This window comes from Larus michahellis, chromosome 4 (genome assembly GCF_964199755.1).
Source record: "Larus michahellis chromosome 4, bLarMic1.1, whole genome shotgun sequence".
Classification (NCBI taxonomy): Eukaryota; Metazoa; Chordata; class Aves; order Charadriiformes; family Laridae; genus Larus; species Larus michahellis.
The window spans coordinates 87585542-87657054 of NC_133899.1; the positions used below are offsets into that span (position 1 = coordinate 87585542).

A 71513-nucleotide genomic window follows, 5' to 3' on the forward strand; every position below is an offset into this window, starting at 1 on the left:
GTATGGTTCAATTTCGATGTATAGATGTGCCCACCGACGGTGTAGCGGTGCAGTATCAGTGGGCGTCCTTGCCGCTGGTCTCGCAGTTCACAACAGGACACAGCAAAGAGCTAAACCTCGGTTGAAATCTTTGGGAATACTTGTTTTATCTAAGGCAGTGGACCTCAGGATACTCTTACTAACAAACTTGTCATAGTGAGTATCACGTATTCACACTGTCCAGCTCCGTGAGCTGCCTGTTGGTGCAGTTGTGTTTGCTGGAGCACATAGCAGAAGGAGGGGGGTGGCATCCAACACGCTGCAACCAGCAGGTAGAGATGGGAAGGATGGGAAACGTGGGGTCTGAATGCCTGAATCTTTTGCCCAGAGAGGTTTTTTTCTGCAAATACTGGGGGGTTTTCTCTATTGTTTTTGCTTGTGTTCTTGTTTTTGAAAAAATGCTGTCATAATGTGTCCAGGCACATTTGTGGGTCAGAGCAATTAAGGTATTTCTTGCTGGTTTATAACGTGAAAACATCTTTTAGAGGGTATCAGATATGCTGCAGCGTATTTCCTTATTTGTCATGGCATAATCCTCTCAGAATAAAGAGGCGACGTGTGATGGCAATGTGCTTGATCACTTTGCTTTCCAAATTTAAAACAGATTTATAAACAAACAAGAAGCTTTTATAACCATAAGCCAAAACCTCAAGAAGGGCTTGAATGCCACTACAGCGCTGACCCCGATGTACCTGTTTGTTGAAGGGGTTTCTTCAGCCTGCAGGCATCTCCCGGTGTCCCAGCACCGGGGAACTGCAGGGCATGTGAAGCAGGGCTAAACAGCCATGCTTATGCCAAAAAGTCCATAATACTTCAGTTTTGTCTTAAGGCAAACGTTCATTGATGGGTTCATTAGGGAAAGCAGACCTTTAAGCTGTTAGCTCTGCTGTTGCTGCATCCCAGGTTCACGTGTGGGAATGCATCAATCTGATCACGCTGTCTGTTGCTGGGGGCTTTTCCTTGTTCCATGTTTTAGCTTGTTTTGACAACCAGGCCTCCAGTGCCCAGCCTACTCCCAGTACAGGCCAGTAGCCTGGAAGTTGAAAACTGGCATCAAGGACAGGGTCCTGCCCAGCATATTTTCACTCTGAGTTGCCCCAGAGTTTAAACATCTGGAAATCACATTACCATGGGCGTCTTTAAAAACAGAATTAAGCAGCACATGGGGTTTTTTTTGGCCCTGTGAAGCACAGCTCTTACAAATATTCTGGAAATGTTCACCTCAGGAAGGGCTGATGCTAATGTGTTTTTTCTCTGTGGTTGCCCTCTGCTGTGCCCGGTCTGGCCCCATGCTTGATTGCTCTGTTTGGGGGAGACAGGTCGTCTTAGAATCATAGAATGTGTTGGGTTGGAAGGGACCTCTAAAGGGCATCTAGTCCAACCCCCCTGCAGTGAGCAGGGACATCTTCAACTAGATCAGGTTGCTCAGAGCCTCATCCAGCCTGGCCTTGAACGTCTCCAGGGATGGGGCCTCCACCACCTCTCTGGGCAACCTGGGCCAGGTTGATCAGGTCCCAACCAGGTCCTGATCCAGGTCTTGATCACGGCCTTTTCAGTTGTCTTTGATAACATTACCTTGTTCTTTGTAGCACGTAAAGTAAGTCTTCCTTCCAAACAAAAAGAGGATACCCTGCGGTCTAAAGTAGTATTTTTGGGTGATACAGCAGCTGCCGGTTTGGAAAAGAGATCAAGCCGTGCTGCACGTGCTATGTGAATATCGGCACAGGTAAAAGAAGTCGTTCGTACTTTAAATGACCCTGGATGTTGTCTCTGGAAATATTGCTTTTCCGGAAGGAATTTTCTGGTTTCATCGTCATTTGGTGACGGCCCAGGAAAGAGTGAGATCAGAAACTGATGGAAGCGTTAGTGTGAGACACACGAGTCTCTTGCAAACTGTGGCTGGTTTGCTGCAGAAGCTTCGTTTAAGTTACTTAGCATTTCCCACATTGCCTTGGGCGCCTCTGTATAACCAAGGACATGGGGGTTTGCTATTTAACCATGCGATGCTCGTGAGGATTGCACTTAAAGTACCTATAGGAAAGAGACCGAGAGCGTTCATATTGTTTGTGTTAGTTCTCGAAAGCTCTAAGAAGCCTGTTTTCCTTCCTGATGTTGGCAGATCATTGATTTTACACTTCTTCATATGTTTTGCTCAGTTCAACAAGCAAATGTAAAAAGACACTTTTTATTTTATTCTAGGAAATGCAATAATCTATTGGATTAAATAAAAGAAATACCAGTGATATTAATTAAAAGCACTGGTTATCCTTCTTTTGATTTAAATAACTTAGCAAAGTTGATAAAGATACTAAGAGTTGTAAAGACCTAATTGGAGCAAAAAAAAAGTTGTTTTTTTAAAAAACAATTTACTATTACTTTTTTTTTCTTTGAGGCTAGTATTATGAACACTTATAACACACACATAAATGTATATGAAGACAAATAATATTATTATCAATTCAAGAGCAGAAAAGATCCTCACTTAGAGAAAAACATATTTTTCTGCTTTCTTCAGATTGGTTTCCAAAGGCAATTTCCACCTTGACCCAAAGGATATTTGTCTGCTGTTGAAGGCTGTCACATTAGAAGTTATAAACAAAAATGTTCTTCACAGGATGCTTTGATGGAGCCAATTTCGTACTTGCGGGTCGCAGCTGAACATTAAGTTTTCAGTTATCAAACAGGAGTTCTAACAGCATGTTCATTCTGCACAACGCAAATAATACGAGTGCCCAAAAAGTAATTCCTGTTGACTCTCCTGTTGAAAACCCATGTTCTCAAACTTCATCAGTCAATATTGCCTTGTGTGCTTGTGTGCGTTTGTGGGTATTGACAGGGTGTCGGGCTAAGAGGAAACCGTGAGCTCGTGTTGACACAGTGTTACTCGGAGGAAAAAGTACATACCTGCCGGGAGAGTCGTGTTTAACAAGTGGCGGTCGACACCATTACTCATTTGAAATCAAGCACCGCAATCAATTTGTTCAAACAGCCTCATGTCAAGTCGCTGCGTCATCAGCCTGATCTGGCCGGGGTGGGTGAAGTAGGAAAAGTAGTAAAACCAGGAATCTTTGCCTTGTTTGGTCCCAATACCCTGTCCAGGCCTTGGGTCTGGTGGAGACGTGGTGCAAAGCTTTCAGGCATCCCTGGAGGTCGCTTTGTTTTCCCAAGGGAGCGTTGGTGCGGCTGCCTCTGCTGCCCGCAGCCCCGAAGGGAGGGTGCCGGCTCTGAGCATCGGCTGGACCAAGAGCTGACCACCCTTTGGCTTGAACCCTGCTGAGGAGCTCAGGCCTCCTCCTCTAGCATTGACCTCCTGGTGAGAGGGGTCTCCTCTCGTGGGTACACCTTTTGCTCAGGCGGAAACACAAACCTGCTGCAGCTCTCCCTGTCCTCAAATATGCCGTACGCTCACGTTCCCTGCAATCGTGATCACTGGGGTTAGTAAAATCTAAGCAAGTTTTAGCGAGCACTTATCTGCACATCTAGGCACCTTCAGGGTTGCGCTGGTACCCTGATGCTAGAGGTTATGTTGACCCAGAAAGGAACTGGAGTGCATCCAAACTCCTCCGCACTCGGCTCACACTGGAGCATTCAACTTGACAGGGCGGCTGCAGCAATGCTGAGTTTTGAACGCAAGGTTTTTCATTCCCAGTTTAATGTCTGTGCTTAACACCGTGATAGCCATCTCTCGCATCGTTTTGTGGTTTATGATGTTTCCCTTGCCCTTTGCTGAGCAGCGTTGTGGCCCTCGCACAAGTCTTTGGGTCAGCGCCTGTGGGCAAGAGCATGCAGGAGATCTCTAGTGGCAAGAGGAGGCCTTGCTGTTTCACTGTGCCAGCTCTTTCTTGTCATTCATTTCTCTTTTTTTTTTTTAATTTTTTTTTTTTTATTCTGGAACATGAAAGAAAGGAATCCATGAACTCATGCCACTTCTATGTTCAACAACCTCTTTTGAGCGTACCCTTTCCCCTCTCCAGAAGGAGGGGTGAGGGATGTGTTTATGAGCGGGGACGGTCGTGCATGGCAGCAGAAAAATCTGAGCTTATCCCGTCTTCCCTTTCCTAAACAAGAGCCTAAAAATACTGCCAAAATTGCTCACTGCAAAACATAGAATACAGCTCCTTGGCCACGTAAAAGCTGACTGGAGCGATGCCTCTGTTCAAAACGCTTTTAGATTTATAGGCTGCGTGTACTAAACAAAAATACTTAGAAGGAAAAAGGAGGCTTTCAGGGATTATTGATTCTTTGCCTTATGCTGGACAAATAAACCTATGGGTGAAAAGAGAAGAGAAATGTGGTTACTCAGATGAGACATTTGATCCGATAGAGAGAGGCAGTTGCAGAGCCAAACTCGCCCTACGTACTGTCTAATCTCTAGGAGATCTGGGCTGCAGATCAAACCCATTAGTCAGTCTACAAACCTCCTGTAGAAGGTCAAAAAGGTCGGAGAAGACTGTGACAATGCTTACTAATCCTTAGCCTGCACTACAGTGATTTTTTCGAGGTGGGTCCCTGACTTGGAAACCCCATTTCTAACCTATGTAAGCCAGTGCTTGAACACACCAGGTTACCAACGCTTTCATCAGCTCTGGGCTTTTGTGTGCCCTGGCGGGGACCAGAGCTCTGCATGGCCGAAAGGCACCAAGAGCAGGGCAATGCCGAGATGGATGGCAGAGCTCCCCCCACGTCTAATGAGAGACAGTTAGTGCCTAACAGGGGTTTCTTCTCCCTGCTGGGGAGGCAGTCACAGGTGTGGATGGTGCTTCGAACATCTGCATGGGTTGCCCAGGGAGGCTGTGGCTGCCCCATCCCTGGAGGTGTCCAAGGCCAGGCTGGATGGGGCTTTGAGCAACCTGGTCTGGTGGGAGGTGTCCCTGCCCAGGGCAAGGGGGTTGGAACTAGATGATCTTCAAGGTCACTTTCAACCCAAACCATTCTATGATTCTATGGGTGTCTGCTGTGCACCGAGCTGCTGGGGAGGTGTCCATGGGTTTTGGCTCCTGGGGTGATGCTGATACCATCTGCTCAGCTCTGGGATGCTGGTGGGTTAGGTGGGGCATGATGCCAGCGGCGCAGGCAAAAGTGGTCCTGGACACGCAGGGGAGCTGAACTTGGGAGCGGGTGCCTTGGGAGCTTTGAAGTCAAACAGTGGGACGGGTGCGTCGTGAGTCTGGGCGCACTCCTGTATAGGCAGAAGTGGGGAAGTTAATTTCGCGGTTCTCTGGCTTAGACCTGTCCTTGCAACGGCAGATGATGCTGGGAGACTGGCTTGCCTTGGGAAGGCGGGAGCCTGTGAGCACCTCGGGGAGCTGCGTTGCCGTGGTGTTTGGCTCTAAGGCTCTGCGGAGGATACCTACGTTGGCAGCCAGGATAAACCACCCCTTCCCCAGTGACACGGCCATAAATGGAAAAAATGGAAGGGAATGCAACAAATCTGTCCTAAATTTTGCTCGGTGTTTTGGCTCCCTGAGGCATCCCGAGTCTGTCTGCGAGGGTACCGCCTGCAAGCCAGGGGACAGTGAAGGTTTTTTCCCCTCCACCATGAACTGCTGTGAACAGTAATGTCGAAAATGTCAGGGAGAATCACTGAGCTGGGAACGTTAGTATGAAGTGGAAAACTTTCAGGGGGCTTTTCAGCTCCTCGGCACAGTAATGTGATAAATCATCCGTAAAGTGCTTTTCCAGCAGATGTGGCTGTACAATGTGTGATGCATCTGACAGCAGACATCTGTCTGGGCGGCAGCAACAGCGCGGTCTGTTTTTCTTATCGTATTGGTTTACCTTACTCGTCTGATGGAGACGAAGTTCCCCTGAACCTTGGCTTCGCCTTGGCTGCTGCGCTTCTCAGCTGAGTGCCCTCCATCCCGTACCCCACGGCAGGGATTGTGAGCAGACGAAGGGATGCTGCAGCCACCAGCTGAGGGGAGGCAGGGCTGGCACACGGCTTCCAGCCCTGGGGAATTCGAAGATTAAACTTCAGTTATGAGAATTTAACTTGGCTCAACTTAAACTGGGTTGTGGGTTGTATCCAAAAAAAAGGAACAGGGTTGTTCAGGCTGCAGAAGAGAAGGCTCCAGGGAGACTTTATAGTGGCCTTCCACTATCTGAAGGGGGCCTACAAGAAAGCTGGAGAGGGACTTGTTACAAGGGCATGTAGTGATAGGACAAGGGGTAATGGCTTCAAACTGAAAGAGGGCAGATTTAGATAGATATCAGGAAGAAATTTTTCACTGTGAGGGTGGTGAGCCCCTAGCCCAGGTTGCCTGGAGAAGCTGTGGCTGCCCCATCCCTGGAGGTGCCCAAGGCCAGGCTGGATGGGGCTCTGAGCAACCTGGTCTGGTGGGAGGTGTCCCTGCCCAGGGCAGGGGGGTTGGAACTGGATGATCTTTAAGGTCCCTTCCAACCCAAACCAGTCTGTGATTCTATGATTTACCATCTTGCTCTGGCTAGGGTAAGGCTGTAATCCTACCACCATACTTTTCTCACTGGACCTTAGTGGACCTCTCACAAGGTATTGATTGATCTCATTACGTTTCCACAAATATCATCTGAATTCCCATAAATGCAACTGAACACCTGCTACCCAAAGCCCCAGTTTAACCGCAGGCATTGTTCTGCACATTAGCTTTTGGCCTTCCCTTAGGTCCCGTACAAAGAAGATGGCTTTGTGCTTCAGCTTATGTTTGTATCGCTGCTGCTATGGGGTTGCAAACACTGAATCCAAGGAAAGAAATTCAACCAACCAAGTGGAAATCTGCTAGGCTGGTTAAATCTCAGAGAGTGGGAAAGGACCTCTTCCCATGGCAGGTGTGGCCAGAAGTGGACTCTGAAAATACATGGGGTTACCCCTAAACTGCATCTTCTTACTAAAAAAAAATATTAATCTGACTATAAAAAACCAAACAGAAAGTCATAAGTAAATCCTTAGCTCTGGAGATGAGTGAAGTACACCGTAGGAGACAATGTTTTGACCTCTGACACTGATGGTTCCTTTAGCTTTGATAGCTGCTTATAATGAAAAAACAATTAGTTTACACTTTTAAAATTAATAACGATGGAAATGATGGCAATGGATAACAAGTAAATAGTACAGAAAGCATATAACTTATAAATAACAATATCCAGAGCTAAAGACTCTAGTGGATTGCATCCCTCGTGGCAAAGGGACAGTGTTGTGAGGGCAAGGGAGTGATGAAGTCTAGGAGAAGTTGCAAATCCAACGCAAAAAAGTACCTCCGTTTCCTTGCAGGACATGCCTGTAAGAGGGCCACCGCCACGTGGCGTTGGGGAAACGCAAAAGGATGAGGAAAGGCCCTTTCCAAATCTTTGCAGTTGCCAAAAAAAATCGTGTGATCTGGCAGTGTAGTGTTTGTTGTTCTTGTCAATCTTGTAGAGGAGCCAAGACAATGAATGGGTCGGGTTTTCCTCCTACCTGCCCTGGTCTAGCGTGCTTCCTTGTCCAAGTGATAATGAAGCGGGCCCGGGAGCAGTGTGGGGAAACTTAATTGTGAGCACAGTATTGAAGACAGCAAAGGACTGGAGACAGCTATGGGCTTGGGTGGGTGGAAGGGAGAGTGTTGTGTCCTGCTGATTTCCAGATGTGCTGGGGGGGGGGCTTAACCAGCCCCTCCGTCACGAGCAGCATTTCGAAGGTGTGCCACCGCAGAGCTCGCTGCAGCAGCCTGCTCCTCGCCCGCGGCCCTTCAAGGGCATTATACGGCCCTTAGCACATTTCCATAACAACGTTCCTGTTTGAATAAAGAAAAAAAACCAGGCCAAGATTTCAGAACTCGAGTATGACATACTCTGAAAAATTACTGTATCTTCTCCATGTCCTTTGCTCTGTGATCTTTGCTGCTTTGGATGCTTCCAGAAATAACTTGAAAGAGATGTGTAGCTCGGTTATTGCCAACACGAGTAGTTATTGATCTGAATGACTGCTTGGAAAGAAAGGACAGTAGAGAAGCCACGCTCTGCTATCCACATGTTTAGACCTCCCGTCTCATTTCGCTTGAGCTAATGGGGAAAGACGTGGATCGTGGCATGGCAACAAAGAGATTCCTCTGCCTGCTTTAAAGTTATTGGGCCTTTTACAAATTAAAGAAAAGTCATTAAGAATACATAAAACATTTGACTTTAAATATATTTTGCTAACTAAACCAGCTCATATTCCACAAAACACCCCAACAGCAGTTCCTAAATCCTTTGGTTTGTCGACAAAATGTGGCAGAGCCTTGGGGCCACTCTGAATTGCCGTGGCTCTGCTGAAAGTCCCGTTAAGTATCTAGGAAAACCAGTAGCTTGTTGGTTGCTCTGGCCATTCGTCCTTGTTGCCAGCCCGGTCCTGCAGGAGATGTCGCAGGAGGCTGGGAGATGGGGCTCTCCCACACCTTGGTGCCCACACCTTGGTCCAGCACCAGAGGGGAAGGGTGGCTGCAAAATGCCCTCGCTCCCTTCTCTTAGATCTCATCCCGTGTCCGATATTGAGATTGGTTTCAGCCAGAAACATCCCATTAGCTGCCACGGCTGTGCTGTAATTAAAATTTGTTACTATGGCTATTTTCTGGCAGCAATGTAGCTGGTTCCCTGGCTTTGACATCTTCCTTTTCTAGACTTTAATCAGATGTGGTGTTGAAAAATAGGATTCTTATTAGCAGTTGTGATTTATTCTCCTTTTTGTTTTGGTATGGGGTGGATTTTTGTTTGTTTGTTTGTTTGTTTGTTTTTTTAAAGGGGATTTTTGTCCTCTTTCTGTGTCTCAGTCTTTACCATCTTTTTTGTGCTACTGGACTGGCATTAACAGGGTGGGGGGATCTCTTGCTGTAAGTTTAAAATGTGTGTACGAAACGTATTTATTATGTTAGCTTTTACCAAAAGTGATTTCAAATTTCCAGCATGAAACTTTCAAATATGAACTTGCCCTAAACTGACGGTTAACTTCATGAATGTGTAGATTAGAATAAAAACTCATTTGCCTTCGGAAGAATTTGAGACAAGAGCGCGAAGTATTTTCTCTGATTTGAGTCAGAGAAAAACACGGTACAGAATAAATACATGTTTTCCAGGAGTAATGTAACGCACATGTGATGAGAGGCTGTATTTAATTTGCTGGACACATATAAGCAATGTATTTCAACGTGCAAAGCTCCGGGCAGCTAATCCAGCTTTCTTCCCGCAATAGGCATTTGGAAATCTCTCTGGACTGGGGTTTTCTGTCCACCCAGCCAAAAGAAGTTGGCACGTGTGGCAGGTAGCTCAGCAGTGGCTAAATCCGAGCTGTGCCGAAGCCATCCACAGACGCGAGTGTACTGATACGCTCAAGATGCTGCTTGCATTCAGCAAGCTTTAAAAACTAGCTGGAAATCTGACAGATTAAAAAAAAAAATAATATTTTAAAAAATTATACACGAAAAAAATGCCATGGGATTGGCTCCAGCATCCATTGCTACAAAATGCAATGGGAGGAGAAGAAAGCTAGGACAGAAGAGAAAAGGCATTTGCAAATAATAAAATGGATGGGTATTTTTTTTTCTGTTTCTGCAGCTGTGCTGTGAGCCCACGAGACGCAGCCGGTTGCCGAGCATGGGCTGGTTTGGGGATGTATCATGGGCAGCACAAAGGTACCATCGCTTCTGGGCTACAACCGGCTGAGAGAAACCATGTCCATTGGCACCCTCTGCTTCAGAATTGTCCTGCAAACGCCCAGTACCAGCTCTTATTTTTTCTTGCTGCTCTAAGACAGCAGAGACCTGGTAGTCTATGGAGGCTGGGGTACCCGAATGGGGTGACCCACACGTGTCAGATCAGAACCAGACCTATCTGAAAGCTCTGCAATGTCGTTCTTCGGTGTGGATTTGGAGATGAAGGGGAAATAAACCCACCTTGGCCTTCCTCCATTGTTTAGCCTGACCAAGCATCTGTAGGCATCAGGAGATGATCTACTTTGCCGATAGTTGCAGAAATACTCTCTTTTCCATCTACAGTAATATGCGAAGGTGTTTAGAATTAACATTTGTGCTACAGGTAGTAGCTGAAGGTAGAAGTGGAGCGCAGATATAAGATAGAGATAGGACAAGGGGCAATGGGCACAAGCTAGAACATAGGAAGTTCCCTTCAAATACACGGAAAAACTTCTTTACGGTGAGGGTGACAGAGCACTGGAACAGGCTGCCCAGGGAGGTTGTGGAGTCCCCTTCTCTGGAGGTTTTCAAGACCCGCCTGGATGCAGCCCTGAGGGATGTGCTCTGGGCAATCCTGCTCTAGCAGGGGAGTTGGACTAGATGATCTCTAGAGGTCCCTTCCAACTCTGAAGATTCCGTGATTCCGTGATTCCGTGACAGAGATAGATAAGATAGAGATAAGATTTGACTGTGCATCAGGTTTGGGTGGGTAGCCTGACCCTCTCCCACTTCAACTGGATATCATTCCTGGCTCACGGAGGCATGGCAGGGATTAGATCTGGTTTGCACGGGACTTCACATTTCCACTGTTTTTATCATTATTTGTACTCCAGTCTGCATTAAAAACTTTGTTGACTATATATAATTCTAAAGGATTTATAAGCTGCAAATTGCACGCGAGCAGAGCGATCGTGCTGGTGGGAACCTGGAGCCACAGCACTCCTACACCCGCCCGTCTCGTCCGTGTATGGGGCGCACGCCTGACATCTGCAAAGCTGCCTTTTAGAAAATATTATGTTATTTATTTAACAGTGATACTACATATTTTGGGGAAATGCGGACAGTTCAGGGAAGTGCGGGTACATAAAGGACAACATATCTCAGGTGCCTGAACTCCAGGAATCTCTTGTGTTAGTTTTTAACAGGGCGTATTTCACCGACAAAAAATCACAGCAGTGTGAAATGAGATCCACTGACAGCCTTGATTAATTGTTTGTGTTTTGTTTCCCTTGCAGCCGTTCAAAGCTATGGATTGGGTTGTATTTTACCTATACGTTCAGTATATGGGATAAACCTGAATGGAACCAGCTCTAATCATATTTACAAATATTTTCAAACAAGAATGACTTCATAGCTGCGTACAAGATGCTTTGTGTGAGACGAGATATAAGCCCAAAACAGTAATCAGATCCATAACATCCATAACGGCTTTTAATAAACAGAACTTTGAATAAAACAGTTTTTAGAAAAGTACAGAATAAAAGCAGAAAATAGGTCTTCTCTATTAACCATTGGTATAAATCCCACGGTGTCTTGTTTTAAAGTTATAAATTGCAATCTTCGCTGAATTGTTACATGGAAAATATCACAGGCAAAGCACAGTACTGCTGGTGTCCTACGGAATATAGGTATTAACCTTCCCTCATCTTTTCCTCCTTTTATAGCAAAGGCAAAAAAAATACTTTCATGTTTCCAAAGTTAAAGGAGGCACTGAGAAATCAAATTATCGCTAAAAGCCAGGTTTGTCACGCTACGTCTTGATGTCTAAACTTTGATAAAAACATTTCCATACTTACTAAAGAGGAATGGATTCGAACCACACTACACCAGGTCATGACCGACGCCTAATTTAGTTTGATTTTTTATTTACTATTAATTTATTTGGTTATTTGATATTTAGCTGAGATATCTATTGCCTGTAAATGATGAGTAGAAGCTATGGAAGTGTTTGCAAGCTGATGTTAGGGTCTCACTTATGTCAGGTATTTTCGTGTCAACGAATTTAATTCTACAGCTATTTAATTCTGTAGCTGTAGTTCTGCTATTTCAGCCCACTAGGAAGAGACTAGGATTTACTGGACTTTCAAGGAATAGTTTGAAAATAAAGAGTTGCAGGGAGCAGACGTGAGGGTGGAGGTGTGGCTGGATATTTTGCCAGGCTCTCAGCACGGGCGAGAGGGCGTCCTCTTAACTCTGCAGCTAGAAGGACAGTGAAAAATAAACTCAGGGGACATACTATTGGGTATAAAAACAAGTATTTTAAAATTCTTTCCGTTTCAATATGGCATTTGAATATAAGGGAAAAAAAAACCAAACACTCCTTCGGCTGCAGTAATTTTTACATAGTGTGATCTCTATTCAGAATGCAGCCTAGAGGAAAACACCCTGCAGACCAAGTCTATCGATCGGAGGCGTGCTCTCTTTATTTGGAGTGACAAAAAGGGATCTGAGCTCAGTCACCACTTCTCTGTCAGGTGCGGAGTCAAAACCCGCCTCTTGTGCTTTGTGATTTCTAGCTGCAAAGCATCAGCGCTCCTCTTCCCGACTTAACTCGGCAGTCTGTCCGCCCTGCAGATCTTAATTACATCTGTGCACAGCATCCGATGGGATTTCTGAGCCTATCTGCCACCCCTACACTGGGATTTATTTCTATTCCCAGTTCTCTGGGTAGCTCTATAGTTTGTGGACTTAGAAATGTAGGAAAAATAATTTGTGGCTGTGATAGTCATCCCAAGTACAGCAGGAGATGCAGCAGACAGTGCCTGTTGAATGAGATCTTGTATTAAAGTGGAGTTCTACCTACAAAGGTGTGTATATAAAAGTAACTCCACAGCAGTGGCTGCTTATTTTGATAGTGGCTTTTAGTTATGATTTATGCAATAAAGAATGCCTCCCTGAAAACAGAGGAAGGTGCTGTTCATAACAAATCTTTAGTAAGTGATTCTTATAAGCCCTGTTTTGATGCTCCCTTCCGAGCTTTCTAGGGAGAGCAGCTGTATCTGTAGAGCAAAAATTAAGGCGTTGTGATAACCAGTCAGCCCAGTAGAGTCATAATCTTTCAAGCCACTTTGTGCACTGATTTTAAAAAAGTAAATAAACTGACAGTGACAGAGGTAGCAAGGCATTTTATAGATTCAAAGACCAGGGCACAGATAAATTGTTATGAACAACAGGTTTCTTAGCTTATGGAACTCAAAAATATATTTGTGATGTTAGTTTATGAAAAGAAAACACAATATTTAAGTGTTGTGGTTTTTTTTTTTTTTTCGAGGTTAGACAATGTAGGTTTGGCTCATTCTAGTTAGAAGAAAGATCAGTCCCTATTCAGGACCCTCTTCCTGAGGAGCCGGAGCCTTGACATGACCACGTCCCAGTCTGCATAGGCACCTTCCAGGTGACGAGTCACTTCTGACCCCGACGGGTAGCTTTGGCGACCATGGAGCACGCGCCAGTTATCAAACGTCACTATGTCTCCTACAAAGAGATTGCACGAAGTTTAAAATTCGGTACGTTATAGTTGATTCCTTCAAACAGGTGACATGGAGGTAGATGCACAGCAACAGCTCAGGAGCAATAATTTCACGTAGCGCGAGTGGAGATACACAGCAATGACACAGGAATTGTGATTTCGCTGGTCATCCTCAACCAGAGACGGCAGGTCCCTTTTGACCTCTGCTTCTTTTCTTGTATAACCAGGAGTTGAAACGCAGAGTAGTAAGAGAGTCACAGAATCATAGAATGGTTTGGGTTGGAAGGGCCCTTAAAGATCATCCAGTTCCAACCCCCCTGCCCTGGGCAGGGACACCTCCCACCAGACCAGGCTGCTCCAAGCCCCATCCAGCCTGGCCTCGGACACCTCCAGGGATGGGGCAGCCACAGCTTCTCTGGGCAACCTGGGCCAGGGGCTCACCACCCTCACAGGAAAGAATTTCTTCCTGATATCTAATCTAAATCTCCCCTCTTTCAGTTTAAAACTGTTACCCTTTTTCCTATCACTGCACTCCCTGATCAAGAGTCCCTCCCCATCTCTCCTGTAGCCCCTGTAGGTACTGGAAGGCTGCTCTAAGTTCTCCCTGGAGCCTTCTCTTCTCCAGGCTGAACACCACACCAAGGAAAGCAGGCCTTGAGGGGAAAGGCGACTACAGCAAAGCCACAGGAAGGCTAAAAATGGTGAAAGCCAGCAGGATGATTTTTATTTGATCAATCTGGTACTACTTGTACTGTACGCATTCTGCATTACTATACCCGTTAAGAGAATTTTTACAAAGTCAAGCCATTGAAAGTTAGGAAATCATGTAATCAAGGCTAGCATGCCATTTTAATTTTTCTGGCTTGTGTGCCGCTGTTATGATAAATCTCTAATTAAATAACCTCCTAGTCTTTCTTTCCTTCTCCCCCTCCCCTCTACCACCATTTTGGTGCGTTAATTGATGGGATGGATGGTACTAGTGTAATGTGAGGTACTTTGGTTTACCATTTATTATGTGATCTTATAAATTATTTTATTGCATGCTCCCAATAGAGAGAGATTCATTTCCTCACAGACATTTTAAAGACACAAGCATCAGAGTACATGAGGCAGGCAGACACATTAATGAATTTCCTTTTGTAGCATCTCTTGAGAGATGAGGGACTATTCATCTCTTTATTTTATAGCTGGGGAATGAAAGAACAGAGATTAAGGCCAAAGTAGTTAAACAGATGCACGGACCGACTTTTAAAGAGCAAAGGGCATTTTTTGCAGCGTGTTTTATGTTCAAAACACAGCCCTGTACAACTGAAAGTTTAGAGCATTTCGCACTTCTGCAAATCTGCCTGCACAGGCCACCCAGAAAAAGCAGCACAGCAGCAGTGGCCTTCGGTAATTCCTGCGCCATGACGCTGGCATTCGGTGTCTGAGCAGAGAGGATGATAACCGAATTGCCCACAGTGCTGCTCAGCCTCCTTCAGTGCTCTGCTCTGTACCATCTTCTAGATGGTCTGCACCTCCTGCAGCCACTGGGACGGTGCCCCACTGATACTGCTATAAAGCCCAAAGCATCAAACGAAGCAGAGAGAGAAAGTATTGGGATCGTGTATCATTTAATGAGCAGACACTGAAGGAGGATGGCCCGGCACTCTGACACATGGCATGCCTCAACTGTGGTGCTATTGATAGGACAAGTGTTGAGCGACACAGGACTAATTTCTCTTCTAATGCTGGGGAAAACCACACTTTTAGAAGAGTCTAAGATTCATGAAAATATTTACTTTACAGCCAGTTGGGCTATGTGGGATTCAAGGGCTCAGTGTTTTCAAGCCTCGCCAGGTGCAGGGATGAGGAGGAGTGAGGCCTGGGCGTTTGACCCAGTCTAGCCAACAGGATTATTTCATACCATGGAAGTCACATTCCATATAAATTAGAAAGTTTGCATGTAGTTTCTCTCTCTCTCTCTTAATGGCTGTGGTCCAGAGAACTTCTTGCCCTGGTGATGGACCCCTGAGCCCTCCCCTCCCTCCCAAAGCCTCCGCGCTCGCAGTGTCCCACGTTTACTGTCCACTGCTGGGGGTACGGAGCTTCCTGCTGATAGAACTGTCAGAGTATAATTCTTGTATACCCTTTATTAGTATCGGGATTAATACTGGTTCTTTTATTATTTAGTCTTATCCTATTAAATCTATTTATATTTCAAGCCTCATGTTTCCTTGCTTTCCCCGATTCCCCTTTCCGGGTGGGGAGGGGTCATCAGGTGATAGAATAATTGTCTAAATGACAATAAATTGTTAGGGGTTTTCTCAAACCGTAACAAGTTACAATTTCCTATATGGTACGGGGTTTTGATGTAAAATAAAGATACACTGGCCTAATCAATAGATAGACTCTATTTCCCCGCCCCTTTTTTTTTTCTTTGTAGTGTAACAATGGAAAAATAAATCTATGAGATGAATGTAAGGATACAGTATGAAATAAAATTAATTACAAATATAATATAAAATGAAATAAAATTTGCCAGCGCTAACAACGCTTAAGCGTTTTGACTGTTAGGAAAAACATGTGAAAAACCATTGCGAGGAGAAGCAACTTACTGACCTGGTTCCAGCTTGTAAGTAAACTTGTGTTCTGTGCTGTTTAATAAATCATTAAATTCCTTTAGAGCTGCATAAAACGGCCTCACTTTTTCAGCTGGTATGTCAAACACTGTGTCTCTTGTTGCGTTGTTATAATTGATGCGAACTGCTTGGCCTCGGGAATCCACACTGTGAAACAGAGAAGGGAAGGAAAAGGAATGCAATATGTCGTTACTGAAACATTTAAAGAAGGTTAAACAACAACTGAACTCTGCTGCCGGAATTTCAGTATGTTTCTACAGTGGAATTCAGCTTGTCGTTGGGTTGGCTTTTGATAATTAAGCCTAATTAGGGAAACGGGATGATCAGGAGAAAGCGTAGACGCTTGATTTTCCTCAAACATCTACATTATGTACGCTTTAGTTGTAGAACTGTAGACTCTTGAAATTCAGAAGAGATTATGATCATTTGCATTTGATCTTTTAAGAATATATAGGTTTTAATCTAAATGCTTCAAATTATGGTCTGTCTTTGGCACAAATGGCTGGAATGTAGTAACAGCCCCAGCTGCTGTTAACCTGTGTCTGTACCTGGGAGCTGCTCTAATTCCCACCGCTTCTTGCTGGTGTGTGGCAAAACAAAATACGTAAAACTATGCTGTGGTGGTACAAAGCACAGAACAAGTCATACATTGGCAAAAAAGTGGTCTAGTGGGAGGTGTCCCTGCCCACGGCAGGGGGGTTGGAACTAGATGATGTTTTAGGTCCCTTCCAACCTGAACCAATTCTGTGATTCTGTGAAAAAAAACCCACCCCAAACCCCCAAATAACTACAGACCAAGTTAAACCAGTGTTTCCCCACAAGGTGGCAGGAGCAGACCTTCTCCTTCCAATTTATAATCCGCTATACAACAGGGATTTTATTTTTCGATGTTGTTGAAACGACTCACTCTATAATCCTTTGTTTATTTTGCACAGCAAAATCACAGTAGTCCACCCCAACATCTGTATAGTCTACAGCAGTAGAGGACAGGATCTGATACGCCTGAGGATTTTGTTTCTTCAGCTTGTTGGATACGTTAAATCCATCTACAACTTCACTTTCGCCTCCCGCAGCTGTTTGCTTTATACAATGGAGAAGCTGAACCTGGAATGAATTAACATCTCATTACGAGAAGAATTAGCTTGCCTATTTAACAGTTCATTAGCATCAGTTCCCTCATACTTGTGGTTCTGGTTTTTCGTTTGGTTTTGGGGTTTTTTTCCAGCAAAAGACTGAGTTCCCACTACTGCAGCTTCACAGTGCTGTGCCACCACTGTCACACAGGTGGAAAATTAAAGTAGCATGGTCATAAATCCATCCCTTTTGGGATATTTTCTAAGGCTTGCAGCCTGCGAGTCAACTGCAAAGCTCTGCTCTCGCTTCTTTCCTTTGACTCCCTCTTTGCGGCAGTCATACAATTTTAAATACATTGCAGTCTTATCTCAACAAGGAGGATTAGTTTTCTCTTGCAGAAACAAAACCTACCGTGAATTAACCGCTCACAGAGGGGAAAAGGTGGCTCTTGTAGAAGGCAACAGGCCCAGCGTCTCTCTCATGAAGTGGGATTAAGACAGTTTCATTTCACTTCTCGGTGAAACGCCGAGGTGTAAGACGGAGCAGAAAGCCTAAGCCGGGCTCTTGGTTGCACCAGGGTAAATCTGAGCTGCCGACACAGGCAGTAAAACTCCCCGTGGCATGAGAGAGCCCAGCACGGCACAAAGCACAACCATTGAGCTCAGCCAAACGACACAAACGACATCTGCCACACCAACGGTAACAGCGTCCACCTTTCCCTTCCACGCCAGTGAATTATTTCCGAGACCACGAGGAGAAAAACCAAAAAAAAAAACCCAGGAGGAGAAAGAGGAGCACAGAGTTTGCCCCAGAATCTCCTCACCCGCTGGACCCGCAGCCCTTGATGATGGTGATGAAGGGGGAAACTGAAATAACTGAGAGTGCAGGAGGGGGACTTGTTTGGAAAGGATGGGAGATAGTTCATTCATTAGATGAAGCAGCGTTCTGCCCTCCTGCCGTGCCCCTTTTGGCCACCAAGCTGGGGGGAGGACTCAGGGCTCCTGCTGAAGGGAGCACAAGGCAACCATCTCTTTTCTTTTGTGGTCATGGCCGGCCTTGTATATATAGGGTAAGCAAGGAGGGCTGCAATAACAGACTGCATGGTAAATGACTCTGAAAAAGTTCAAAGGGAGAATTTAGTTCAAGTGAGAGCTGATATTCTAGAGAGCTAATGTTTCTGCTAGGTTTTTATAATACTTTTTCCGTGCCTTTTTGGTTTTTTTGTTTGGTTGGTTTTTTGTTTGGTTGGTTTTTGGCTTGGTGGTGGTTTTTTGTTTGTTTGTTTGTTTTTAAATCAGGATATCTCCTGGAAAAATAGTTGCCAGATCAAAACCTCGGAAATCCCAAAAATATTTTTACAGGATGCCTCTGAAACTAATCACAACCCATTTAAAAACACTTCTTCAAATATTTGTAGCAAATACATCTTAAGAGTTCAAATATTGTGTAATAACTAGATAAACAAAGAAAAGTGCACATTCAGGACAATGTTCAAACATAATTCAATGTGCTTTAATACTTTCATTTCTTACAAGCACGTTTGAATGAAAAAGGTTACGCTCCTTTTCTAATGTTTCATAGCGGAGTGTGAGCTTTGGCACAGACAAGACGGTGAGCTAATTCACATCTGCTCTCTATTAATGAAGCCCTGTTCCATTCTTACTCCACATTAATGAACAGCATCTAAATGATTTTAATAGGTGATGTCAGTGCGAAGTATTTGGCGCTTACTTGTGGATAAATCACACTGGCTTTTTGTTTAATTATAGAACCAACTGATACCAAGCGCTCCAAAATATTAGAAGGGGAAGTTGTAGGTGTGAAGCTTATAGATGCAAACTTTTCCAGGATTATCTTTGTTCCTTTCTACCTGTTCCTACTACTTTCCAGTTCTCTGGTGAATTATATGGATTAGGCTTTGATATGACAGGGACGAGGTGAAAACGTATTTCCTATGGTTGTTGTCCAGCTTTACAGAATGTTCCTTTTTTGTCTGTTATGAAGGGGTGAATAACTGTCTAACTTAAATCAATTCATAGAAAACAATACCTTAAATCGTTATTTATTCTAATATCTTTTCCTCCTGAGGTGAACAGACGTGCCCTAAAATGTCAAAACTTGACTACGGCATGTAGATGCCCAACTTCTCCAATATGATGAAAACAGTATCACATGCACATACAGGACCCCAGTGCTTTCTCATATGGTAATATTCTCAATACTTTGTGAGTTTCCATTGAAAAATTACAGCGTACATAAGGGCCTTGTTATGCAGAACTTACATTATAATGTATATATTGCATACCCATGTGTATATAGATTGTTACGCAGATTAATATGCTGCTATTTTTAAATTGCTCTCTTAAGGCACAGTTCAGAGTCATGACTCTAACCATGTTTCACACTATAGGAATATTTCCCTTTCCCCTTTTGTGTCGTTAAAAAGTCAGTAGGTTCACCTTACCCCAGGTGGATGCTGCAGAACAGGGTAATCGGTGTGAAAACACAGTTTCCCAGTCGTGTAAGCCACGTTGTTGGCATCTGCTTTGTCTTGCACTTGCCACGTTGGTCTTTATAATGAAAGGGAAAAGCAAAAAACACGTTAAAAGAGCCAGCCAGCGTGCCAGACAGTGCACACTGGAACGGTGACATCACAGTGCAAGAGAGTCATTCCATCTTGGAACATGAAAATATTGTAAAATTACAAGGAAATAATGATTTAGCAGCGTCGCCCCACCCCAGCGAAGGCTTATTTCAGCAGTCCTAGATTCAAACTAGAAACTGCAATGTGCAGAGGGACATCTGGCCCCAGTGCAGTATCTAGAAGAACGATGGCTTTCCAGTGGCGGTAGTTTGCTGAATGCAAAGATCAGGTGTGGTATCTGCCAGGATAAATCACCATCTTAATACGGAGGCTTCAAAAATAAGGAAGTGGATGTTGGCCTATTTCTTTTTACCAACCTTCCCTTTTTCCGTGCCAGGTGGAGCATATTATCAATGAACTATGAAATTCTTAAAGGCTATGTAACTTCCCCCCAAAAATATTTTTAAAGCTTTATGATCCTAGAAAATACAGAGTATCCTTTGCAGGGGGTTCTACCCTGTAACTTGAAGACTTGCCGCTAAAGGAAAATGTCTTGATGAAAGACCTTTTAACTTCTTCCTTCTCTGACTCGCTCTCTGAGAACTAACCCCATTTATTTTGTTACATCGGTTCTGTCTTGAAATTAGGCAAAATTCAGTAGGAAAGTTTACTGATAACCGCAAAAGAAACAGTTACAAAGACACGAACACGTCACACTGCAGCACAATCAAAACCTCTTGGGAGTGACACACCATGCAGGAGGATTTAAGACCCAGAACCACAGATTTTGTTCGTGGAGAGTTCACATGATTGAAGACAGTCCTCAGCAGATGCATGTCGTAGATCCAGACATTTGTCTGGAAAAGTGTAAGTCACCATATGCAGTCCACGTAATCACAGGAGCGTAAGTGATTTAAAAGAAAATGTGAAACTCATTTTCCCTTGTGAAATACTATAGACCAAATATATTATGTTTCAGATGGTGTGTGTCTAGCATTACTTCTTAATACTAGTTTTAAAAGAAAACAGGCTAAAGAATGTACAGACCAAAATGATTTATATATAATATACAAACACTTCTGTTCTAGAAGTAATATTTATTATAGGAACTATGCAAAATGTTAAAACTAAATTTCTGAAATTGCTAGGGAGAAAACCCCCTCGAATATTTGCAAATGTGTTCAACTGCCTGGGAAAAATAATTTTTTTTATTTGGTAGAGCACATGCTCATCAGTACCTGACTTCAGTACTCAAGTATGATAACTTCAGCCATGCTTCCATAGTTCCCAATTTTACAGCCAAAAAATAGCATGTTATATCATCCCTGTCCCTAGTGTTGAAGGTAGCTGGGTTCACTACATCTTTAATTTAAAAGGCTCCATTGTCGCTTGATGGTTCTAAGACAATTTGACACATTTTAATTGCCTCATTTATATGCAATCCATACAATTGCTGGAATGGTAATACCTTATAAAATCATTGTAAGGTATGGCAAAAGCGATCAGTGCTTCCATGCTGTTACGCTTGGCGAGGGGGAGCTGGTCCCCGGGAGCTTTCCCTCCACCCAAGGAGCTTCGGCCAAAGCTTGAGTTACCAACTTGAAGGCAGCGATGATTAAAAAGACAAAGCGATGCTAATGGGGAGCTCAGCGCTGAATGTGAAAAAAAAACAATCAACCTTCCTTTGCCAAAGTCTCAACCGAGCTGAAGTATCAACTCAGTCATGGGGAGAGCACGAGAGGCAAAGGAAGAAAATGTGGGTAATGTCAGAGGACTCCTGGCCCTCAGGGAGAGCAAAGTGGGTTGGAATGGTTTATGGTTTAGTAATTAGGGTCAGATTTCAACATCAATTGCCCAGGCTGTTTGACAGAGGAGGAAATTTGGCACCAGGCAGGTGTAGCAATTTTTCGCATTAAGTGGCTATGTGGGCTCAGTCTCCCTGAGCAGAAAATAAGCCTGTCTGTTACATCCTTAGTCTTGCAAAACCGCTGCACCAGGAACTGAAGCCACACTTGAATAATCTGGTCTTGCACTTTATTAAAAATCTAAGTCTCATTCATAAGCAATTTGGGACCCATGTCCTCCTCTTGCAGCTGAAGCCCTCTGGGAGGTGCAGATGGTTTGGCCATTTCGATGGGAGCGCTGAGGCCCCAAAGGAAGCCCTTCGGGCCACCCCACGCCCTGGAGAAGGCTTCAGAACAGGGGAGGAGCACAGGGTCTAGGGCATGAGAAGTTGGAGAAATGAATTATGGTATGACTGGAGACCTTGTTAATTGAGTTGTGCCTCTACAACATAAAGAAAAAGGTTAATTTAAACATGTGGAACCCTTTGATGTTGTTCCATACAGAGAATGTTTCCACCTTTTACAGTAATGACATTTAGGTAGCACGTACCGAAGAGACATCTAGACAAGAAAAAAGGCTTTTGTTTTCTCATGTGTCAGGGTCATATTCATTGCTGTTACATTTCAGTTTAAAATTCATGGCCCTGTTGAGGTAATGTTTTATTTGGCAAGCTTGCCAATTCCAAATTTATACTTTTACTTATAATATTTGGTAGGCCTTGTATTTGCCTGCTAGTGAAATAGCAAGGGAATTACCGAAAGTTCTTATTTTATTACAGTTGTAAAGGCCACCTCAGAATTGGATGCCAGTAAGAAATGAAATTCTGTTTTAGAGGTGAAGAGACGGACTGTAAAACACTGCTCTAAGTCTGTTTGTTAAGAGTGAAAACTCAACGGAGTTTCTACTACCACAAGAAATACGTAAAAGCAACAAGACCAAGGGCTACGATAACTATAGCTGAAAATGAAACAGGTTAAATTAGGAAAAAAGATACTATAGGGAAAGAAGTCTTGTTTTCTCCGTAATATTTTTAGGCTGGGTTCCAGCTATACATGGTAAAAAAATAAGAAATTTGTTCCTTATGAAACACTTACCCCCCCCAAATATCCAAAAATAAGCCAAAACCATTAAAGTCTTTTTCAAGACTTCATGTGATGAATTACACATTTAACAGACACTGGGTTATTAAGCCGTTTGAATACAGTTCTCTAACTATTTTCTGATACATTTGGCATGTTACCACTTCATACACATCTGTATTAAAACATTTGAGACTAGTTTTGTGACTTTGTTTTTTAAAAATACTTTATGGATAATTTCTTAAAGCACTACACATAACAATGGAAAGTTTATGCGTGATACTGCTTGCATTTTCCAGTACTTGAGGAATTCCTTCCTCCCTATTATTATTATTATTATTTTAAACGGGGCTCTTAAGGGAAGAAACATGATCTAAAGAGTCATTTAAAAATAAATTTCAAAGCATTAATCATGAACATCACCTGTGCGAACCTCATGAAGTTCAACCAGGCCAAGTGGAAGGTCCTGCACCTGGGTCATGGCAATCCCAGGCACAAATACAGGTTGGGCGGAGAATGGCTTGAGAGCAGCCCTGAGGAGAAGGACTTAAGGGTGCTGGTGCACGAGAAGCTCAACATGAGCCGGCAATGTGCGCTTGCAGCCCAGAAAGCCAATCACATCCTGGGCTGCATCAAAAGAACCGTGGCCAGCAGGTTGAGGGAGGTGATTCTGCCCCTCTACTCTGCTCTGGCGAGACACCACCTGGAGTACTGCATCCAGCTCTGGGGTCCTCAGCACAAGAAGGACATGGACTTGTTGGAATGGATCCAGCGGAGGTCCACGAAGATGATCAGAGGGCCGGAGCACCTCTCCTACGAGGACAGGCTGAGAGAGTTGGGGTTGTTCAGCCTGGAGAAGAGAAGGCTCCGAGGAGACCTTATAGCCCCTTCCAGTCCCTAAAGGGGGCCTACAGGAGAGATGGTGAGGGACTCTTTATCAGGGAGTGTAATGATAGGACACAGGGCAACGGTTTCAAACTCAAAAAGGGGAGATTTAGATTGGATATCAGGAAGAAATTCTTTACTGTGAGGGTGGTGAAGCACTGGAACAGGCTGCCCAGGGAAGTCAAATGGTGTGGACCAAGGTCACATGTCAACCTTGATCTTGTTCTTAATGGAACATTAATGGGCGGGAGGTTCTTTGTAGGATGTAACTCAAAATGCTTGTGCAGCTGTCTGGATACAAACAGAATGAATCATCCTTCATATACTGAGGAAAGCTGTGGAACACCCTCAGATATGATTGGGGTTGGGTACCCCTAAGAATCTCCTCATATCTGTTATTTGGATCACGTCAAAACAGAAACAGAAAGCAGTAGTATTTTCATAATGATGCAAGTTTTGAATTGAGACCATAGTAGACTGCCAAACATAGAAGTGCTTGACATTAGGAATGCTTTTAATGATAGAAAACGTTTCTTAACTCTGGATGAGGTTTCCGAGTTGAGCAGGGGGTTCTGCTCCCATGTATTTCAGTAGGATTAGCCTGACTGAATCCCAGTTAACTCTGAAAACCACTTTTCCTTCTGGCATAGTAAGCAGAAAGGAGAAACCACACCTTAATGAAAGTACATTATCTTAACTACCCTAGTGTATTTATACATTACTCCCTCTAAAGCTTTACAAATATTTATCATGGCTGCTAGAATTGACAGAAAAGCTTCGTAGTATTAATGGTGTTTTAAAGCAGTTATTCTCTCCATCCCGACTTTTTGGAAGACAATGGAAAAAAATTAAAATGCCATTCTCACAAGCTGTTCCACATGCTATGAGTTCACTTCAGTTTCTGCTATTTCTAGAAGGTTTCTTGAGCCAGCTTTCCTGATTTGAAGTGCGAGCAAAAATTCTGCACAAACAGGTTGACTTTCAACATAAATGAAACAAAAATGAAGGACGGAGATCGGGTAAGAAGCAACTTATACACTGCCAGAAGTTGCTACTAATATCACAATAGCTATTTCTCTGCCTCATAGAAATCGTTCGCTAAATTTAAAAGCTGGCACCATCAATGCCATCTTTTTCCATAGGTAATGATGGAACAACACTTGCAAAATAAAGATGGAACAAAAGGTCTTACTAACCATTATAGCTTGAAGAAGGGACCTTTTGCTCACCTTCCCCCCCTCCCCTCACACGCAATTAGCATTCTGAGTTAATGTATTTCTCCTGGTGTCACAGCGCTGCTCTTACCAACCTCACCTGCATTGCGCATTCCAGCCGGGCTCATGCGTACCTTCACAAAGGAGCACTAAGGGGCAGAAAATCTTTCCTTCTGATTTGCAGTCTTGAGGGAATGCAGTCTTTCTGGCCGAGGCTGGATTGTTTTTCCCCAATTCTATTTACTTAAGATTTTTTTACACACAGGAGGAGACACTGGTTACTGCCCACGTGGTTTGCTTGCTTATTCTCTGAACTAGAGGCAAATCCAAGCGAAGGAGAACTCTAGCCAATCTTTTATTTTATTATGGGGGAGAAGGGACCTTTTCAGATGGGAAACCCTGAATGTTCTGGTTTTGGTGGCTATTCAGGCACCAAGAAATCACAACTATGTTTAAATGTTACCGTCTATTTTTGTCAATTGCCCTTTTTTTTCTTTTTTTTTTTTTTTTAAGAATAAGCACACATCCAAGTAATAAGGTTTTTTATAGACATTGTAAAAAGTTATGCCCACACCTGGGGGTGAGGGACAGGGCAATACATTAGCTAATAACATTGCTCCTTTACTTAGCTAGATGGAGGTCACTGACACAGCTCAGCAAGACGTGAGCCACCATCATCATTTGTTTACTCACCGCCTAGGCACTGGCGGAGGTAGAGGTTCAGCTTACCCCCTCTTGGCATCAAAAGCATGATTTACAAGTTCCTGCTTGCGCTCCTGCAGGCTAAGCTCTTACTTTTGCAAAAAAAAAGCCGTCTTAAAAAAAACACTTGCTGGGACTGGTTGTGGCTTTTCGGCGCAGACTCAGTTGAAAGCAGGGAAATCGGTACTCTGCCCATCTTCTTGGTGATGTGAGACACAATAACATCATCTAAGGCTTACCTATTTCCGCGACTCAAAATCAGGCTTAGAAAAAGATTCGGTACAGATAACTTCCTCTATTCAGAAAGGGACTGGATTAGGGTTTGTTGATTTTGTCCGTGCTACGGTTACATACAGCTATCTTGTGGTTATCTTTTATCTGACATCATCTGTTTTCAGGCATTGTTCCTTCTCCCAGCAGTTGATGTTATAGCTGCTGCTCTTTGCGTACCCTGCCTGTGACAGCAAAGCAATCCTCTCATACAGAATATTAATTGACACCACATTTTCTAACATGCAGGGAAGAAAAAAATGCCACCTTGTTTTAGTAAGTTAATCCACAAAAGAGGTCCAGCAAGCTGAAGTGAAGTACATCAGAGGTGATTCCATAGCTGGCAAAGCAAGGATGTTCAAAACCAAACTCACCCATAAAAAGTGAGACGCAAGAACCCGATCCTGTGGCCAAGTTTCACCAACTCTCCCTGCCGAGCAGCAGCTCCTGTTAGCAGCACGATTCCTACTTTCTTCAGGGTGCACAGCCACTTGTACGCGCTTTCATCGTTGTACATGACTTCTTCAAAAGGTATTTTGGGAAGTTGCAGGTCTGACCCCCAGTACTGGCGTTCTGAAAGGGAAGAAACAGAGAAACAAGCGCTTAGCTGTTTTAGCATTAAAGCTCAGGACATGGTCAAAGTACAAAGTTAACGGGGTTTCTACCCATTTATAAATATGCCCTCGGTCCTGCAGTCAGCCACCTGAAACCGGGCCCCCGAGTTTGCATGGACAACAAGCAATCTTTATGACGAAACTCAGCAAAACACTGCAGTAAAGAAATTCTAACTCAGAAGTTGAATGAAAGACCTTTTGAAAGAGACTTTGTTGTTGTTGTTGTTAACAGTACCTCAGAACTGTGCATATTCATTTTTCTGTCTGTACTGGTGAACCAGAAGAGGGAAAATGTGAAGCTAAGAGTGCTTTGAAAGTTTCTTGTCTAGGGTAAAAAACCACGGAGCACCCTGAGATCTCCCTCAGAGGTATTATCGTATGGGTATATCATAATGAAAAGATTATATTCCTGATGAAGGAACAGGAGAAGACACACATCAATATAACAGCTTAGAAGCAGAGTAACTACATCAACTGCATAAGTGACCGGTCAATTTTCTTTTGTAGATTTATCTTCAGGAACGCTTATCTAGTTGCGTTGCATTCTGCAGGATAGTGTAATCCCTTGTCTTTTCCTCTGCAGATTTTTTTGTGAGCATTTATCTTATTCCAGGAAGATGCAAAGGAGAGCCCAAGATCTTCACAAACCCGAGGTAAAAGAAAATGATGGAAAGATTGAGCGATGACCAAGAAGTATATAATTACGGCATGTCCATTCTCAAGCAAAATTGATTATAAGAGCATATGACAATAGAAGAGCGTTAGAATTGCTATACCAACCATAACCAGATGTTTGCTTGCTGAATAGACCTTGTGATATGAAAGGGAGAAACCCGCAGCCGTTTGCTAGAGGCAGGAATAGACTCGCAGGCAGATGGAAAGGGCTTTTGAGCCTGGCTTTCCTTCAGGCCTTTTGCTGCTCCCCTCTTCTTTTTGTCCCCTTACACCAGCAGCAGCTGCACAGCACACCATCCAGAGCTTTAGAAGTACTGAAAATCCATGCGGCTTTAAAATTAAATGCTGCTTAGCCTCACCCTTGTAGGTATTTACAGCTGCCCGCGTAGTGCTAAACCTGTACCTTTCACTGACAGTGTATCTATACCTGTATCTATAGATGGGGATTTTTAATGCATAACCAATTATTATTGCTTTCTAGTATCACAGTTCTATAATGGTTATTTGCTTTGATTTAATAATGCTTCTTAAAAATCTCATAACCTATCCTAAAGCAATCACGTTCTGGTTGAGTTGCAGAGTTCTCAAATGGATAAATAACCTAATACAGGGACAGGAAATAAAACTAAAATACCGGGCCATTGCTAGAAAGAAAACCAATTATTTTCTCTTAACCGTATTATTTTCTGAGGAAGAATGTACTCTGGTGTCAGACAACGTGGCCTTATATCGGTTTGTAAAGATACTCTGCAGAAGAGACAAACATAAACATACAGTAATAATTAGATATGTTCATGAAATCTAGGCAGACTTTTCATTTTATGAAGGGCTACACAATCCACATCTCATCTTCCGGCATAAGTAAGTTCTAAAAATTACGCCTACAGTATTCTGCTTTCAGCAAAACTGTACACACTGAAGGTTTTGGTCTGGATTACGGTGCCGGAGGCTGCACCTGGCACAGGAAAGACTTGTCACGTGTCAGCAGGCGGATGGGCATGAAGCCCCCAGGCACGCTGTGGGAAGGCACAGCGACTGCTCCCAGCGTAAGTCCCAATGTGACTACTTCAAGCGCCAGGATACATCCCCCACCTGATTAGGCTCCCCCAGGGGAAAATACACAACCCCTCTGGCATTGATCTTGGCATCTGGTCACCACCGAAGGCAGGGTGAAGCTTTAGCCGTAACCCCAACTACTGTAGCCAAGGTCTTAGGGCAAAGTCCTTGGTTGTCCCCTGATCTCCAGGAGCACGCGTTGCCTGCAACTCCTGGTGTGTCACTGCAGACCACTTGGGCGGCAACCAAAAGCAGCACGGCCTGAACTGCTGTACAGGATGTGAAGAGGACGACTCCCACCAGGCAGAGGGAGAGGAACTCAGCTGAAGCTAGCTAGCCCTGTCTTCCCAGGAGCAGCTATTTTTGCTCTGCTTTGCTAAAAGCCTTGTGTCTGGGCATTAAGGTGTAAGTGCACCTGGATTCTGGCTGCCTCTACTCAGATTCTGGGCTGTGCAGTTATTATTTCTTGCCTTTATTTTTCTTCTCTCTATTTTTCTTCTCTTCTCCTCTTTCTTTCCTTCCTTCTCCATGAGGCAAACTTGGATTTTGAGACCTTGACTCGAGAGAAGATGTCAAGACTGGGATTTTCTCTCTCTCCTAAGATCTTGAACACAAAGGTAAAAAGGAAATCCTATCTGTGGGTCTAATGAAGAATCTTCTTCTTGCATAGAGTGGGTTGTCTTAGCCTTTGTTGGAGGCACTCCATTCCAGTGTGAGCCACAGGAATGGCCCAAATGTTTACAGAGCTAGGGAGTCCCTCCACACGCAAGGAAAATGAAAGGTTAACCTTTCACAGGAAAACCTGTCCAATTCTGAGGACATACATAGCTGAAGTAAGTCTTGGGAACCTGCTGGGGAAAAGCCTCTCCAGTTACTCACATCTGAAGACATGCGTATCTAGAGAAAGTCCTGGGGACCTCTTGGGTTGAAAAAATGAAACAACTCAGTCAAGAAAAAAATGTGCTGTCCCCCATCCTTTCAAAGGAACAAGGAGAAGAGTAAAACACCAACAAGCAATAAGGAAAAAAAAAAACCAACGAAAAAAAAGAAGATATTCTACTCAAGTCTGGTTTCCTTCACCAAAAAGTACTCTCCTCCCTCACCTTGAAAGCTGTACAAACCACAGCACCAGCTCCAAGGCACAAGTACTGAACTGAGCCTTCCAGTTCTCTGGTGGTTTATACTAGTGGCTAATTTAGGACAAGCTTGTTAAGGACTAATTGTTTACCTGTGTGTTGATGGTGATTAAGGACTAATACTCAGCAACGTGTGCTGTTAATGAATGTCAATCCAGTAGAGCGTTGTTTTGAAGTGTCAAACTGTGCTGATGCCTTTTAAACATATCAACAAATCTGTAACTGCTATATGTAAAAATAAAGGTATGTATGGCCAGACGTACACAGAGATTCAGCTGTACCCGACACAGCTTGAGATCTTTTCTCTTTTTGCTCCAAATATGTCAGCATCCTCATATTCCCCAAATAAACCTGACTCTGTGAGGTGCTACGGGGTGGGCAGGAGAGCAGAGTTTCTGCGTAGACAAGCCGAGTTGCTGGCACAAGCATGGGCATAACCGAGTGCTGGGGGGGACACGGGGATGGCCTCACAGAGGGGTGGCCCATCACAAACAACTGATGGTGAAGATGGGAAATGAAACCCACCAGGCATGCAGGGGTGAGTGTAGGAACTACAGTACAGCCACCGCGAGGGCATGGCAGCCAGACTAGTGACAGACCAAATTAATAAATGGGGTCCTTGAGTCATTACAGGTAAACAAGCTCAGGATCAAGCTCTGGGAACCACACTGGGGCCAACCAATTAGGCTGCAGGGTTACTAGAGGCCAAAGTCCCTTTCTGGGGACTATGCTGGGGGTCACCTGAGGTCAACCAATTAGCCCCCAAGGTGACTTTAGGTCAAACTCATGCTTGCGGACCATGTTGGGGTCAACTCATTAGCCCCTGGGGTTACTTGAGGTCAAATGCATGCTTAGGGACCACATTGGGGGTCATCCAATGAACCTGTGGGGCTACTTGAGGTCAAACTCACTCTCTGGGGGCCATCTGGGGTCATCACAGGTCAACTAAAATAGCCCCAGGGGTTACTTGAGGGCAAATGCATGCTTGGGCACAATGTTGGGGTCACCTGAGGTCAACCAATTAGGCCCAGGGTTACTTGAGGTCAAGTGCCCTCTCTGGGGTCATTTGTAGTCACCCAATTGTCTAATTCATTAAACTTTTCATAACTTTTTACGACAACGTTGCAGTATAGTCTCACTTGTGCCCAAGTGAGTTTATCAGGCACAGTCTTTTCAAACACATCTAGTAACGATGTGTACCACTTTACATTTTTTTCCATCAGAACAATCCAGTGCTGCCCACTGTAGTTTGTTTTATGATGCCTTTTCCTAGGAATGTTACTATTTATACTGATTTTTTTTGAATGATTTAATGTTTCCATTCTTTTTAAAGCAAGTAAATAAGGTTTCTTCTCTGTACGGAACTTTCATCCAATGATTCAAAACTGTCAGCTATAAAGATTTATAACATAAAAGGCTTCACCTTTCATCCTCAGCTCACAGAACTAGATTGTGGAACATGATCAGCATCGTCCCATGAAAAACCATCCATTTTGGTGGAAAGCCAAATGACCAGGGCCACGAATGCTAAAAATTCTCTATGTACTAGTATGAAGACAAAAGAGCCAGGTTTAAAATAATTCATCAAAGCTGTGAATTATGTGAAACTTTTTTCTTGCTGAAACTGATTTTCCCCTCTTACCAAAAGGTTGTCCCTTCTGAAACCAAGGCCATTTTATTTTAATGGCCAAAGAAAGTCATATACAGAGAAGAATGAAGGTTATGGCTCTCTGCATGGCTGAGTGCCAAATGGTTCTCTGAGATTGCGACTGGAGATATCCAGAACGTCCTCAGTGGACAACTATGGATTTTCCTCCATCATCTTTCCATATCAAGATCCTGAGTCTTACCCCTATGGCTCAAAAAACGTGCATCAAATGTACAGAATATGTTAGAGGAATATGTTTGACAATTAAAACTCCTGGCAGACCTCTGTGAAGAAGCTTGCTCAATAACCTGAGGCCAGTGGTTTCGGTTTCTCTTGCCCACGTCCATGAAACATTTTTCATCAGAGAGCACAGCTGGTGGAGCTCTCTACCACTGAAGATGCCTCACACCTTCCTGGGAGTCTTTCACTTACTTGTAACTTTGGTAAACTTTAACCACTTGTGCTGAGGTTTTCCATGGTGGTATCTGCTGAAAATAATTTTGGGAGAGTTTCAACAACAACGAAAATGGATCAAAAGCCTAGACCAGTGAAAAAATGAGTAGTGCAGCCAAGTCAAAATTTTTACATTGGCTGAGCGGAGAAGTTTTAGTGCTTTCGTTCTTTCAAGTGTCAAGTTTGGCAAATAAGTTGTTCACGTGTTAGGAATGTACATTGGCCATTCCTGTGAAAGTAGTCAAGTTTGGCCAATACTTGGAAAGTGTCACCTTGCAGATGTTCCACAGGCATTTTTTTTCATTTTGGCAGCAAAATTGTCCAAATATTCCTTTCACACCGAGTACGCTCCAGAGGTTGGGTAAGGGATAGAGCAGGACCATTGCAAAAACAGAGATGAGGAAAGTAATTTCCGTGTAAAATTAGCAGACTCACAGGAAACAAGGCCAAATATAGCACCATCTATGTGCTTCAAAAATTATGTAATTCTAATCTCAATCATCCATTCCCCTGGGACTTCTCTCACCTGTCGATTTCAGAATATTCTGAAATTTGAAAAGTGATATAACAATTTGATTATTCTTCCTCAAGTGATGGGACACGTCACTGACTTCCCCGGACTGATGTATAACTAAGCATCAGCTCAATATTCATACTTTCCATTATTCCACACACAATTTCGCACAAACTCAAACCATGTTCATATCATACCAGAGATACGAGAGATTTCTATTAGAGTAATTTGTCCATGTGGAGAATCCAGGACAAATCGGGATGCTGCAGGAAGAACCTCTTCGTTAACCAACTGTTTGAAACTACTCCAGTCAGGTATATTTTAAGATTTTTCAGGGAAATTTGCAAAATGAAACTAATTTCTTTGAATAAAAGGCAGGGCTGTAGCTGTTCATCAGTGCAAGCAAAACCACATAATAACAACTAAACCCTGTGATTCTTTATTTTGGCTTCAACATTCATAAGCCAAGATCACTTTGTTAAAATGTAAGATTTTTTTTATTTTTTCCCCCTCCATTTTTTACCCCAGACTAATCCTGCCAGGACCAATTTTGCTAGACACCACTACAACAGACAGCACCTAAGTTTTAATGGCTCCACCGCATTCATCCAAGAACTCAAGGGAACGGTAAAATAGACAGAAAGTGAAAAGGCAGGAAATTAATCACGGAGCACAGCTTCTCACCAGGATACTTTCTGGAGTCTGCCAGTTGTTAATGCAGTTAACTTTAATTTAATTTGCCTATGCTACTGGCAGAGGACACTGGAATCCACAATTGCGGGTCACATTTAGTACTTTACAACTAACAGCGATTTTCTTCCGCAGCAGAAAAAATTCCAGAGAAGAACGCCCTAAAATACCTCACAGTGTCTGTGGACCACTGAATCCATCCTGGTCTTTTGTTTATTTGTTTATTCATAGGGATTTTAAAATAGTAGAGAGTTTAACGCCAAGTGGAATGGTTGCCCGCACACCTGCAAGAAAGCTGCTACAGGGACTCGGCAGTGATTTTATTGTTACAAATGGCATTTGTATGCATTGTTAGTACATTAGAAGTGAAACGACTGCAGGTTTACTAGTGTAAATGAATCTTAGGTCAAGATATAACTTTTATTAAGCTGCCTTGCTAGAAAGCGTCATCAGTGATGCCCTTATCTATGTATATTTATGATAGCACATGCACACACCACACATATCAGTAGCTATAATATTGAGAGTTGTTAATAATAAGTGGTGCTAACATTTCCTCAGAAATTGCTTTTTCTGTGTAAAACTCTGTTTTTAATTGCTTATAACTTCAGCAAAATACAATCTTTTGGGGTGATTTTTTTCCCCCCCCTCATGTAGGGGGGAGATTATCCTCAATTTATCAGGATAATCACCGGTCAAGAGGATCGTCTGTTTCTTAGAAGAAAACTGAGCACAGGAGTGCATTTTTTGCTCATGTTTGAAAAAATCCCAGCAAAGGCTCTAATTTTGGTGACTGAGGCGACACCAGAAATACATTTTGGTGAATACGTCTCCCCTCTAATCTTGTTGAGGTCCAATTCCATGAGGAAACCTGGTAATGGCCCTTCCTACAGCTTCACAGATGAAAGTGTCCCTGCCTCTGTGCTGCCCAGGCAGCCGACCACCCACAGGAGGTGGTCACCCATGGATGTAGCGAGCTGTGGAGAGGGAGGAGAAGGAAAGAAGCCTGAGAGAGTAGGGGTTGTTCAGCCTGGAGAAGAGAAGGCTCTGGGGAGACCTTATAGTGGCCTTTCAGTACTTAAAGGGAGCTTATAAGAAAGATGAGGGCAGACTTTTTAGTAGGGCCTGTAGTGATAGGACAAGGGGTAATGGCTTTAAACTAAAAGAGGGTAGATTTAGACTAGACATAAGGAAGACATTTTTTATGATGAGGGCGATGAAACACTGGCCCAGGTTGCCCAGAGAGGTGGTAGATGCCCCATCCCTGGAGGTGTTCAAGGCCAGGTTGGACGGGGCTCTGAGCAACCTGATCTAGTGGAAGATGTCCCTGTCCACGGCAGGGGGGTTGGACTAGATGGCCTTTAAAGGTTCCTTCCAACCCAAACCATTCTACGATTCCATGAGCTGAGCTGTTACCATGCCGTCTGGTAGAGGCTCCCTTCTGGACCCCAGAGCAGGAAGACGTGAGCTGAAGGGTGAGAGCAGCTGTCAGGGAGGAGAAAGAGATGCATTACCTCGGGAAAGACTCAGGGCAACTGAAGTGGGAGTGGTCGCAACTTTGGATCTTACCTATTTCAGACTTTCTCGGGAGTTATTAATAATGACACGTGTTAACTTGAAAAACAAGGAAATGAGGTGTGATCTGCTCACTCGATCTGAAACACAGTGCTGGTGGCAGATACAAAAGACCATCTGGACATAGACACCTGCCCTTCAAAGTTACTGTAACGCACAGAAATAGGTGTGGGGTAATTTCTTTCTCTCCAGTACAAAAGACCTATTTCAGATTTATACTCCTCGAATACAACACTGTCTGCCTCCTTGCTCTCATCTCACTAATTTCCACTTGTAACAGCTCACAAATTTGCCAGTTTGCCAATTTGTGTGCACAAATAAACACACACATTCAAACCAAAGACGTTGCACAGTAATGGATAAACAGGGCAAAGATGCTATTTCTTACACTGCGTTTTGCATAAATTTTGCATTGCTTCTAGACTTTTGCAAAACTCTAAACATTAGTTTTAAGTCAAGCATTGAGTCAGAGCTCCTGTTCTTACAGTAGAGACATAATTGGTTTCCCTTGCTTTGATGTATTTCGTCTGAAGCCGATCATTCTTTAGAGAGTGCACAATAAAGCGTGAAAAGATTTTAGCTATTCCATAGAATAATTGTTTTGTTTCAATCCCATCTAGCTTACTTGGTACTTTAGCTAATATTCAGTTGACTTGCCCAGTCATCAATCACAGAGATTACATACTAGAAATGAGACCATAAGCATTTGAAAAATGCAGATGGCATAATTTTGAAAACACTTATAACTGTTTTTATTCCAACATCCCTTCAACAGCCAGGACCAATAAAATTTATTACATATTCCAACCAGCTTTCAGAATGGGAGCTCTGGGGGATTTCACCTGGTGACTGAGGGACATGTTGCATTTGAAAGAGATGTAAAGGGCCAGGATTGAGCCTTTTTTCTTTCCTCTCTCTAGATATAGGCAGCAAGTTCAAAATGCAATGCGCTCATAAAAAAGTGAACCCAGACACTACATAGTCACAACGTTTTTTCAAGAGTTGCAGAGTCTGCAAATTTCCAACCACTAGTATTCCAATATTCCCCTCCCCTTTGGCTGAGGCTGCTTAGAGACTGTCCAAGAAACACAACGCACGTACCCAAATATCAGCTATCCACACAGACCATCTTTTATACTCTACCCTGTGTTTCAAAGAAGCTGCAGCATGATTGACAACCTGCTGAATTTCGCAACATGTTCACAAAAATCAAAAAAGCGCAAGCCTTGAGGAGGGATATAATCTCACCTCATTAAATTCCTTTTTGGGACCACTCCATGGCCTGCGACTCACTGCTCCAGTGTGTTTAACTCACCATACATCCTTTCACACATTTGAAAGATGGGGAAAAAATAGTATATGAATGTTTTCCTTTTTCCTCTATTAAAAGTTATGAAATTAAAATAGCTTCAGGTATGCTGCATGAACTGCCAAGATTATCCTTTGAAAGACGAAGTTAAGCTTCAGTGTTGGTGCAGGTAAGTAACCATGTGAAAACTAAGAGAATATTTAAGCTTCAACTTTTCTTTCCTAGCCTTTCTTGCTGCCCTGTTAATAAAGTTTTCCTTATTTTCCTTACATAAAACAAGGCATAAAGGAATATTAATATTTCAAGGAATATACCACCAGATTTTTACCCACTTTGAGAAATAAATATACGCACCTGGAATTTAACTGCAGCTCCAGGAGCCCCAGGCTTCCCCTTTTACATGGACTGTAAAGTCCCCTTGTTCAAATTCCCAGTTCCCTCTGTGCTTGCTAGAAGTTCCACCTAATACGGGATGCCCCTTCTGCAGCCCATGGACATGGGCCGTGGTGTTGAGCTTTGGGGTGGTTTTGGCTTTTGTTTCGAACACCTGCTTTGCCACAGCACCGCAAAACGGCACACACTCAGCATACCTGTCTTGGTTTTGGTCTACCAAACGTGGAGAACGTTCAAGGAACGCCAACGCATTTGGTCTTCCTCCCAACCAGACCCCCTGCAGCAGAGGCAGTCACCTGGCCTCACATCTCCAACTCTATGGAGCCAGGGGAGACAAAAAGCTAAATTCAAAATACTTCTGTAAGTAACCTGCAAGACTAATCTCTTCCCTGTGTAAAAACTACCAATGACGTGAATCCCACTCCGGTACTGGGGATTTATCCCTTCCCAGACTCTGCAGTGTATTCGTGAGTCAACACTGCCAACTGACTGAAGAGATGTTTAACCTTTACGGTACCCCCATGACGTGGAAATCGCAAAATTTCAAGGAAACTGAACTGTTCACTGATACTCTCCAGGCAGCCACTAAAACTGAGAAATGGTTCAAGTAAAGCAGCTTCTTAGGCTTCTTTGTGTTAAAAAAAAAAATCTAAACAAAGACAGAAAGTGGTAAATATAGTTAAAACCTGCCTGGAGAGGCCATAAACTCTGTCCTCGAAGTTCCAGTTCTCTCACACGCATTCACGTCCAGTGACAAGTGCAGCCAGCATCCTCTGTGGTTTGGGTTTGTTTTTCTTTTCAAAGGTGCAGGGCTGGTACACGAACGCTTATAAATCCTACCTCGTGTTTCAGAGAAGAAAGGCTCCGAGTTTCCAGCCCTTCAGTAGCATCTTGATGCAGCCAAGAGCTTAGTCTTTGAGCTACTGCAGGAGTAACCTTTCCCCCCTGACATTTGCCAATGCACTCTGTAATGACACTGGGGCAAATACACCAAAAGCTGAAAACGCATTGTGCACAGCTCCAAGTATTATCCATCTTGGGAAATGTACGGAACGCAGCAGCGGCTGGTATCTGGGAGGAAAAAAATCCAGCGCAGCTTGTAAAGTTATTGCTATTACAAACATGCCCTCGCTTCACGTCTTAAAATCTTCCTTTTAATTTGAAACTTTTTATAGTTTGTCTGAGCTCAGATTTTTACCTAGTGTGAGCAGCGTTAATAAAATCTCTTCACGTATGTACACACGCGTTTGTACAGTGATGGACCTCCCATGAACATGGAAAACAAACGGTTCCTTCTCTCTCCGTCCCCGCCTCTGCTCCCAGCACTTGATTTCTTAGATGCTTCTAGACCACTAATCACATACAGTGCTTTCCAACAAGCACTCTGGAGTCTTTCTCAGATATCACACACACTATGGAAGCCTTAGTCCATCTAATGGAGCAGGGGGACTACTTCATCTCTTCTGCAGGTTAGACTTCTCTTTGGACTTTGCTGAAAGCAATGTTTGCCTTGACCCTAACCCTGTCTGCCAGCACAGGCTCACATTTAGGCTGTGATCAGTACCGATCCGGGTGGTTATTTCCCTACCTTCCACTCAAAGAGCTGCCGAGCTGCAGTATCCTACAGGAAACCCTGAGACAATGACTAAGGATGCTGAAGACATATGAAGGAAATGGACTGCAGAGAGTGGCTTGGCTCACATGCTTTTACTGCCTTGCTGCTGGAGACTGAACGTTAGGCTGATGAACTAGTCACCCAACCCATTAAAGCATATTTCACGTTTTTACCATTCGTCCTATTTGTCAAGGTCATTTAGAATTGTAACCCTGGTCCTTCAACCTGGTTCCAGTCAACCCCCGCCTGGTGTCATCTGCAAATTTAACGTGGCTGTTCCTTTCCATCATAGTCATGGACAAAAATAAGGAAGAGCATTGCATAAAGCACAGGCCTTCACAAAGCCTGTCCTGATGTATCATTCTGTCTTGATGGTAAACCACTGACTATTTTTTAAAGATGACACATTTCCTTAGCACATTCATGAAAATTTCACGTGCAACAGGGTCAAATGCTTTATGCTAAGAATATGAATGTGACCACTTCATTCAATAATAAATATGCCAAAGAAAATGATGAAAAACAATCAAAGACCAAACGTGCATACTTAGAGCAGAAGCCACTGTCTTGACAGCACCGCATTAACCCTTCAAAATATTAGAAAGGCAGAACGTCCATGAAGAGAAAGAAGTAGAAAAAAGAAATTTCGACCTATGACTAAAATACAGTGATTCATTTCCAACCATAAAGCCGTACAAAACAGGGAGAAACTTGCAGCATTTACATACCAGCTCAAGGCTGTATGCATAATAAACGTTTTTCCTATTAGCAAAGAGGAAACTGTCTGACAATCACACTGGCTCTCTGCAGTTGACTATGGGATGTTTACTTACACCAGGTGTATATATTAAGTTGCAGAGAGGAGATTATATGGCAACTTCCTCATCATTTTTGCACAGAATTTCCTACAGCCTTTTAAATCATTATTAGATATTACATATTAGTAATTGTGGGGGTCTTTTCAGAGATATCTTAGAGATTAATTCAAATATACTGGTGCCAGTTTTAATCCTTCTATTAGCTGCAACAGATCTGAGGTCTAATTTCTAACATTTATATCTGATATACGCGTGAACTACTTTTAAACAACTCATATTTGTATGCAAAACAGCGACGGACTTCCTCTGCTCACCGGTCCCACAGACCATCACAGCCAGGCAAGTACAACAGCAGTAGGAGAGAGACAAGTAATAAGTCTACATTAAAATAAGCAGTATTTATAAAGTTTTCCTTCTCCTCAGCCCCAGACAAAAATGTTATATGTTGTCCAATATTTACAATTTGACAAATTAACACGTCCATAATTCTTTGGAAAAGGGAGAGGAAAGCATACGTCATAAAAACCGAAAAAGGTTCTATTTTCTATTCTATAAAAGGATATTTAAGCCCTTCCACTTAACAATATTTTTTTAAAAAGTCTATATGGAAGTCTTAGAAAATTGTGTGCCCCACAGGGCATGTTATTCTCCCATATATCGAACAACAGGAACTTTATTCCCATTTTCATCCGCGAATGCCCTTCGGCCTGAAAATCGACCAAGAAGCTGCACTGAACAGGGACTCTACTCCTCAGAATTTCCTGGTGGCAATCGATCCCAGTCAGGTTCTTCACTATCACATCAGCAAAGCACACTCTTCCATTGTACTATAGCAGAAATCTAAGAACATACACTTGGAAAGCTGAAGGGATAAGAAAGATAGGCACGAGCCATTAGAGTTTTCGGTCCCACTTGCACAGCACAGTTGCAGGTGCCCAATAAAAAAGTCTTTATGTTTACAAACGTAGCTGAACAATTCATAAGAGATAAAAACAAAGGTCTTGGAGAATTATTTTGTGTCTTTATTGACATCATGACTAATAAAACCCCAGATCTATGTGTTTTTCAAAACGGGAAGAATGAAATACTTTCGAGAGAATTAATGAGTCACCGCCTCTTTCCATTTCAGGACAATAATATTTTGGGGGGAAAAATAATAAGAAAAAAAGGATCCCATTTCTCGATCATACCAGGTTAGTCATAAAAAGCCACCTACCCGAGGGTTTGCACAAAATGAGAAGATGGCCCATGCCCAGTTTCTGCAGATGGTGTGCATGCATCAACAAACGCTTGGAATTATTCAGCATTTACTACGCAGGTTGGGACAGTGATGGTCAAAACCTTCTAAACAGATTCATGCGAGAAAGAAAAGTTTAGACATCATAGATTAACTTACTTCATCTAAAATTATTTTGACTGCCATGTGTATTTTAAAGTTTGTTGAAGGCCAAATGTATTTTTGCTGTATTTTTGCTGTATTGCGTATCATGGATATGGCAGCCTAACTCACGGCGGCAGCTCTTATTAATTATTAGAATCATAGAATCATAGAACGTGTTGGGTTGGAAGGGACCTTTAAAGGTCATCTAGTCCAACCCCCCTGCAGGATAAATCCCAATGACCAAACTCTTTTAGTAAAAAAACCCAAACTTGTAACTTCTTCCTCTTAAAATTGTCATCTCTCAGGACCTAGTAGAGAAACTGAATCATCATCTGAAATCTTTAACCTTATGTTAAAACCTAACCTAAGGTTAAAAATATTAAGTAGCACCAGGTACTACCTCTGCTGAATCTTTTTCCCCTCTACCCAATAGGAAAAGGTCATTGTGATGTTACTTAATTTTTTCCCAGTACATCCTGTTGTTGGGATGCCGGTGTCTTGGAAAATGAGCCTCAGCCAATGCAACACAGTGAGAGTAGGGAAAGCACCTGGCGTACTCAGTGTTTCCCACGAGCTTCCTCTACCACAAACAAAACCTGAGCCAGAGAGAGACTCACGAGGTGGTAAATCACTCCTGTGACGTTTGTTGGGGAGAACACAAGTAAACAGGAGGGGGAAAAAAAGTATCTTTGAGACATCAGAACTGGAGAAGTAGAAGATGGCTTTTTTGGAAGTACCTTGTAAGCTGGGCTAAACCGAGCCTCACTGTACACAAAAGTGGGCTTTGCATACTACATGGAGAGCATCTGGCAGTGTTTTTAAAAGGGGAATCTTGACATACTGCCATTGAGCTATTTGTAGTCTCTTCCACCACGCAGTGAAAATCCGACCTACACATGCCCGACATCTATTTTTTTTGAATCAGAAATTATGATGAAAAAACACGATAAAAGCAACACGAAAAGCAAAAGGAAACAAAAAAAAGCCACAGCCGTGATAATGTCAGCAGTGAAGGTTAACCTCTAACTACAGCAGTCTGGTGAGCTTGCTTTTATATTTGTTGAGCCAGCATGCAGGGCTGGCATTCCGTACCTCGGTCTGTAATATTATACTGCTGGGATATGATTAGCTACTTAAGGGCATGTATTTCGCTGCGTGTAACTCCACTGACCAGAAGGAAGCGAATGCTAAACTTAGCCCAATACCCAATGAGAAACAGGTCTTAAACAGCCAGCAAACAAACTCACGTGCCTGTTTTTGCAGCTGAAACCTGAGAAAAGCTGGGTTGAAGCCATCCATCACAATGAGCCAGATCTTCTCTGGGAACATGAGGAAGAGCAGAATGACAGTAAACAAACCCAAGGTTAACGCAGGCCCTTATTTAGTGTAACTTTTATAAACGCGTTTCTTTCAGATCGACCAACGGAAAGCAGAATTCGCAAAAGCATTGCCCAAAGAATAAAACGTATCTTTGGTGTGTATTTTACCTAGATGGCTTCAGCGGATGTCAGCAGTAGCAGAGGGGAGAACTGGCCTCCAAAACAAGCATTGCATTTCGATGCTGAGAGTAAGCACCGTGTAAATGTGCGCGTACGAACGCAAATCACAGCCAGTTGGGCTTCATAATGGGGGAAAAAAGCCGCATTACATCCGAAATACTGAAACCTCAGTTATTGATACCTTTGCTAATAAACATAAACCGAGATCTAGACTAATTTGTGTGTGCAGTAATTAGAGCAACATTCAGTTTACATTCATCTATATCCCCCCAAAGGCTACAACACATCTTGTGAGCTTCCGCAGCACCTTCATTTTCCCAAATAAAAATTCCTACTACCTAAAACATCAAGCCTGGTTCCCCTGAATGAGGTTCGCATCTTCATCACGTTCATTCTGGGAACATGCCCAACCCTCCAAAATAGTAAACAGTGTAGTTTGTTCTTGCCAAAGCGAAAGCAGACGTGAACTTTTACATTGCTGGGGGGAAAAAGTTCCATCCTGAACTATGTCTGTTATTTGATCCACTGAAATGAAGGGAAATATTACCCATCACTGAAATTTTAAGCCAGATGTAAAAGGCTGAATCTTAAGAGCTGACTTTTGTTTAGGAGAACGGGTGCTAGGAGCTAAGGAATATTTGACCTGCAGAAACTGGGAGAAATAACTGGCCCCTTCAGTCATCCCTGAGGTACCAAACAAAGCTCAGACGCAGGAGATACCCAAGACCACCATTTTCCCATTTCTCATCTTTCATGGGGAAAAAAACCCAAATACACTTTCTTTTTGGGGGGTGTTGTTTTTATTCTGACAAAGAAAAGGAGCACAAACCAATTGCAGATTTGCCTTTTGCTGAGCTCCGAGGAAACTGGATCCGAGTTTCACACCATCGGCTTGCCCCAGTTTCTTTTTTTCTAACGCAATATCCTGTTTTAACGGATGCGATCTAAACTCAGAACACGGATCCCCAACTTTCTGCAGCAGCAGATCTCACAGGAACACTGTCAAGAGCAACAGCAGAAATCTCGCAAGTTTTCACACGCTCCATGCTCGCAATCTGAGAGGCTGCCAGAGAAACGACGATGCGCGTCATGACAAAGCAAGCAGGCTTATAACTTTTCACGCAGAAGGGTGAGCGACTCGTACCGGGTAAATGTTACGCTGCCGGTTGCACAAAACGCTTCATGACCAAAAGACGGTCAACTGCTGCAATAATTGTGGGACGCCGCGCAAACACAACCTGAACTTCAGCACTAGACACTGCTATGCTACACGGTTACTTTTTAACAGAAGGCCATGGAAAGGGAAAAATTTTTATTTCAGTTATAATTCCCTTGCAATTCCAAATAATCTTCTAAAGATAAAATTTTTAAGAATTTAAACAGCACACACACACTTGCATTGTCACACAGCCCACTGCTGGTCCACAAGGCTCGTTTTTGAGACCTACTAACCCTTTCTGGAAAGAAAAGGCTTTTAGGAAAGCAAACGCAGCCCAATCAGCTGAACTCCTGTCAGGTGCAGGGGTTAGAAGAGACAAAGAACAACCATGGATTCCTAAACCAAGGAGAGGGAAAGAGTTACCACGGGTTCAGCCTGGCACTGAGCACCAAGAGCAGCTGTCACTGCTCCAGTTGGGTAGACCTGGTCCTCAACGCAGGGACGCCAAGCTGGGACTGTGAGTGTCAGAGCCCTCGCATCTGAAACAGGCACGACACATGGGGTTTAAACTCCTACCTGGCAAAAATAAATCTTCTCGCATTTCTGCTCTGGCTTCTTCGGAGAAGCACCGTTTTTTCAGCCACTCAGCTTCATATTCGCTCGCGTGTTCATCAGGCCACGTAATAGAGATCTTCCAATATAAGATGAAAGATAATTTTAGAAGAAAAAAATTTTCAAAAAACATCACCCAGAACAACAAAAAAAAAGCCTTAGAAAGTTTGGAAAATGTAATAATTAGATCAATATCACAGTTAAGCCTTCCCTAGAATATAATGCCAAACAAGTATGAAAAGCCAACCTGAACATCATCCAGATCCTGATACCTTTTATACATGGTCATTTCTCACATGAACCCATGACCTAATTTGCTGGTTTGTGTGGGCTGCTTTCACTGCGGCAGCTGTGCTTAGCAGAAAGAGGAGAATCGCAGAAGCTGGCACGTATCACCGGGGAGAGCGCTTCACCGCAAATCAGAAGAGAGCAAAAATATCTTCCAAAACACTGGCAGCTTGTCAAAAAAGAAAAAGGACAAGACAGACGGGCAAAAAAAGAAGTGCTCGGCGAGAAATCCTTCTCCTAGTTTTGAAAAAGTCTCCCCTCTTTCAAACAAATTTTGAAAAGGTGTTGATTTGTGGGTTTTTTTTTTTTTTTTAATTCCTGAAAAAAACACGGAAAGAAAGCATATGGCTTTGTTTGTCATGAACCAAAAGAGCTCAGGGTGCCACACAGATGAATTCTGAAGGCCGCTGAGTAGGTATCAATTCCCATTTCACATAGCTCTGCTCTTTCACACGACGGTAAAACACCAGTATCAGTTTAGGATTAGTGCTGCGCTTTCATCAGTTCCTGAGGAGACGCGCAAGCAGATAATCCCTCTACTACCGTAATACATTTGCCTGTTCAAAGCATGAATTTACACAGCATTAATTCTGGTAACAAATAATCAACTCGGGAGCCCAGAATTCCTCAGTGCAGAGCCCGAGGGATGCTCCCACATGGATCAGCCTCCGCAAACTTGCCCTGCAGCGGGGCTGCCCCAGCTGCCAGAGAGTTGGCTGCTGCATCTTTAACGCGTTAAAAACTTCTTTCGCTGTAAAAGGAAGGAAGGGAGTTCGCATATCAAAAGAGCTGCATACTGTTTTTAATAAAACCTATAAAATCTAAATGATCTGTTAGGTTTTTATATGGCAGGAAAGGTTAAAATTCACAAGGAGGGCAGTTCCTGTCCTCTCCTGCCCAACAGCACCCTCTTTTTATGAACAAATGTTGATGTGGACTAGGTAGATACAGATACAGACACAAACACTAGGCCAACTCTGAATATTGGATTCAACTTTGGTTTGAGCGCTTCCTCTAAAATCAAGTTTTTTTCACACTGGATATTAGCAAATAAACTGGTAGTTTTCTTGTGGATTAAGGCCACCCTCACTTTGCCATTTGTTTCTCTGGTTTTCAAGACATTTACTTATAGAACAAAGAGAGAAAAGAGAGACATACGTGAAAGTGTAATTAGAAGTGTGGGGAATGCTTATATTTTCTTCTGAGCATCTGGTGATGAAGCAGCACACAGCAGAACTTTAAAAAGCACAACTACATTCTAAAACCCGAAGCCTGGCTTGCTGTGCTCTCTGCATAACATCTAGAAAGTGAAGCGTCATATAAAGGTGGGAAGATCTGCGTCGCCCAGATTGCAATTATTCCTGAAAGCGTTGCAAATGCAGGGTAGGGCTTGCGGATAAACAAATTGCGATTAAAGCATAACCTGGGACTGCCTCTGACTTACAGATGAACAAGGACTGTTAGACGAGTTTCCCGAGAGGGCCAACGGGGGTTTGTTAATAATGGAGGTTTAAAAAAAAAAATTAAAAAAAAAAAAAAATACCTTTTTTCTGTCTGCCAGAGCCACTTCCTTCACCACGATGTTCACGTCCAGGTCCTCGAAGACGAGCCTGCGCGCCCTGGCCGAGCGCAGGAAGCAGTGGGGACACTGGCAGTTGTCCCTCAGCCAGACGCAGGGGTAGCGGCTCTCGCTCCCGTCCTCCCACTCCACCCGCACGAAATGACCAGCGTCCAAAGCTTCCACCTTCTGTATCCCGGGGTTCATGCTGAGCGGCCGGGCGGCGCGGAGCCCCCCGGCAGCGATGTCCCGCCGGCGATGCCGAGTGGTGCCGGCCACCAGGCTCCTGCCCTTCTGCGCCGGCAGCAGGCAGCATGCCCTGCCCCCGGAGACTTTGGCCCTTGGCAGGACACTAGCCACCGCCCTCCACATTTTGGCTTCTTCAACGAAATCGTTGCCGGGAAAATGCCTTCGTCGAGCTCCTAAAACACCATGAACAGCAATTTATTAGTGAAGGAGTCAGTATAGCAGAAGGACCGTTTCAAGATGATTCTCCCCTCCCTTCCTGCTACCCGGACCTTTAGGAACATTCATTGTCTGTTGCTTATATTTTTTGAGGCACAGAGGATGTATTGAGACCCACCTATTCAGAAATCCCTTAGTTTAGCAATTTGATTCATCATCTTTTCTTTCTGCATTCAGTTCATTACATCCTGCACAAATAGCCTCTTTTAAAAAGACACCTCGAGGTGAGTTCCACAAATCCAAAAGCAGGAGCTACTACCAACCATGCTTAAAAGCTAAAGCTTTAAAGTATGCATACCTTAATTCCTGCTGTGGCTACTACGGAAAAAGAGAACATGGAATCCATCTCTTGTAAACATGACTTTAGCTACAGCAACAGAGTTCTGCAAGAGCTCCTTTTTTTTCCCCCTTTTCCTTCCTTTCCTTTTTCCTTTCACAGCTGCTTTCTATAGATACACTCTTTTATTTAAAGCTAGCTGCACGCTTTACTGCAGAAAGATGATGCATCCAAATCTTAAATCAGAAAAGAAGTTCTGGTCTAGTGTTTTTCTTATTCAGAAACATACTTGGCCTCCCCCTGAAACAATAAATCATTCCATATATTTTTAATAGAGTGTGTAACCATTTCAAATATTGCGCATTTATTCGGTATCTTTTTCTGTTGCTTTTGTTCTTAAGCTCACAGGGCAAAATACTGATGCCCTGCCAGGATCAAAGTCTCCCCAGTTATCTTTGCACAGGAAAAACCTCATTGGTTTCAGTATTTTGACTCCCTAAGACCCACTGGAACTGTCAGAAGGTTTTTTAAATTATTTCGTTTATGACAAGTTAGAACCAGGTTGTACAGGACCCTTGGGTCTCCTTTTGTTTTTATTTCATTTGATTGAGTACAGAAAGTCAGAATATTGATTTCTGCTTTCTCTTATTTGCGCACAGCAGTCCCATCAGAGCCCAGAAATTATCAACCTTCACTTGCAACGCAGTCCAAGCCACAGCTAGTTTTGTGCGTGCACACTTAAACCTCTTTTATATCCAGATCGAATATCTTTCCTTTTATATGTCTGTAAGTACACAAACATGCATATATAAATACATACGTGTAGCTCCACCTTAACTCTAAAGCGTTATTCGAGTAACTCAATTTGCCTCCAAACTGTAAAAATATTTATACCACAAGCAGTCTCCTTCTGAGATTTCTTGGACAAAGTTTTATCACGTATGACTGCAACGATGTGGTATGTTTTAGGGATTTTAACAGTTGATAATTGGATGGTTATTCTCATCTCCTTGAAACAAAAGACAAGTACTGAACACAATGAAGGTTTCCGCTATACCGAAACTTTAGAATATATGGTTTCCAGAAATAAAAAATAATAAAGAAAAAAAATAAAAAAAAAAGAGGACTAACATTTTAACATAGTTTAAACTTTTGCTATATCTGTATTGGTTTCAGGATAGTTCTCTCTTCAGAGCAGCGGACTACCTGACGGTAATGGGATCAGATCAACAAATACACTTAAGCACCCAAAATATAGTTTAGATGGGATTACGACAATTAAGATGCAGGAGAGCAAGTCACAAAACCATTGTTCTTAGGCAACTCAAAGGTAGTTGATACTTGCCCTTCTCCATATGAAGTTACCTGAATCCCTAAAATGCTAACACTACCCATATCGAAAGCCAGCAGGACGCAGACAGAATTGAGCATCCTCACGCATATCCCCCATCCAGTGTAGCTGCACACCGGAAAACTTGTAAGGCACGATAAGGTAAGCAAGATCAGAAAATTCCTGACATCTGCACAATGCCGAATTGTCCAGCACAAAGCACGGCACTCACATCCACTCCGATTTAAGAACACTGCTAGAAAGCATCTGAGCACCGTAAAAGGTCAGATCAATTTATTCCACCTGTTTTCAGTGTATAAGGAATTCGAGCACAGCGCACCCTTCCCAGAACCAAGAGCCCAGCTCCTTTGGGGATACGGATGCTTTTCTCTGTGTACTAAATAGAAGTAGGTACTCCTGTAGGTATCTGCTGGAGAGAAGACCGTGAGAACCAGAAGTTGCTTCTGAACTTTAAGGCCACCAGAAAGCTCCTCTGGTTTACCAGAGTGGGGAAGGGGAAATTCTGACAGCTGGATATACACAATACAACCACCTAAACTGTTCATTGCATAGTTTGTCTGTAAGGTACTTCATACACACATTATATCCATCCATCCAGTAGCTCATGCGCTGGTTTTGTACATAATTTTCTCATCTTAAGTGGCTTACCAAATAATTTAAATATCATTCACATGCTTAGTGTTTAACCTAAGCAAAGGCTCTGTTTCTTTTAACTTTAGCATGGAGGTTTTAACCACCTGGATGTTGCATATGAACTTATCATAAATATTTTTCTTCAGCAAAACCAGGGACAGGAAAAAATATTCAAGCATTTACTTTCTGACTGTTGACTATCACTCGGGGAAGATTTATCACTAAGTTTAAAGTCTTACGTGCAGCTTGCCAGATTCAAACGGCTTCCAGGCATCTATTTTACCATTCAGTTAAGAAATCTGAACTTGCTTCTAAAAGACTCCTCATAACGCTAGTGGTAACAGAAAACCACATCAGAGTTTTCTGTTATGGCAAGAAACAGAGGTGAGTTTATTGTCTTTCTACCACATTTGTCGCTTAACTGGTATTTGTTCACCTGGTAATGGATAACTCAGTCACACAAAATGCATGTCAAGCAGAATCTCTTCTAAATCCCTGACTGTAACTTTTGTAAATGCTTTGGAACAAAAGGTCAGCCAAAAAAAAAAAAAAGAAACAGATGCAACCAATCCTGCCAGACACCATTTCTACATAAAAAAAGAATAATAAAACTTCTGGAAGTTACTGAAGTGAGTTATATGTATGTAATTTATGTTACAATGGCAAAGACTGTAAGCCAAATGGGAATTATCACCTTTGCTTGGATGCGAGAAGCTTGGACGGCAGGGCTCACCTCCCCTCACTTCGGACAGGGACCACGGTGACCTACACCTGAACATCACACCCACCATCCCCAACGCTCAACCAGCAGGCACGCCTGGATCACAATTCAGCTGACCTCATCAGAAACCCGCTTTTGGATGAGAGGCACCGAATCCTTATTTCTCTCCGCTGATTACAAAAAGAGCCTCAGCAACCAGCTCCGACACGGATGTTACGCCGCCAGTGTCTGCATTCAGCAAAACTACTTTTCACGGCATTAATCTTATGATTAACTGATGCTTCTGTTTATGGACAACCGTTGCTACATACAATTCACTAAACACGATAGTGCTGGGAGAATCACGGCTGGTGGCAGCCCTAAACTTTACTGCCACGCAGAGAAAGCCTCCTCTGCTGTCGGTGGCACCCCTGTTCCACGAGGTTTTGGTGCTATCAGTCAAACCTGTTGTTCATCACAAAGTACTCCCTTGAAACACTCCTGGTCCTAACAGCCAGAATCTAAAGCAGCACTGCATCTTGCAAGGAGGTAGGGGCGGGGGGGGATCTCCTTCGCAGGTCGCAGCGGGAGCCTTCCATACGCTTAGGATGGGAAACAATTCCACCGGATACTTTGCAATATTAATAAAAATCATACATGTGGCTTTTTTTAATATGCAGGTTTACTTTGTCTGCTGTTACTCTGCCCCAAGACTCCAGACATATTCAGCTCTTTCATTAATGTCTATTTATTGAAGTCAATGGACTTGTACCTGCAAAACACCACTGTTAATTAGGAGAGAATCCAGCTCCAGTATGACTCATTTTGCTGGTTATGCAAGAGGAAATCGTGAAAATTTTTATAGCAAAAAGATTTCCCTTGTGGTGAAGTTAAGCATTTACTCTTTAAATATACCGCAGTGTTTGCATTAAACTTCTGTTTCTGGCTTCGCTGTAAAGCAATTGCTCGGGTTGGCCACCTACCGAGAGAAATCTTGTAACAGCAAAAAGGCTGTTTGTTGTTTTCCCGGAGTTAGTCATATCATGATGTCATTATTAAAATGAAAACCCAGATGACAATGATTAAAAATATCTGCTAAAGCATGCCCTCTAGATGTTTTTCTTCTTAGATACAAACATTAAATAGATCTGCAAGTCTATTTTTTGTCCCGTACACGCAGCATCACAGCAGAAACTTCTCCCTTCAGTAGGATTTTTCCCAGTTTGCATCGGTGGGGTGCTAGAGTATTCTGGGTCAAGTTCTCCACCTGGGATGTCTGCACTGGATTACTCCAATAAAGCATTTCACACCAAACGGGGATTTTTTCATAACTTCTTACTACTCTGCACAACCTTCCCAGCTGGGACCCTTGTGCCAGGTGAGTGCCAGGCACATCGAGCCCCCTCTTTCTCACCTGCACCGTGCCAGACCTGGATGGTCAGGCTATCCAGCTGCAGGCCAGAGACACTTTCATAGAATCATAGAATGTTTTGGGTTGGAAGGGACCTTTAAAGGCCATCTAGTCCAACCCCCCTGCAGTAAGCAGGGACATCTTCAACTAGATCAGGTTGCTCAGAGCCTCATCAAGCCTGGCCTTGAATGTCTCCAGGGATGGGGCCTCCACCACCTCTCTGGGCAACCTGGGCCAGTGTCTCACACCCTCATTGTAAAGAACTTCTTCCTAATGTCTAATCTAAACCTGTACTGCTCTAGTTTAAAACCGTTGCCCCTCTTCCTATAACTACATGCACTTTGACCCTCCCAGGGACCACCAGCTCCGGTACTCCAAACCAGCACGGGGGAAGAGGACAAAGGTGGCCCAGTGCTGGCATTTCTCTCTCCTGGAGCAACGGATGACAGAAGGCACAGAGCTGGGATGAAATATTCCTCAAGTAGCACCAGCAAGCCCTCCAGCTGCCACATGAGCCAGAAACCCGCATCTGATGGCTCTGCCTGTTTCAAGGGCGCTGTCAGGAAAGACATCCATAGACTGCGTGGATTTGTCTGGAAATTGTGTGTTATTCCTCATTTCTAATTCAGTGGTTTTTCTTTACATTGAGAACGTTAAGGTGAGCCTGAAAATCGCAGTGAAGAACTTGGAAGTGTTCATACGATATCTTCAGGAAATCCTGCAATTGTACGCTTAAAAGTACTGCACAGAAGCTAACTAACACCTTCCCACTCAATGACGACGACAACATTCTTCCCCCCGTACTAGTAGTTCTATCTGTAAATGGTGTAACTGGGCAAAATGATCATTTCCACTCCTGATGAGTAATTTGGGTTACACTGCCATTTTCCCCAAACCTTTACCTTAAGACATGATACTAAATGCTAGAGAAATACAATTTTATGTCTCAAAAAAACGGGAGTCCAAGACAGCCGAGCTGCTGGTAAGAAAAATACAACCAAATGCCTGGTGCTGATGGCGCCAGGCCACTGTAGAAAACACTTTCATTCTAGGCGGCTAATTGAAGATGCTTAATGGAATCAATGACACAATATGGATTTTCCTATCGTGTTCAGAGTAGTTTTTCAGTCCTTGACAGTTGTTTAGATGTTTGCCTTGTTGTTTCTTCTTTTTTTTTTTTCATTTTTACATAAAAGTAGGATGGTAATCTCAAATTAACGGAAGCTAAATTACCAGCAAGAGTTCCAGGAGTTTTTATCCCCTTGCCCCCTCAAAATTTTCAGGCAGACCCTTATCCCCCCGCTGCTATTTTACAGCTGAAATTGCATTACGTACTAAATTATGAGCAGAACTCACGGGTTCACCTAAAGTTAGCATGCTCATAACCATGGTCAAATTGAAGAGCAACTGATAACGCGAAGCAAATTCTTTGCGCCACAGCTCTCCGCATTTCTTGTCTCTGAACTACTGTTACCTGCATGAACGTGGAAGATACCAAACGTAACTCTGCTCTCAGTTATCAGACCTCAGATTTGCATAGTTTAAAACAAATACTACCAAGAGCTCCTAAGAGTCACACCGCCCCATGTGAACATCGTCCAAGGCTCATGGATTTTCTGTGCATGTTGTCATCACTCACTTGTAATCCTCAGCAGCATGACGAGGGTCAGCCTGGATGCTGACAGGCAATCACAATTTAAGGTGATCCCCATCACCTGGAGGTGAGGCTTTCAGCCTTCCACAGCTCTCCAGCTGAAAGGTAATGCTCACTATTCTTTTTCTCAAAAATCTCTTTCCTTCAGTCTCCTCAAACCTCACCCCACCAGACATCACCCACCCTCCTGTTTGCTGACATCAGCGGTGTGTTTATTAACTTTACCTGCACAGCTACTCAAAATTTAATTCTGGTTAATAGCAGTGGATAACGTGTGTTTTCCTCGCACAAGGTTAAGAAGCTGCAGAGAAACGAAGGGTATAATTATTGCGTCACAACCAAGTTTTAGCCATGCCTTAAAACCAGTTTGCTGTGTCAGAAGGTGGTCAGCGTAACCAGCTCCCTGTGGGATGTAACAGAATTTAACACTGCTGCCGGCTGCGCTGGAACCAGGGATCCACAAAAACCGCAGGAAGAGCCCGCACTGGCCTCTGTATGAACTCTGTATGAACTGTTTGCACCTTGTAAGTACTGCCTGAGTCAGAAATCAGTGCAAACTCCAGAAGAACAACAACCCTCGACTAAGCAGAGCATGCATACCACCTCTGACTGCAAGGCTGAATTACACCATCTCGTGCACAAGTGTACCAAAAAGCCTCTGCAGGAAAACATTCACCTGATACTGTTATCTCAGCAAATACCATTATATCATTATAGAACTGTTAGAGTTGAAGGGACTTTAAAGATCGTGTAGTTCCAACCCCCCTGCCATGGGGACACCTCCCACCAGACCAGGCTGCTCAGAGCCCCATCCAGCCTGGCCTTGGACACCTCCAGGGATGGGGCAGCCACAGCTTCTCTGGGCAACCTGGGCCAGGGGCTCACCACCCTCACAGGAAAGAATTTCTTCCTGATATCTAATCTAAATCTCCCCTCTTTCAGTTTAAAACCATTACCCCATGTCCCATCACTACACTCCCTGATAAAGGGTCCCTCCCCATCTCTCCTGTAGCCCCTTTAGGGACTGGAAGGGGCTCCAAGGCCTCCCCGGAGCCTTCTCTTCTCCAGGCTGAACCCCCCCAGCTCTCTCAGCCCGAAAAGGGAAGAAAACCTGCATGTTTGCGTTACTTCACGTCCGCCCCGCTCCGTGGCTGAAGGGTTCCTGCTCCGGCCGCCCCGCCTCCGATCTTCTAAATTGGCGTAATTAGAGCAAAGGTCGGCGGCGCCCGCGCTCACGCGTGGGGCCGGGAGGGACGTTCCGGCGGATGGCGGCGCCCGCCCCGTCAACCCCCGCCGCTCCCCGGCACCGGCGGCTCCGCGCTCCCGCCCCGGCTCCCCCCGTACCTGCCCGCCCGCCCTCCGCGGGGCTCGGCTCGGGCCGGGAGGCGCTCGGCGGATCTCTGCGGGGCTCGGCGAGCCTGGCCCTGGGGGGTGTCGTGTCCCCCTCCTCCTCCCCGCCGCGCCCTCCCGGCGGGCAGCGGCCCGTAACGCTGGAAAGACCCGCGTGTGGTGTTTCCCAGGGAATTCCGTTCGGGGAACGTCTTTCAGGCTAAACGGGGACCTTTCATAAATTATGTAGCCCCCTGCGAAGCGCAGCGGGGAGCACCGGGCTCGGGTAGTTCCTCGTTGGCACCGCAGCGACCTCGGGCTGGGCTGAGGGATGGATTTTAGAAAGGCGTTCGGCCTTGATTTGGAGATGAAGGGGTGGGGAAAGCCATCATTTCCCGTGGCTTCTTCTACTCTGTGTGTAATAAACGTTCCCAGCTGCTTCCGGCTCCCAGTTTTTGGTGTGGAGAGAGATCGGAGCTCTTGGGACCAAGGCAAGGACCCGAGAAGGACAATAGCACAGGGTGTCCTGGCTGTCCTCACCTGCTGCAATGAGTCACACGAGAAAGGAAAAAAAGAAAAAATAGAGGGAAAGAAAAAAATTGAGGGGGGGGTGGGGAGGCCAATAGAGGGAAGAAGATGAACGGGGAAAAGAAAGGAAAGGGGTAGGAAAAAAGGAAAGGGGAAGGAAAGAGGGGGGAAAGTGAAAGGAAAAAAAAAGGGGAAGAAAAAAAGGAAGGGGGGAAAGGAAAGGGGAAAAAAAGAAAGTGGGGGAGGAAAGGGGGGAAAAAAGGCAAAGGGAAGGGGGGTAGGGAAAGGAGGAAAGGGGAAAAAAGAGAAGGACAGGGGAAACCAAACTGGGGTCTTATATGCCAGATGTAGCCTACAGTAAACATCAGTGAATATGAGAGATGGCCTTTTCAGGCAAGATTTAGTGTGACTGTGGCCAAACAGAGCCTATGTTGTGGCATAAAACATCCCTGCTGTTTCAGATGGAGCAGATTTTGTCTGTATCCTCTGAGGTAATGGTGCGAATTTGTCTCAGGAATAGTGTGGCCACCAGGAGTAGGGCAGCGATCATCCCTCTGTACTCGGCACTGGTGAGGCCTCACCTCGAGTATTGTGTTAAGTTTTGGGCCCCTCACTACAGGAAAGACACTGAGGTGCTGGAGCGGGTCCAGAGAAGAGCAACGAAGCTGGTGAGGGGTCTGGAGCACAAGTTTTATGAGGAGCGGCTGAGGGAGCTGGGGGTGTTCAGCCTGGAGAGAAGGAGGCTGAGGGAGGTTGTAGCGAGGTGGGGGTCGGTCTCTTCTTCCAAGTTACCAGCGACAGGACAAGAGGAAACAGCCTCAAGTTGCACCAGGGGAGGTTTAGATGGGATATTAGGGAAAAAAATTCTTCACTGAAAGGGTTATCAAGCATTGGAACCGGCTGCCCAGGGAAGTGGTTGAGGCACCATCCCTGGAGGTATTTAAAACACAGGTAGATGTAGTGCTGAGGGACATGGTTTAATGGTGGACTTGGCAGTGCTAAGTTAACGGTTGGACCTGATGATCTTAAAGGATTTCTCCAACCTAAACAATTCTATGATTCTCTGAGGTGATTTTGCTGTCAAACAGATCTTGCGAGCAGGTTGCTTCAGGCAGATGAGCTTCCTGGGAATAAATTTAAAACCAGCATTAATATATCCTCATTATTTAGTGCCTGATACCCTCTGGCTGGCAAATACATCAATGCTGCATTTATTTGAACAGTGTGTTTCTGCTGGTTGAAGGGAGGGATGTTCTAACAGACAGAAATACGGCTTGTGCAGTTGAAGGCAATGGTGGGACGTAGCACCCACCAGTTTTCAGCTGGAGTGTCCCGTCAAGTTTTCAGCTTGTACTGGACTGGAATCCCCACCTTCTTCAGTCTGCATAAGCTGGTGGCATGACTGACATGAAAAAGCTGAAATGAAAAGTCAAATCCTTATTTTCCTCCTGATGGGAAGCTTTTTCCCAGCTGTGCAAGGGGCAGCTGCTCCACTGGACATTCAGTGGCCGTACTGTGGTCTGCAAAGCACCCAGAAAAGTCGTGGTGCCTCAGTGTAACCGATTAGGGGAAAACCTTCAACATAAACGTTGCCTAAGCGGGACTTTTCACAGACAGTAAAGCATTCACAAAGATGAAAAGTTGGCTAGTTGGATGGAAATGAGTATATGCACAAGTGAAACTATTCAATGACTGTTTAGAGACTGTCTAAGCATTTTGGCAGTTAAAAAGGGCTAAGACTAAGTCTGCGACTTAGAGGAAATTAAATATTTTTGTTGGTAGTTATCATTCAACATCTTCAATAAAAAACAATCCTCACGTGCCAAAGCAGAGCTGTAATGCACGGAGTTGGATGCATTACTTTCTTTGAAGGAAAGAGTGGTAGGAATTAGTTGCTTTCAAGTTAGGTCCCAAATCCATTTTCCACCTTTCTTTCACATTTTTGCTTTGTTTTTTTTTTTTTTACCATATTCTCTGTGGAACACACATGTTCTTGGTAGTCATGGCTGCCTTCCTGATTTTTTTTAATTTTTTAATAAGTAACTAATGGATATCTCCCCCCACCCTCTATTTAAGTGTGTTATTCGAAGGAGCTTGAAAATTCTAAATTATTTTCAAGGTTTGATAGATGGGATGTCTGGCAGATAATTGGGTTCATTTCATATCTGCTGTTTACAAATTGCTTTACTTATTTATTACAGAGTTTTAATTACTCTTCATTACAAAAAAAAAAAGGGGGGGGGAAAGAGAAGAAAATTCTGTACCTGCAGATTTTTTATAAAGATTAGATGCCTTATTCCCTGTGTCAATCGCTAATCTGCAAGTAGGAAGGGGCCATGTCAACATTCTGCCTATGCTGAATATAGATTGTTGCTTGAGAAGCCACAGTTTTTAATTTCCTGACTCTTATGCTCTTGGTTTGGCAAACTATTACATTAACACTAGGTTTCTCAAGTATTTTTACTTCTTTGTTTTCTTTTAGAACCGGTGCACATCCTATTAAATGCATGCTGGCTGAAGGAAACCATTTCATATGATACACATCTATAATTCAGTTCTTAATTTTTACTAATTAAAGGGAGAATCAAGTGAATCAATTTGTTTCAAGCGCAAAGAAACAAATCGACTGTGTCTAAATAATATATTTAGAGGTTTTTAATGAGTGAAATCTCTTATTAACATAAACTAAGTATATAAGCATAGACATAAATCCCCGTCAGGCTGAAAAAAAAACAAAACAGAAGAAATTTTGTTTAGACCTTAGGAAGAAAAGCTGTACACAGACCAGGAAGGGAGAATTTTTTTCAAGCCAAAAGGGGAACATTTTGAAGTGTTATAAGCATAATAAGGAGGGTGTGAGAATTGAAATGGTCCTAAGTCTCATTCCCTACCAGGAGCACTCCAAGGTGTTTGCAAGACCGGGTCTCTATTTTTATAAGGAGTGTGACATAATACGCAAGTGGAAAAGTATCCTATCCAAGTGGAAATAAAAACAAACTGCCTTCAAGATGACGTAACTCAGCAAAATATGAATCATTAGTGTTGTGCTTGTGTTTGCTGAGTAGCTATAAAAGAAAGAATTTTAAAAGAGGTATGCCAGAAGTGCTATATAATGAAAATCTGGACCTTATTTATTTTACAGTACGTTTACGTGCCTTTTTACTGTCACAGCGTCGTTTTGCTGAGTCCTGTAGTGCGAGTTCAGTTCATCGATTCCCTTTGGGCTTTACTCTGTCGCTGTCATTCATATGGAGCAGTACGGTACCGGGACGGTTATGCTGTAGGTTTCCCATGTGACTGCTAGTCTATGCAGTAAGTTAACGCCAAATAAATTGAAGGTTGGCAGCAATTAGTAGGTAAAAGGTATTGCAAAATTTAAAGTCACAGGCAAACATGCCAAGAGCATAAGAAACAAAACATCCTTAGGAAGGAAACTCTGATGTTCATCGAATAAATGTGTAAGCCTGACATGCTAGTAAAAGGCTACTAGACCAGTATTCCCAGTGGAGTCGGACGTACCAACAATAATAATATTTTCCTGGTCCTGTGAAGGCCTGAGACATCTGTGTGGCAGGGTAGACTGAAATGTAGCTTAGAAATGTAGAGGAATTAATATTAAATTCAGTAAGACTACATAAGTAAATAAATACCACACAGCCGGCATATAGTTCCGGAACCAGACACAATGGAAAGGGGATTAGGATAGGAGCTATAAATCAACGTATGTGTAGCACAGGGGGATGCCTGGCTTTTTGAAAACCCTAATTGCCACAGAAATATAAACGTCAGAAACAAAAACTGGGCCTGGTTGCAAATTTACTTCTAGGGTAATTGAGCACAGGGTGAACTTCAGTTCATTCTTGACGTCCACGGTCAGATTTATTCCTCTGCACTCATATCAGGAAAGAAAACTGAGCGTGGTTTACGTCTTGTTCATTCACTCATTTTTTTTCTAGGGTTACTCTTCTGAAATGAGAAGATATGCAAGATACTTAAAATTACAAACCTAATAGCATCCTGACTTCTGTGTTCACGCAGTTACGAACCAGCTTGTGTTTTGTTATGCCTTTGTTAGAATCTGGAGTTAATAAGTATATTACTTTGTAAGAAAGCATCAAAACATAAAAGTATTTTGCAAGATATTTAACATACGCACCCATATTACTCTGAATTTTGATACAAATCTCAGTGAAATCACATTAAATTAGAACTAAATTCATATTCATTAAAAAGGACAAAGCCTGCTATTAAGAAAAGTTGACCGCTTGACCAAAGAGCTATCAACACAGAAGGCGTATGGGAAAGAATTCTTTATCATTACCCGGGCAAAGGCATAACAAGCTCTTTGACAAATTTAAGTAAAAAAGCTGAGAACCTAAGACCAAAAGGCCCACTGAATTAATTGTCTTGGACCTAGCACTAAGCTGAAAATCTTGGTCACATTATATTTGAGAAGAGACAAGTAGACAGAAAAAAACATCTTGCAGTTTGGACAGTCTGTCTATAGTAAAGTCTCTCTTATTTACACTAAAAGCAATTTATATTGGTAACTCCTGTTGCAGCGAAATGTTTGCAGCGTGGGAGAAGTATGGAAAATACGATGCAAGTACATAGGTTTTTCGGTCATCCTGCACTTGCCAATATCTAGCGCTGGATAATGAATCTCTCCCTAAGCCAACCCTCTCCAAGGACTTTCCCCCCTCCTCCCCCCCAAAGAAAGTTCAGACATGAACAATTACGGCTACATAGGCAGTTTCTAAGCACTTAAAGGAGGTGTCCATACAGCCTAAGGAAGGCTGTCATCTGAGAAAATACGATACACTTGGCATTGTCTTTCCTCATGAAAGAACGTTAATGGCATGTTGGAGACCATCAGCGATACCTCCCCAAGGTAAGGCAGTTTTCAAGGACGAATGACTCTACAAGCCATGAATGACTCTGTCCAAGCCACATCATTAAGAATGTAATGATTATGGAGACCATATGTTTTTCGTGTTACAGAATTAGTCATTAAATTCTGCCTTTTCCAGTTGTAAACCGATCTTGTAGGCAGGATGACAACTTTATGAAGAAAATAAAATAAGCACAGAGTTATAGTCTTTTTATACACATATATTCTAATAGAAGCTTTTTTTAAATGCAAGTAGTGGGTTCGGTATTTTTGCCAGTTTCGCATAGTTCAGGAATGAAATACGGACCCACAAATTGTTCAGTTTTTGCTAATGGCTCGCCAAAAATCAAAGTAATAGAAAATAAATTCCCCGATGGGCTGTAAATAAAAATACATTTTAAAAGACAGAAAAATGCCAAATTTCGAACATACAGGATTACTTCAGGAATAATGGCTGTCAAGTACATTTCACTCAACAACACTTCCGCATTCGCTGAAAACTTCTTTACCAATCACAAAAGCGATATCCGAGAAGCACGAGCACGAAACTGGTAAAGTAACATGAAGCCCACCTAAATAATCAGCGACACCAACAGCAACAGACGCACCCAAGAGAATTTCTTTGCAAAATACGTGTTTTCAAGGCAAGATTATAACCAGAGCTGATGCTTTCTCTGTAGCTCACCAGGTTGTTTCTATTGACTATGGTAAGTATATTTTTTTGCCTCTGAGGTACGCATCTTGGCAACCTGCATCTGAACAGATGACAACCTAAAGAGGAGCCACAACTTCGTGTCAGACAATGCATACACTCAGCTTGGGATTTTTGAGAGGCTTACCATGGTTTTGAGAATTTCCCTAGACTTCTTTGTTTCTCAGGATGGTGCTGGGTAGGTCAACTTGTGACACTTTGGAAGATGCCATTTAGAAAGCCACAATTTGCACACACACACACACACCCCGCCACTAATTTCCTAGTCATGGACTTGTCACGAGGCAGGCACAGCCTTTTCTTTCCCAAGCTTTTATTGGTGCTGATGTGAGAGGGCACAGTTTGGTCCGTGTTCCCACTCTGAGCTTCTTCCTCTCCATGTGTACGTCAGTAGACATGAGGATGTCCCCAGCAGAAGGGATGTCCCCTTACAAAAGGGGACATCTTAATGCCTTGCTTTGACTCTCGATGAGTTAAATCAGAGGCTGAGTGGCAAAGAAAACTTAATACTTGAGTAATCTCTCTATGACTGTTCCAGCTGCATTGATTATTATATTTTTTTCAGAAAACATTGTCATTTTCTCTTCAGCACCATCAACTCTTTAATAAATTCAGAAAACAATACATATTTTGAAAATCTCCAGAACACCACAAAAAGGACCGAGTCAGCTTATTCTTGGTTTGAACTTCTGCATGAAAAGGAAAGAAAAGGAAAGGAAAGAGAAAAGGAAAGAGAAAAGGAAAGAGAAAAGGAAAGAGAAAAGGAAAGAGAAAAGGAAAGAGAAAAGGAAAGAGAAAAGGAAAGAGAAAAGGAAAGAGAAAAGGAAAGAGAAAAGGAAAGAGAAAAGGAAAGAGAAAAGGAAAGAGAAAAGGAAAGAGAAAAGGAAAGAGAAAAGAAAAGAGAAAAGAAAAGAGAAAAGAAAAGAGAAAAGAAAAGAGAAAAGAAAAGAGAAAAGAGCCCAATACTGATGCAATATTTAAACACAACAGGAGGAGCTATTGGGTCAAAACAGCTGCTACAATCATCCTTTTAAAGCACTCTGCTTAAAAGTCCTTACTGAGTTTTCAATGATAAAAAGGCCTTTACTATTTGAAATAGGTGGTATAAAACCAGAGGATCTTCATCTCTTCTAATCAAATAAAAAAAAAAAAAAAAGAAAAAACTGAAAAAATATGCGATTGCAAAGAGGATTGCAAATATAGATTTCACAGTTTTTAAAGAACTATTTTGAATTTGAAACTTTAAACTGCTTGGATATCACTGAACAGCCAGTCCTTGCAGGAACTGCAGATTATAAAGGCCATTTAACGTATCAGCTCTCACTCAAAATTGATACATTTGATATATATACATTTGCTTAGACCACCCAAAATGATGTAAATCAAATTCTAGTAGATTTAAATGTTCTAAAAGAGTTTTGTACTGGCTTCTTTAAATCCACATAAGATTGACGCTTTTTACTAACTATGTGAATTTACGCATAGACGAGACTCAGATGTAGGCATTTTCTTTTTGAAAGAGAACATTTAAAGCCTTTTATAATCAATGTTACAGAGCAGAATTCTGATTCTGTTTCCAATATAAAAATGTTTATATTTTTCTGAAACATAAATCAAAGGAGATATCTAGCAAAATATTCCTATTTGTCATATGAGACATTAGTGTGGGTTTTAAAGAACCACGCTTTTGTTTCATTAGGTGACAACTTACAGACAGGGGTGTTGAGCGGAATGAGTTACACTCTAAGTCTCCACAGGTCATGAAATCTCCTGCTTTGGAAAGTGAGTGCTCTGCAAACATCTACTCTCTTGGTATGCTGCGTATGTTGGGATAGTTTGAGCTTGAGTAAAACTTTGCTACTTATAGAATAAGTATAGAATAGTATATATATATAATATACTATATAGAGTAGCCAAGGTGCTCTAAGCATATTCAAGAAGCGGTGTTTTACACTACTACTACTACTATTTTTCTATTAGGATTTGAAAACTGCTGTCACATGGCTAAAAAAACTAGCATGGCCTGCCACTTTAGTTTCTTTACTGATGTTTACAGTTCGTATTATACCCAATGACTCAGAAAGTGGGTAAGCAGAGACTAAAACACAATGGAAACGCATGGCATCTTTGGCACCTGCTTCTACAGGTGTAAGATTCAAAGAGAAAGGAGAGACTGGACGTGAATGAAACCCTCAGGCACTTTTAGAGCTTGGTCCATCCCAGAAATGCTGTATGGTTTGCTCCTGTGTTGTTACATCTAACCCTAGCAGCAAGGAAAGTATCACAAATAAATTAACTTTTAAGAGCTAGAACCTGGCATACCTTCTAACTTGACAACGTAGTTGAAAATAACACCGAGTAGTTCCACTGAAGTCAATCAATAACATGTTTCTTCTTTTCCAGCCAGATCTTCAAAGATCCTGGGGACCTAAAGGTGCAAATCAACATCTAAAGTATCCTCCTAGGAGCGACACCTCACTGCCTTTAGTGAAAGGGAGCTGCCCGGATGGTCCAGAAGTTCTCTAAGCACGTACCTTCATCAGACGTGTCCTGGTGCCTTCAGGTCACAGGTGACTTCTGTTGGCCCACTGCACCGCTACCACCTGGATGGGCTGCAGACCAAAGAAGAACTGAACACGAGGAGGGTTAACAAGATCAGACCTCAGATACGCATCAAACAGCTTCTCTTCCAGTGCCATGACCTTGCAAGGCTTACAAACTCCAAAAAAGTCCGCCCTACGCTCCCTTCTGTGTCACTTCTTTCAACAAAACTTGACTCTGTAATTTTTTATTTGTTTTTACTAAAAGGCAAGTTATTTCATTTGGCAGGATCTACACACTCACAAATTTTTGCTGAAAAGATGTATTACAACACATTTTAAATCAAAAGCGCCTCAAGCAGACTAATAAAAGAAAAAAAAAGTGCTTTAACATTGTTTTCAAATATTTATTAAAACAACATATGAACTTTTTTCATCCAAACAGTGATTCTGCCTGCAGTATCTGTAACTTAGTAGCCGTATTACCCCATACTGACAATCAAATAGCAACGAGTCTAAAAACCCCATCGTCCCCCTCCATCCCACTAGGTACTTTTGCTATTGTCTAGGAGCACAAATAATTTCATTAATAGCTTAGCTAGCAAAAGTACAAAGGCACCAACAAGAAACGTCACTGTGCTGGCACAGACAAAACCCTTTTTGTCTGCTTTAGAAACATGCTCTAAGAAACCTGGCTCTCAAACTGGGGATCTGAAACTACAATCACCACTAGGGCTCCTTCTTCTTACTATGAAAATCCGCATCAGCATTCTCAGGATCTGACATAAGCCTTTTTGGCCAGCTCTTGGGGTTATGATAGCTTAGAGTCACAGATAAGCAAGCCTGGAAGAGTACAAATCCCGCCAGAATAGTTCCCGTCTTTCGAAACGCAAATGGAAATCACAGCTTTAAGTTACGTAATAGAACAATGTTTAACGTGCGTAGAATACATACCGTTACAAAGGTTAAGAGAGTTAATAGAGGGCCAGAGGTTTCACCCTGAAGGAGGGTAACAACAAAAGCAATTTAAGCATCCGCTACACGCGAGCCGGGCGAGCACCACGCTTTATCCGCGTTCGCGGCAGGTTGAGCCGCTATATAAACCGACGACAGGGAATCGGAGACGAGAAAGCTTACTTTGCTTTGTAACCAAAGCTGAACGGTATAACACGGGGTAACTCTTTAAATATGGGATATTAACTTAGACATACCTCTAACCTCCCGGTTTACAGAAACGTGCTATTTGTTTAGGAAGTCGAACGTAATAAATAAGTTTTTTCCAGGATGAAGGATGCGTTTGCGCGAGGAGGTGCTCCTTCCAGCCAGACGCGGGGGGGTGGTGGTGGTGGGGGGCTGGCAGCAGGGCTGCGGGCCCCGTCCGAAGCCCCTGGCCCCCGGGGGGTGCGGAGGGGTCGGGGGGAGGGTGGGGTTGGTGCCGTCTCAGCCGCGGAGATAGTCGTTCTTGAGGCGGCTGAGGCGGGCGCCGTGGCTGCGGACGGTGAGGGCGAGGAGGTCGTGCTTGTCCCGCAGCCCGCTGGAGATGTGGCGGGTCTCCCGCAGCAGGGCTCGGGCGTGCAGCAGCAAGCCCAAGAAGCTGTCGCCCAGGCGGGCTTCCTCCCGGCCCCCCTGCTCCTGCCCCTGACGGAACTTGCCCTCCAGCTCGCTCAGCGACCGGTCCGAGCTGGAGTAGGCGTCGCTGATCTGGGCGGACTCCCGGCGCAGGTAGGTGCTGTAGCTCTCCTCGCCGTCCAGGTCGTAGGAGATGCTCTTGCCGATGCCCTCCAGCACCCGGCCCGCGTCCTCCACCTGCCGGCCCAGCACCGTCAGCTCCTCCCGCAGGCTCAGCCCGCCGCCCGCCGCCGCCGCCCCGCACCGCCGCTGCTCGCTCACCCTGAAGAGCAGCTGGCAGCGCTCGGGGTCGTCGTTCTCCTCGTAGTCCCCGTCGGGGACGAAGTAGTGGTGCAGGGTCCCGTTGGACATCTCGGGGTAGAGCGGGCCCTCGAAGTAAGCCCGGCAGAGGCTGCAGAGGCAGCCCAGCCACAGCAAGAGCAGGGCTGCCGGCATGCTGCGGGCGGCTTAGGGGCGGGGGGCTCCGCGCTGCCCACCCCCCATGGGGCTCCCCCGGCCCCCGCCCCGCGGGCGCGGCCGGCTCCGCTGCGGGTCGGGTCGGGTCGGGTCGGGTAGCGGCGGCGCGGAGCCCCGGCGGCGGTCTGGGAGCGGGTGCCGGCGCACCGCCTTTAAAAGCCTAGCAGCCCGCAAGGAGGAGGAAGCGGCCCCCGGGCCGCCCCCTGCCCCGGGCATCGGCCGGCGGGACCCGGCGGGTACCGCCCCCGGGCATCGGCCGTCCCCCCCCCGCCGGCAATCGCCCCCCTCGGGATGTCCAGCGCGGGGGGCGGGGGGAGACACGTACACCTTTGTCCCCTTAATAAACACCACTCCACCCCCCCGCCCCTTCCCTCCCTGCAAACTGGGATTGCTCAGCTTTGCTCATTTTCCCGTTAAAACCAACTCCTTTGCTAATAACCTGGTTTTCGCAGCAGCTCCGCGTCCCCCTCAGCGTGCGCAGAGTGCGGGGCAGAGGGGCTTCGCCAAGCTGCCAACACGCTTAGTCGCTCAGGCCGCGCGGTTTGTCACCGATTAAAAGCTTGGAAGCGAAAAAGGTGCAGGTTCAGGGAAAAAAGGTAAGGTGTAATGCAATAAACCTTGATAGGGTGAAGATGGGGAAATGAAACCCAAGGCCTTCTTAAATAAAACGTCAGGCGCGTTTGAGGAAAATCCAAATATAGTTCGTGCTATTGGGCTGACTGTGTAAAATTTTAAGCATTTCTCTTTCATGAAGCAATATTGTGCATGAATGCAGTAACCGGATTACAGCAGGGTCAAACCTTGCACATAACTAGTATAAACCTGTCTTTACTATTTTTGAGTTGTTAAATCAAGGTGAGATCACAAAAAAAGAAAGGGTCTGTAAAGTTACCAGCTCCTTTCACATCATCTTTCCTCTTCCATGGAAAACGTCACCCGCTAGTGGAGATTATACCAAATCCCACAGTCATTCAGAGTTAAAACTCCCACTGCTGTTTGTCAGGGCTTTGCATGCAAAAATATTTATATGGCCTCTTTAATGTAAATATTTTAACTATCATCCTGATACTTTCTGCATGTTGTACATAACTATGATGCTTGCAGTTAGCTTTATCGGGAAATAGGCCAGGCGCTTATGTTGTATCCCTGCTTTTTTTCACTATTATGGTGGGCATTGTAGACTAGAGCCTTACGGGGCTCAGGGGACTTCGGCTCTACCGTGTCTTACGCTGCCATGACTTTAGACGTTTTTACGTTTTAACGCAGAGTCTCCATCCCCTTCCCTCCCTTCTGTAATCACAAGTTATCCTGTCTCTGGGCACACACGAAGCAAATAGCTGCCGTAGAGACCAGCTGCTCTTCTCGAGCTCAAGTGTCCTGAGCTCCACAAGCTGCCCCTTTCCTCGCTTGCGGTTCCTTGAGAGGCTCCAGCGAGGCCCTTCTCTCCACGTGTCTGGTTTTGGTGGCTGGCTGCTCCTTCTCTTCCCGGGTGTCCCCGGTACCAACGGGTAGGTCAGTGGGTTCCTGGGAGCTCAATGATGGGCTTAACTACGCGTCCAGGCTCTTTAAGGTATGACACAGCAGCGTTGTATGCAAGTTCTCACTGTCAGCGTGGCCTTTAATAATGGTAACCTGCGCTATCGGTGTTCCTGAGGATTGACTTTAGAGCCTACTGAAGCGCTTTAGGTAAGTGCAGGAGGTCATAAGACCAACAAACACCAAGGAACAAGAGCAAAAAATAAACTAACCCATCAGCCAGCCAACAAAAGCCTAACGCAGAGACAGCAAGGGCAATAGCAGAGCTCTTCACTTATTCAATCGCTTTAAGCCTTCCAAGCCCCAGAGTCAGTTAAGACCACGCACTCGTACACCGCAAGGTGGGCAATGTTTACAGAGTCCAGGCAACTTCTCTTGCGCTGCTGAGAACCCAGGCCAGACAAGCTCTCCAAACAGAAACACTCCACACATTTGGAAACATTTTAAATTTGTAATTAAGTTCAGCAAACACTCATATAAATAGGTTGGATTAGGCTAAGCTTTTGTGCTTCAGCTTTCTATAAAAGGTTGAAAGCTTATTCAACTGAGCCTACTTGGCATTTGTCCTTGGTCTGTGTTTGCCAACAGGGGCTTTTTCAAACAATTTTATTCCCAGGACTCTCTTCTTTCACCTAATATTTTATTTGGTTCCCAATTCTTTGCCAGCCATAGTACTTTATCTACCCAAGTTTCCAGCCCGGCTGGCGTTACCGCCAGTTGACTGGTTTGGCTGATACTTGGGTTGTGGTGGACTCCACTTTTGAGGTCTTTTCATGGAAGTACCGCGCTGTAAATCACTCAGCTATAGCTTTGTCAGCATGGTTATGCTTTCACCAGTGCCACAGCGGGTAAAAAAATTCAGCCTTAGTAAATAGTTTTTCTCCCTCTCTTCATACATTAAGAGACTAAGGGGTGTCTGTTGCTCCCTGCCGCAGCTGCCGACTCCCGGCCACTGCTGTTTTCAATCCAACGTGCATTATCCAAGTTTTATTTAAATTTTACATCAAAATAGCCTCTCCCCAAGTAACCCACTTGGAATGTCTGCTTCTGAAGGAAGTCTGCAACAAGGGATCTGCTGCTGCCTGCGTGACTCAGTGGGCAAAGCTTTGGTAAAAGCTGGAACTCGCTGAAAGATACACAACAGCCTGACCCAAGGCAATGCCTATATGGTTCAGGATTACGACACAACAGAATCCTAAGTATTAACCGAAAAGCATCAAACAATGGAAAAGATGACAGAACGATGCTGTGCATGACTAGCTATCATTCATTCCAAAATCACATCTGAAAGACAAAAGTCTTAAGACCGCGGTGAGATGATCTGATATGAACACCCTTAAACTGTCCATAAAACCACGTGCATACAAATGAAAATCAGATTTTTTTTTTTCTTTTTCTTTTTTTTTTTTTTTTTTTGAAAGACACACACTGAAAGTCACAATTACCTTTATCCATCAAGACCCGGGTTGAAGGGTCAGACACTTTCATCACAGTTCGCAGCAGCGGGAACACCACAGCAAGGGCTGAAACAACAACATAAAAACCAGTGTCAACGCGGAGTTTTCAAAAGTAATTTCTGGCATTATCTGGAAGGCACGGAGGGCAATAAAACCAAAGGAGGACAGAAGGGAATTTCTCAGGAACACCAGGAACGCGGGGTGGAGACAACCAGGGAGGAGAGCAAGCCGTTTTTCTGCTGAATGTTGCATTTTCTGCTGGGAACCCATAGGGGTAGTTGTATGAGATCAGATATCTGGGGAGCTTTTGGGATGCATCCAAGAAACAGCTGCTCCTAGTGGCATGCTCCCATGAAGGCCCTCATTGAAATCCTGGCATTGTCAAAAGGCCCATTGATTTCAGCACGACAGTATTTTACCCTCCGTGCCTGCTCAAGCATTTAAAAATTCCCTTTGCATAAAATGAGGAAAAAAGTGCTGGAAACAAAAATAAAGCCGCATACTGATACTGTCTTTTTACAAATACTTGGCATGATATACTCTGCTGTGGTAAAGCCATTGTTTTTCCACTGAAGAGCATTACAGGTTTATAGTACTATAAAGAACTGCAGCATTCACTTGGCATAACCTCTTCTGCACCAGCACCAAAATCTGCCTCCAGTCCAGAAATTGCCTATAAACTGATGGCAAATATGCAGCCCGGCGCACTGGATTTCAGGTGATGCTTGCATAGTCTTCCTCTGCGAGGATTCGTCTTTGGATCCTGGCTCGCACGCGCTCGCTATTTCTGTCGCAGATGACGGCAAACTTTGCCGCATCAGAATGTTTCAGATGTAAGTGGCCATTAATTTGGAGAACAGAGATATGTTATATGGTCCTAAAGGCCCCACAGGCTTCAGGGTATAAATGTTGTTTTCTGACTACTGGCTTCTGTTTTCCCGCTGTGAACTTTTCTATAGCTTTACATAAAGATACCTTGTTTAATCACGAAGACTAACAAGTCTGTGTGTGTGATTTCTAATTGTAGGGTGTAGGACTAAACGCTCCAATGACATCGAGTTAGGTGGGCATGAAATAGCCCATGAAAGAATAATGCCAGTTTTTTTTTGTTGGTTTTTTTTTGTTTGTAGGAAAATTGCCATAAACTCTGCAGAATAAAAAATGATTTGTGGAATGAAACTTTTATAAAGCCCTTCATGTTCATTCAGTATAACTTTCGAATACAACAGAAATTAGGAATGAATATGCTGAAGCATGAACCATATTGAGTGTTCCAGGACCAGCATGCCTATCTGTGATTGCACTGAAATTCTGCATTTCTCAGAGAGGTGAGTTTAATTCAAGAACGAGAGATTTCTCGCATACAAATTTGTAGAGAAAACGATTTTATTGTTAGCTTGTGTTTAAAGGTGGTGGATTCTGATAAACCTTTTCCTCTTGACAGATTTCAGGCTGAAACCACAGCTGGGTCTGGGCATAGCGTCCTCCGAGTCCTTTAGCACTGGCCCTTCGTGGATAAGCAATACAGAAAACCGGACTGAAACAACCCGAGTAGCGGTAGGAAGTATTGGGTACGAGGCTTAACGTGAATACAACTAATAGAAAGAGTGTGTCAGGCTGGTTGTCTCATAAGAATATGCAATTAGTATTGAACCTACTTCAACTTTAGCCAACAGCAAAATGAGCTCAACCTTGGCAGAAAAATAACAGAAAGAGATTTTACCACAGCCCCTCTCTGTAGCGGGTGCTGGTTTACTTTAGGTAAATATAATTTCCTTAAAGCAGAAAATTGAGGGTGTGCTCAGGTCATTTTGGAAAAGAGCAGTGATGCATCGGGGTGCTTCCTCCGAAGGGAAGAGGATAAAAGAGAGGCGAAGAGGGATGGATATTTACTGGTATTATACCAGTGCAGTTTCTGTCCGTTGATGAAAAACCTCGAACCCCAAAAGGGATATCATTAGTATTTCTTCAGCAAGGTTCCTGAAGTGGAAATAATAACACTTCCTCGGTGGAAATGAAAACACTTGAAAAAGCATCATCCTTGTCCAGCACATGGAGAAGTTTTCCCATTACTGTAAATGTGGTTTGTTTCGGAGACAGTGTATCGCGCTGTTAAAATGTTGATTTGATTTTCAGTCCTTTCTGTGTTATATTTGTGCTCTACGTGAATGTGAAAAGGCTGTATGCGAAAACATATACTTTGCAGATGTTACAGAAACATAGTTCCCTAATTATTCATGATAACACACTCTCCTTGCCTCTAACCTGGTAGAAGCAAAATAGGATTTATTTCAGGATTTTAAATAAGTGCACAACTTTTCTTCTCTTTCTTTCTCTCCCTCTCCTACAAAATAGAAAAACTTTAAAACCTGACATGTTTTGCTCAGGCAGGGTTGGAAAAGAATTTGAATAAAAGTCTTGGAAAAGAAATATAAAACAGTCTGGTGGGGAAATACTGATGTCATTTCCAATGGGATTAATCCATTGATACAGTTGCTCAGGATTTGCAGTCCTATGATCTAATATACTCATTTGAGGCAGGGTCTTGAAAAAGTCTACGTTTTCTGAAAGCTGAATTTCACCAGGCCTATTCTCTAGGTCGGTTCTCCAGCAATTTAAGCAGATTTTACACTACAAAAATAAAAAATTTCCAGTTTTGCCACCTTCATAAGGTTCTGATTTACACACATAATCTCATGCATTAAGATCAGGGATGAATTCCTGAATAAAAGCTGAGTGCTGACACATTTGATACTGATTAGTCACCAAATTTTCTCTTCTCACCAATCCTTTAAAGTCCCTGCTCATGGATTTAGAGTGGGAGCCTACGTGTTTGGGGCTAACCAACTGCACGTAGTTTTATTAAACATGCCTTCGCAATGGTTTAGCCTTTCTATTCTCGGCCTCAGCTAAAACTGAAATATTTATAATAGTATCCTTTGTGCAGATAAAAGTGGGAGAAGATGGAAAAATGACAAAACAAATTCCTAGGATTTACCTGGTTTAATCTCCTTTCGCCCATACCTTTCCCAATGTAGCAAATAAAAAATAAAACAAAACATGCTCCTATAGTAAAATTCACTTGTATTCCCAGATCAGTTTTTTTAGGAGTTGGAAAATGTCCTTTTTATATCCTAGCACATTCACTCAGATTCTTATTTAGGTGTTTTTAAAAGTGTATTAAATTTGAAACTGGACTGACTTTGTGTTTGAGCAGCGTAAGACCAAGCATATGGTTTCAATTGAAATATGCCAACATCACCCTGTTAAAAAAAAAAAAAAAAGAAATCATTCCCTTTAACAAACATTCTTATAAAATTCTACTTGAAGAAGCAGGTGAAGGGGTACTATTTACAGTCAGCTCTATATTTATTTTTGTGCAGTCATGGTTGACTGTTCCCCAGGTTTTTAATGGCTCGGTGCACACAGAGCATTCATTCAGCAGCCCTAACACTGCGTTATTCTCCCATGCCTGAGGTCGGTGCAGGATATCGATAGGGAATTTATACCTCCTCCTAAAATTTATGGCTTTTATTCAGAACGGCATGGCTTAGGAGCCACCATTCGAGATGATTTGCTTGTGGCTCTGCGGGCCCTTCTGCAGAGGATGCGCTGAGCACTGGTAAGGCTCCGCAGCTCGACCTGGAGCCCCAGCACCGTCATTTGCAACGACTGACTTTGAACCAGAGTGAACTGGAGTGCGGGAACACTACCTGCCTGCTTCCATGTTTACGGTCAAGAAGCAAAGATGTACGATCGGCTTTAATGGAAAGAAGCAGGACTGAATAAAATTTGCGGGCTAATTTGGGCTTAGGAAATATTACTGCTCTACTACCTTGGTTGCATTGGATGAGAAAGCCCCAGCCTCCTTCAGGGTCTCCGAACACCACGTTTGGTCTCATAAATTGGTCTGTTTTGGTGCTTTAATCCCACTAGGTTTTACCCTCCCACAGCCTGTGCAAGCTGATCCATCGGCTTTTCCCTAAGGACCGTCTTGCCAGGGCACTGGAAAGCCCAAGACATCAGTGCTGTAGTGCTGTGGCAGACATGGGAGGATTGGAACACCTCTCTTATGAAGAAAGGCTGAAGGATTTGGGTCTTTTCAGTCTGAAAAAAAGATGACTGAAGGGGGATCTTATCAACACTTACAAATACTTAAGGGGTGGGTGTCAGGGGATGGGGCCAGGCTCTTTTCAGTGGTGCCCAGGGACAGGAGAAGAGGTAACGGGCACAAACTTCAGCATAGGAAGTTCCACCTCAACGTGAGGAGGAACTTCTTTCCTTTGAGGGTGGCAGAGCCCTGGCACAGGCTGCCCAGAGAGGTGGTGGAGTCTCCAACTCTGGAGACATTCCAAACCCGCCTGGACGCGTTCCTGTGCTACCTGCTCTGGTGACCCTGCTCTGACAGAGGGTTGGACTGGGTGATCTCCAGAGGTCCCTTCAACCCCTGCCATTCTGTGATTCTGTGATTCTCCAGGGTCAGACAGGAGACACCTGAGCATAAATTTGCTGAAGGATCTCATCGCCCTTACCCAGAGAAACACAAAGAAGAGTGGTTTCCCTCTGGTAACAGAATAAATTCTTTTGTTTCACAGTAGGCAGCATTGGAGGCATTCAAAACACTTTGCTATTTGGAGCCTTAAGAAGGTTCAACCAAACCAAAGCGATGCTGTGACAGCTGATTGAAATGAACATTCAAAGCCAAGAAGTGTCCGGGAGGCAGGGCTGGACAACCCATCCTCTCTACAAGAGCAACCCACAGGCAGAACACCTCCACGCGTTGAAGGGCTGCGATGTGTGCTCTTTGCTCAGTGCCAGCAGCCTGCAGAGCAGAGGGAGCCTGTCTAAAACTACGGGGTCACTTCTCCTTCCCCTCTTGCTCTTCTCCCAAGGAAGACCCTACATAATGAAGTTTCGGGCATTAAATCTGCAGGTAGCAGCAACGATGGAATAGTGGGGGTGTGTGGCCTCTTTCACCCCATTTTCCAAGTAGCTTAAGGCACAAATATCATAGAATCATAGAATGGTTTGGGTGGGAAGGGACCATAAAGATCACCTAGTTCCAAGCCCCCTGCCATGGGCAGGGACACCTCCCACCAGACCAGGCTGCTCAGAGCCCCATCCAGCCTGGCCTTGGACACCTCCAGGGATGGGGCAGCCACAGCTTCTCTGGGCAACCTGGGCCAGTGTCTCACCACCCTCACAGTAAAGAACTTCCTCCTAACGTCTAAATTGCTTTAAAAAAATAAAAAGGCAATGAATATTCCCCTTTCTGTCTCCCCTGTTGCACGGTGTGATATACTCCCAATAACCTCCGGGTAAAGCCTGGCCGCTGGCGCTGTGCCGCACCTTTGGTGGGAGGTGGAACTCCCTCCCAAGGGAGGGAGCCACCCTTGGCTCCAAACCTGCTAAATTACTTCTTACTCCGTCGTCTTACAATATGTTTTGCAGGTATGCTCCTGGAGCGCTATGGCATTGCGCTTCAAAATCAC

The 71513-nt window shown here is 43.7% G+C and overlaps 2 protein-coding genes across 6 annotated transcripts; both read right to left on the reverse strand.

The window, feature by feature from the left end:
• Positions 1-11120: 11120 nt before the first annotated feature.
• BBOX1 (gamma-butyrobetaine hydroxylase 1) lies at positions 11121-52686 on the reverse strand. Of its 4 annotated transcripts, XM_074586267.1 has the most exons (9): positions 52055-52112; positions 51169-51244; positions 44438-44874; positions 42571-42685; positions 25834-26032; positions 19345-19450; positions 16714-16910; positions 15787-15953; positions 11121-13190 (listed from the first exon to the last, which is right to left on the reverse strand). In XM_074586267.1, exons 3-9 carry the CDS (start codon positions 44822-44824, stop codon positions 13030-13032), a joined length of 1332 nt encoding a protein of 443 aa, XP_074442368.1. In that variant the 5' UTR covers positions 44825-44874; positions 51169-51244; positions 52055-52112; the 3' UTR covers positions 11121-13029. The 4 variants fall into 4 exon arrangements, with proteins under 4 accessions (XP_074442368.1, XP_074442365.1, XP_074442364.1 ...); XM_074586264.1 differs by lacking the exons at positions 51169-51244; positions 52055-52112 and adding an exon at positions 52288-52686; XM_074586263.1 differs by lacking the exon at positions 51169-51244 and having other exon boundaries at positions 52072-52279.
• A 5058-nt stretch (positions 52687-57744) lies between these two features.
• On the reverse strand, positions 57745-63139 carry FIBIN (fin bud initiation factor homolog). 2 transcript variants are annotated; one of them, XM_074586268.1, is made up of 4 exons: positions 62155-63139; positions 60938-61015; positions 60726-60831; positions 57745-58888 (listed from the first exon to the last, which is right to left on the reverse strand). In XM_074586268.1, exon 1 carries the CDS (start codon positions 63005-63007, stop codon positions 62384-62386), a length of 624 nt encoding a protein of 207 aa, XP_074442369.1. In that variant the 5' UTR covers positions 63008-63139; the 3' UTR covers positions 57745-58888; positions 60726-60831; positions 60938-61015; positions 62155-62383. The 2 variants fall into 2 exon arrangements, with proteins under 2 accessions (XP_074442369.1, XP_074442370.1); XM_074586269.1 differs by having other exon boundaries at positions 57805-60831; positions 60938-61033.
• Positions 63140-71513: the final 8374 nt, after the last annotated feature.

Excerpts from the sequence above, each read along its gene's own strand:
- BBOX1 (XM_074586264.1), bottom strand. The coding sequence starts at position 44,824 with ATGTGGAGGGCGGTGGCTAGTGTCCTGCCAAGGGCCAAAGTCTCCGGG. Across the intron at positions 19,451-25,833 it reads TTGCGTCTCACTTTTTATGG|ACCAACGTGGCAAGTGCAAG; the intron begins GTGAGTTTGGTT and ends TTCATTATAAAG. Across the intron at positions 13,191-15,786 it reads TACTTACAAGCTGGAACCAG|GAGACATAGTGACGTTTGAT; the intron begins GTCAGTAAGTTG and ends ATCTCTTTGTAG.
- FIBIN (XM_074586268.1), bottom strand. The coding sequence starts at position 63,007 with ATGCCGGCAGCCCTGCTCTTGCTGTGGCTGGGCTGCCTCTGCAGCCTC.